Genomic DNA, 72,089 nt, shown 5'->3' on the forward strand with positions numbered 1-72,089 from the left:
TTCAGGGAATCCCACTAAAAAAACACAAATAAAAGTTTGTGAGAAGTGTGTGTGAATATGAGCAGCAAAACGACTTCATTCTTGTCACATTATAAAGAAGAAGAGAGTGCGCTGTATTAAACCATTTTTAACATTGCAGCGTGACGAAAATGCTGTATCCATTGCGAACGCTAAGTTTACCAGAACGAGCTGTCCTGTGTCGGAATTTCTTCTGAGCATGCGTGGCACTTTGTGCGTCGGAACAGGCCACACACGGTCGGAATTGACGCGATCGGATTTTGTTGTCGGAAAATTTTATCTCCTGCTCTCCAACTTTGTGTGTCGGAAAATCTGATGGAAAATGTCCGATGGAGCCCACACACGGTCGGAATTTCCGACAACACGCTCCGATCGGACAATGTCCATCGGAAAATCCGTGTGTACGGGGCATAATTCATATATCTTTCACCACTGTGCTCTTGACATTCTCTGTAGATAATGTTAAAATGTGCACACCATCACCAGTCGTTATACCTGCTCACCTCAACAATGAGTCAGGAAGACTCTTTACTCTCACTCCGCTACGGTCTCACTCCTCCACAGCCGACCAGCTACTCTATGTCAGCTCTCAACCAAGCAGCCTCCAGATCATATGACCAGGCTAGTCACTTGGTGACACTGCTTTCTGTCTAGCTGTCTATTCCAATCTGTCAGGACTCACTGTCCTCCCCCTGGAGTTTTGAAATAATTTGATAATCTGTATTACTGACTTATAGGTAAGTTATACCTCTCCCTGGCATACCTCATACTCACCCCCCCCCCACCCCCCCATCATTTGTTCCCTTGTTTCTTCATGCTCCCCTCCACCCATCACCCTTTCATTGGTCTTTCTTTCCTTTTGTTTCTTTTCCCACCTTTACTTCCCCCTTTCCCTTCCTCCCCTCCTCCTCTCCCCTCCATTCATGTTTTCCCCTCTTTATTTCTTCTTCTCTGCCATACCCTACCATTTACATATTTATTCATTTTTCATCATCCCCTATTATTCAATCTCCCAATCTCTTTGCTCCCCCCCCCCTCATTTTCTTTCCTATCCTTTTTCTTTCCCATTTATCTCCTTATCTACCCCCCTCCCGCTTTTTCCCTCCCTTCCTCTCCCTCCCTTTCCCCTCACATTCCCCCCCCCCCTTTCCCCCTCCCTTTCCTCCCTCCCTCGTTCCTGCGTTCTTTTCCTTCCCTCACCCTTCATGGAATGACTATGCATGATATACCGATCATAGTTACATAGTAGATGAGGTTGAAAAAAGACACAAGTCCATCAAGTCCAACCTATGTGTGTGATTATATGTCAGTATTACATTGAATATCCCTGTATGTTGTGGTCGTTCAGGTGCTTATATAATAGTTTCTTGAAACTATCAATGCCCCCCGCTGAGACCACCGCCTGTGGAAGGGAATTCTACATCCTTGCCACTCTTACAGTAAAGAACCCTCTAAGTAGTTTAAGGTTAAACCTCTTTTCTTCTAATTTTAATGAGTGACCACGAGTCTTGTTAAACTCCCTTCTGTGAAAAATTTTTATCTCCAGAGAGAATGTGTTCAGTGCTCGCAACCTTTCCTCATAACTAATATCCTCCAGACCCTTTATTAGTTTTGTTGCCCTTCTTTGTACTCGCTCCATTTCCAGTATATCCTTCCTGAGGCCTGGTGCCCAGAACTGGACAGCATACTCTATGTGCGGCCGGATCAGAGTTCTGTAGAGCGGTAAAATTATCGTTTTATCTCTGGAATTAATCCCCTTTTTAATGCATGCCAATATTTTGTTTGCTTTGTTAGCAGCAGCTTGGCATTGCATGTCATTGCTGAGCCTATCATCTACTAGGACCCCCAGGTCCTTTTCCATCCTAGATTCCCCCAGAGGTTCTCCCCCCAGTGTATAGATTGCATTTATATTTTTGCCACCCAAATGCATTATTTTACATTTTTCTACATTGAACCTCATTTGCCAAGTAGTCGCCCACCCCATTCATTTGTTCAGATCTTTTTGCAAGGTTTCCACATCCTGTGGAGAAGTTATTGCCCCGCTTAGCTTAGTATCGTCCACAAATACAGAGATTGAACTGTTTAACAAATTAAACAGAATTGGTCCCAGCACAGAACCCTGGGGGACCCCACTACCCACCCCTGACCTTTCTGAGTACTCCCCATTTATCACCACCCTCTGAACCCTTGTAGCCAGTTTTCAATCCATGTACTCACCCTATGTTCCATGCCAACAGACCTTATTTTGTACAGTAAACGTTTATAGGGAACTGTATCAAATGCTTTTGCAAAATCCAGGTACACCATGTCTACGGGCCTTCCTTTATCTAGATGGCAACTCACCTCCTCATAGATGTTTAATAGATTGGTTTGGCAAGAACGACTGCGAGAGATTACTAAAATCTTGTATATAGTCCCTTATCATCCCCTCCAAGAATTTACATACTATTGATGTTAGGCTAACTGGTCTGTAATTCCCAGGGATGTATTTTGTGCCTTTTTAAATATTGGTGCTACATTGGCTTTTCTCCAATCAGCTGGTACCATTCCAGTCTGTAGACTGTCAGTAAAAATTATCATTATCCCTTCTTATTTAGAACCAACTTCCGCATAATCCCCCTTGTCCGCCACGGGGGTAGTCCCTTTCAAGCGGCTTGGTTCCACACTTGGTCATTGACCCGTTGGATGAGCAACTCGTTCTTTCTATTTTGTTTGCTGAATTATAACTACCCAAGTTTCCCAATTGTAATTTACTTGTCTTGTGCCTTATGTAATTATTTCTCTTATAGATTATTCCTTCTGAGGAAGAGGTGTGTACCGCAAAACTAGTAGAGGAAAGGTCAATTTTTGAGACACACTTCATCAACATATACCTCTTGGGGGAACCCTGAGTATTTGTTCATCGATTGATTATTTAACTTTTTTAAAATTAAATTTGTTAGTCATTTTTATATGTAATAAATATTTAATTCTATATAAAAACTACGTTGTTGTTTATTAGTACCGAGATAGTCCACCATAACCATTTTGGTGGGAATAATTTGTATGGTCAGCTTCACCAACTGCCCCTATTTCCCCACCCTCCCCTGTTTCTCAATACTAATTTGGATGATGGTACTTTGTTAAATCTAGTTAAGTCTTTATTATGTGAGGCCATACTCAAAAATGTTGCATTGTAGCGATGTGGAAAAAAAGCTCACCACCAAGTCAAAATGAAGGAATAGTGTATCTTTTCTAAAGCATATTCCAACAGAATGACAACATAAATTTAGGTAAGATGATGAAAGATGCTCCTCAAACTCACATATGTGGCTGCTGCTCAAGATCGATGTGGTGATGTGACATCAGTATGTAAAGCGCTATCCAACACGTTTCGTGCAATGGCACACCCTCAGGGATCAGGGGCATTTGTCCAGCCATTTCTTCTGGTGAGTGCAGAGTGATGGTGGTGGTTTGGTGATATCCACAATTTGGATTGCATATACTCTCAGGGGAAAAAACAAATGATTTGGTGGAAGCCATAACTGTTTGCACAATTATATTCATGAACTTTAGTTATTTATATAATCTTCACATGTTTGATGAATTGATTTAATTTTATATATTTACAGTGTCTTGAAAAAGTATTCACACCCCTTGAAATTTTCCACATTGTCATGTTACAACCAAAAACGTAAATGTATTTTATTGGGATTTTATGTGATAGACCAACACGAAGTGGCACATAATTGTGAAGTGGAAGGAAAATGATAAGTGGTTTTCAAAATTTTTTGCAAATAAATATGAGAAATGTGTGGCATGCATATGTATTCAGCCCCCCTGAGTCAATACTTTGTAGAACCAACTTTTGCTGCAATTACAGCTGCAAGTCTTTTTGGGGATGTCTCTACCAGCTTTGCACATCTAGAGAGCAGGGGCGGACTGACCATTGAGCCACTCGGGCACTGCCCGAGGGCCCTGGGCCACTAGGGGGCCCCATCAGGGTTACCAGCCTCAGTAAAACCAGGGACAGTATGTATAAATCTGTGTTTTTTTACATCTGTCTGTGTATACTGTGTGATTGTATACTGTGTGTGTGTATACTGTGTGGCCCCATAAGCTCTGATTGCCTGGGGGCCCCATAATCTCCTATTGCCCGGGGGCCCCATGAGTTATCTCTAGCCCCTGCTAGAGAGTGACATTTTTGCCCATTCCTCTTTGCAAAATAGCTCAAGCTCTGTCATATTGGATGGAGAGCATCTGTGAACAGCAATTTTCAAGTTTTGCCACAGGTTCTCAATTGGATTTAGGTCTGGACTTCGACTGGGAAATTCTAACACATGAATATGCTTTGATCTAAATCATTCCATTGTAGCTCTGGCTGTATGTTTAGGGTCATTTTCCTTCTGGAAGGTGAACCTTCACCCCAGTCTCAAGTCTTTTACAGAATCTAACTGGTTTTGTTCTAAGATTGCCCTGTATTTGGCTCCTTTCATCTTTCCATCAACTCTGACCAGCTTCCATGTCTCTGTTGAAGAAAAACATCCCCACAACATAATGCTGCCACCACCATGTTTCACGGTGGGGATAGTGTTTTCAGAGTGATGTGCAGTGTTAGGTTTCTGCCACACATACTGTAGCTATTTGCTTTAAGGCCAAAAAAGATACATTTTGGTCTCATCTGACCAGGGCACCTTCTTCCACATGTTTGCTGTGTCCCCCACATGGGTTATCGCAAACTGCAAACAGGACTTCTTATGACTTTCTTTCAACAATGGCTTTCTTCTTGCCACTCTTCCAGATTTGTGGAGTGCATGACTAATGCCCCGTACACACGACAACAAAACCCTGGATTTTTGTTCGAAGGATGTTGGCTCCAACTTGTCTTGCATACACACGGTCACACAAATGTTGGCCAACAATTACGAATCTACTTACGTACAAGACATACGTGATGTCTCCATTACGAACGCTAGTTATATCTCTGGCTCATACTTGATTCCGAGCATGCATGGACTTTTGTACGATGGACTTGTGTACACAGGATCGGAAAGTACGACAACAAACATTTGTTGGCGGAAAATTTGAGAACCTGCTAGCCAACATTTGTTGGCGGAAAGTCCGACAACAAATGTTTGATGTAGCATACACACGGTCAGACTTTCCGCCAAAATCCGATCGTGTGTACGGGACATAATACTTGTCCTGTGGACAGATTCTCCCACCTGAGCTGTGGATCTTTGCAGCTCCTCCAGAGTTACCATGGGCCTCTTGGGTGCTTCTCTGATTAATGCTCTCCTTGTCCGGCCTGTCAGTTTAGGTGGACAGCCATGTCTTGGTAGATTTGCAGTTGTGCCATACTCTTTCCATTTTCAGATGATTGATTGAATAGTGCTCTGTGAAAACTTCAGAGCTTGGGATATTTTTTTATAACCTAACCCTGCTTTAAAATTCTCCACAACATTATCCCTGACCTGTCTGCTGTGTTCCATGTCCTTCTTGATGCTGTTTGTTCAATAAGGTTCTCTAACAAACTTCTGAGGGCTTCACAGAACAGCTGTATTTATACTGAGATTAAATTACACACAGGTGGAATCTATTTACTAATTAGGTGACTTCTGAAGGCAATTGGTTCCATTAGATTTTAGTTAGGGGTATCAGAGTAAAGGGGGCTGAATACAAATGCACACCACACGTTTCAGATATTTATTTGTAAAAAAATTGAAAACCATTTATCATTTTCCTTCCACTTCACAATTATGTGCCACTTTGTGTTGATTGATCTTTCACATAAAATCCCAATAAAATACATTTATGTTTTTGGTTGTAACATAACAAAATGTGGATCATTTTAAGGGGTATGTACTCATTAATTTGGAGCATGCTTTTATTTATTTAACCACAGCCCCAGAAGATTTTACCCCCTTCCTGACCAGAGAGAGCACTTTTTACAATTTGGCACTGCGTTGCTTTAACTGACAATTGCATGGTCATGCAACGCTGTACCCAAACAAAATTTGCTTCCTTTTTTCCCCACATATAGACCTTTCTTTTGGTGGTATTTGATCACCTCTGCGTTTTTTTTTTTTTGCGCTATAAACTAAAAAAGAGCAACAATTTTGAAAAAAAAAATATTTTTTACTTTTTGCTATAATAAATATACCCCAAATTTAAAAAAAAAAAAAATTTCATCAGTTTAGGCCCATATATATTATTCTACATATTTTAGGTAAAAAAAATCTCAATAAGCGTATATTGATTGGTTTGCGCAAAAGTTATAGCATCTACAAACTATGAGAAAGATTTATGGCATTTTTATTATTATTTTTTTTTTTTACTAGTAATGGCGGCTATCTGCCATTGTTATAACTGTAGGGGGGATGAATACTTAGTATGAACACACGATCTGTACTCTACTGGTACTGCCTATAAGAGAAATAATGTAGAACGGCTCATGGCCAGTGGGGGGGGGGGGGGGGCTTGGGTGGCAGGCTGGGGGGGAGGGTTTGTCTGGCCGGCATGGGAGAGACCTGTCAAAGTGGGCCAGTCTGGATGAAGTCCAGGGCCAAATTTTTGTCCCAGTCCAGCCCTGCTTGGCAGTCATCGCGCCTTCCAGGCACTCGCATCGGCTCCGAGCGGCGTGCACTCGCCCCTAGTGGCCAAAAGGTGAAGCGATGTGCAATAACGTTGTTTCATCCAGCAGTGCCATTCAGCCGCAGTAAAACTGCGGCGGCTGGTCGGCAAGCAGTTAAACTGATTGTATATGCTCTTTTTGTCTCTTAAAATAATAAACATGTTATACTTATCTGCTCTGTGCAATGCTATTGCACAGATGCAACGCTATTGCACAGAGCAGAACAATTAAATTTCCAGTGCATCCCTGTGTCTTTAAGGAGGGGTGGGCTCCCTCCAGACTCACCTTCCCTCTGCCTATCCATTATTATGCATGTGCTTTTACTATGGAGGCTCTCAAAAATGTACAGAGTTAGGACTGCAGATAATACTCGGGTGCCGTGAAGTTGCTCTGCAGCTTACCAATGTACTGTATTTGCAAATGTGTGCAAACTAAACCCCTGTTTTTATTGCAAACTGTTAGACAAGATAATTTGATTGGTTGCAGGCTGGCTGGTAAAATGAGCTGGGAAATTTCTTTTGTTTTATTACACACAGCAGCCCTTATCCTCCTTTTTTGGGGTCACCAGCACTCCTGGCTCCCCCTCTTCTCGATATGCCACTAAAGGAAGCCACTTCCTATTGTGGCACACTGACTGACTCGATCCTGAGCTGCTCTATGTATGTCTATAGACACACACAGTGCAGCTCGGCCCTACCCACCTCTCTCTGCTCACAGCATTTGACTAAAAGCAGCAGGAGCCAAGGGTCCATGTGAGATTTTCCCTCACTTCACTTCAACCTTAAGAGAAAGATTGGGGTAAATTCACTAAGAGTTCAATAATGGCCCAAAAAATGCGGTAAAATAACAATTACTGTAAATCAGTTGTGAAAGTGCAATTCACAAAGAATTTTGAGTTAAATACTGAATGCAGTATTTGTTTGATTTAGCAGTAATCACTGCATTATTTCATGTGGTAATTTACCGAATTGAGCTGGCTGCTAAGGAGCAGGCCGGAAAGCCGGCCGCCGGGACCTTAACAATGGATGATAACACAAGGGGGCGGTGCCACCAGGTGAAGTAGCTAGGTGGCCCCACCCCTTACCTACTGTATATAAGAACTGTCAAATGGCGGAGCCTGCAGTAGGCGGTCAGCCTTCACGGACGGTGGGAGCGTTTTTTTTTTCGTTGTTTTTGGGTGCAGCGGCCAGAGTGATTGACGATGGATTTACATCCAGGGAGACAGATTTTTTATTTTTTTATTAAAGGAAATGTCAAAAACTGTCTCTGTTTTTATTACTTTTTGACACTTTTTTGGTGAATGGGTAGGGGTACTATGGGGTACCCCATACTCATTCATATAGGGGGGGCCGGGATCTGGGGGCCCCCTTCTTAAAGTGGGCTTCCAGACTCCAATAAGCCCCCTGCCCGCAGTCCCCCACAACCACTAGTCAGGGTTGTGGGGATGAGGCCGTTGTCCCCAACAACATGGAGCCAAGTTGCTTTTGGGCCCCCAGTGCCACGAAGCACCCACCCCCCATTTTAAGGGCATGTGGCCTGGTAAGGTTCAGGACGGGGGGGGGGGAACTCCCCCCCCCTTTCCTGACCTGCTGAGCTGCATGCGCATATAAGAGTTTGGTAATTTTTATTTTTATTTTTTGGCGTGGGTTTCCCTTAAAATCCATACCAGACCCTAAGGGCCCAGTATTGACTTGATGAGGGCCCCCATGCTGTTTTTTTTACATAATTTTTAATTGTTGGTTGACAGCTGATGAGTCATCTGTTGTTAAGGACGCAGCGGCCAACTTGCCTGCCCGCTCCTTAGCAACCGGCTATTTGTCAAAAAGCAGCATGGGGGTCCCCCTGACCCCCACGCTGTTTTTTGACAAATACCGCATGTGATACTGCCAGCAAACCCTGGTGGTAAATACCGCATGTTTTTTTACTCTCTGGTCTGTTTGTGAATTGGACTGAAAGAGGAACTGCAGTCTGTTTACATAATTTGTAATAAAAACATCTTTGCCATTCTGTAGCTTCCCTCCAACCACTTTGCATATTATTTTATATATACTGTGATTCTGTACTTGCCAGACATGCTGTAGGAATCTCCCTCCACTAAGTCTGGCTGCAATCATTTGAACTGTGGGCAGCTGAAGCTGCTACCTGTTCACACCACCAGCTCTGCAGCTCTCATTGGCCCTCTTATGACTTCACCCCCTCTTTTCCTGGCAAACTCTCACAAGAGTGAGAGAGAGAGCTGTGCATGATGTCATAAGCCTAGGCTAATGACCAGACAGGAAACAGGAAGTGGGCTGTATAAGGTATTTACTGACAGAAAAAAAAATTACTATTCAAAGTTAAAACAACAAGGGCAAAAGATTTAATAGATGGAAAGATGAAAAAATGACTGAAGTTCCGCTTTAAGAATTTTTTAAGCTTTATTTACCAGCACATTTTTAATTTTGCGGTAAATACCGCATAATCGTTATTTTTTTTTATGAATTGGACTTAATTTACCCCATGCAATAATTTATGCAAATTTGTCACGTGACTGCGTTATCGCATGTGGTAATCGTTAATGAATTGACCCCTTTGTGATTTTCACAAACTCTTATTGTCCTAATGAACTCTTTCCAAACTAAAAAAATGCCTTCAAAAATACTTTAATGTACTGTACTTGGTTTATACTACATTTGCTATGACTTACCCAGAGCTCAAACCTATCCAGCATGAGTCACTTCTGACAAGGTCACCCGAGATAACACCAGCTGAATTTTTGGGGAGGGAGCTTAGAGACAGATAAGCAGAGAGCTAGTCTATTCACAATACAGCTCTGCATGTTCCTTCGTTCCTCCACCTATGCGGGGGGGGGGGGTGTCCCTTTCCTCCAATCAGCTCTCACACAGTGTAAGCCAAGACTCCATGCCCACTACTGGAAGAGGAAACAAGATTTCTAACATGACCTGCACTTTCTAAAGGGTGTAGAAAGGGGAAGGCAGCAGATATACATGTAAAACTTATGAAGGTAGATTTGTTTCATCTCTGTGTATCATCTGAGGCTATTCACTTCACTGGGTATAAGAGAGGGTTTACAACTACTTTAATACAGAGATTAATACAGTAGGTCTGCAAAATCTTGTCTCTTGTTATGTTACAGATGCGTTGTTGTTTGCCTTTAAATAATTTTGTCCCTACCTCACACCATAGCTAGGAGATGTTCTGTATAGTAAGTCCCACCCTCCTTCAGTATGTCTTTAGTTTCTGTTTGTAGCACATGTAATTACTTGTGCTAGACATATCATGATATTTTGACCGATCTGATGTTAATCTATTATGATCTGCACAAGTTTTGGAATAAATCTCTCTACAATCTGCAATCTCTGATGTCATTTGGATCAAGTCACTGTCTGCCTATTCTACTGAGACTGTAAGTTACAGCTATCTTGTCACTACTGGATCAGTTATAGAGATCACACTTTTAGTGCTTAGATTGGAGAGGCAGAACACCTGTTATAATATCATGCATATTCATACCTCCCAACTATAGAACTTGAAAATGAGGGATACGTGCCCTGTGGCAAAAGTGGGCGTGGCCAAACTGTTTGTGAGAGGGGCTTACGGGGCACGGTTAAGCAAAACCTGGGCTACTTTTTACCCATAGAATATGCATTGATTGCTGTGACACAAGCGAGTCTCACAGACACATGTAAAACCTTAGTGCAGTCATTAAAAGGCTTCTATTGCATAAGGTTTTGCTCAAAATGAAAATAGACAGAGCTACCTTAAAGAAGAATTTCATTAAAGTAGTCAGGACTGCTTAGCAACCAGTAGCTGTTGAGACATTAAAAACACTTTGGTGATAAGTATATCATGTACAATATAGTGTATATATTCTGTAAGTCTATAGTCTGTAAGGCAGTGTGCAGGGGTCAATGGTGTGCAACACATATAGTGCTGCAGTCAGTGTCAGGTTTAGCACAGAGTGCAGGAGTCCAGTGTGTGTAAAGCAATGTGTTCAAGGACCAGGAGTATGTAAGACCACTTGATGAGTCTTTCTACATCCTGTCTAGTAAAATGAGAATAAGCTAGACAAAATCACTCCAATGTGAGAGAAATCCCTCTGAGCCAGTTGTCACTGAACAAGTGTCCCTACTTAAAGATTTCCCCTCCATTCCCATTCTGGTGGCAAATCTTTAGTTTCTCCCTCACTTTCAGTCCTGGTGACATTGGTCACCATGGCAGGTAGAGAGAGTTTTTCTTCATTAAAGGGATTGCAATAAAAACCTACACTAGTACTAACCTCTCACCACTCTAAACTAAAAAAAAAGTTTGGATATATTTTAAGCAGTGAGAACTTTTTGACTGGAGGCAAGGCCAGTCACATGACTAGACTTTCTCCTGCCTTTTTTTTCTACAATTAATTTTAATTGTGTTTTGCTTGCTTCAGGGTCCCTAAACAATTTGAACCATTAGCACATTTGTAAAACAAACTGCTGTGCCTTATTAATGTGAGATGCTTCTATTTAAAAAAAAAAAAAACTGTATTATGGTCATAGTAAGGCTTTATAAACTGACAGGTTCTCTCATCGTGACATCAGCAAGCCATACAGTGTTCTGGGTGTTGAGAGAACCCTGCCTTTGGACATTCTATAGGAAAATGGATTACATGACCAGGAATTTAGGCAAATATAAGGGGCTTAAAATTGTTTTTATAATAAACTAGGTGAAGGAGAAATTGGGACTTTTCAAGCGCAAACATAAACAAAAATTAGAAAAATAGAAAAAACTTTATTTAGATTAAAAATACATAAGTGAAAAGAGTAAAACCACAGTACATCAGTAACAAATATCAACAGAAGTATAATTGTATCTCTACATGTTTCACCATTCACAGCTTCCTCAGGAGAATCTGTTACAATAAACTCTGTATGCATAGACTGATCACTATAATAGAAAAATATACAAATCAGAAAAAAAACACAATTTAGAAAAAACATACAATACAAAACAACAAACAACAATTCTAAATTTTAGCATCATAAACTGATAAACAGTGAACAGTAGGCATCATAGGTGTGCGCAGCCTATTTCATTAGGGTGTGCACCCCAAACAGAAGCTCAAACACATGTGAATATATTTACATAGGAATAATGATCTGGTCCTTTCTTGTCCCTGAAGAGCAGGGAGAAAAAACAGCCAGACTAGTAAGTAAAAGCAGCACACTTTTTCAGTTAGACTCACAGTTAACCCCTTGATGTTAACCCTTTCCCAGCCAGTGTCATTAGTACAGTGTACAGTATTATCACTGTATTACTGTATTATCACTGCACTAGTGACATCAGTGTCAGTTCATGACCCCACCAGCCAGTGTCAGTTAGTACCAGATTGCTCGTAGAGGGGCACAGTGCCCCCTGACATCAGAGCATGGTACAGCGCCCCTTACATCAGAGCATGGCACAGTGCCTCCTTACACTTGAGAATGGCACAGTGCCCCTTACATCAGAGCATGGCACAGTAGTGCGCCCTGACATCAGAGCATTGCACAGTGCCCCTTTACACCAGAGCATAGCACAGTGTCCCCTGACATCACATCAGAGCATGGAACAGTGCTGTTATATCCTCTGAGTTGTGAGAGACACAAGACTCTGGTCTGGAACAATGGATGTTTATTACAGTACACACTGTACACTGCAACATGCATGTCAGGACAGGTACATCTTATATGCTTCCTTACATGTGCTCTAAGATGGCTACTATACCCCTTGACCCTTGTCATCACTCCTGGGTGGAGACAGCCTTAAAGTGACAGTACATGTGGAACCTTTCAGGTATAACACCTTCCATCAATCCCTAAAAAAAAAAAAATTACAACAAAACGAGAAAAGGCACAAAACATTAACTAATAACTGTCCAATAACAGTCCTCCAAACACAGGAGATGCACCGGATATTTCCTGCATCCAGATGTGAGACCAAGCTTCCAGGGACAGTTGCGGGGATACAATGTCATCGGATCACTTTCGGCGGCCCCGTCGAAAGTCTCGTAACCGGTCTGGAAGCTGAAACCGATCAGGAGGGCGACAGTGTCGTTGAGGTTGGGCACCCAGCGACTCGGGACCGGAGGATACAGGGCTGGCCGGAATGGGCACCGGCGGGGCCAAGAAGGGATCCACCAGCTCAGTGGGTGAACAGACCTCTGGACCAGGGCTGGAGGGCTCTGTTGGAGCTGAGTTCAAAAGTTCAGAGTCCCCCCAATCATCAGTCCCCGTGCATTCTGATCCGCTGGGAGCAGATCCTTGCGACACTGGTGGTTCAGCTGGCGTCAGGGATTCGGGCAATTGAAAACGAGGACGTAGTTGGTCTGCATGCCGTCTGCAAATGGAACCATCTTCCAGGCAGACCCTATACATCTTGGGTCCCAAAGTCTCTGCAATGACAGCAGGAAGCCACCGGGCGTTGGAAGCCCCATAAGATCAGGCCCATACCTTTTGTTGGGCTGTGAATCGAGGGAGCTCATCATGTTTGACCATCTTGTCTTGGGATTGCAGTACATGTTCCTGGACTGTTTGAGGATGGAGCATGTCCAAAACAGTCCATGGCTGCCGACCCAGAAGGAGTTCTGCTGGAGTTTTCCCGGTGGTTGCATGTGGTGTGTTTCTGTAAGCAGAAAGGAAGGAGTCCAGCTGCTGGGGTGACAGGGACTGTTATTTACTTGCAGCCACTGTAGCTTTGAAATAGCGTTTAAAAGTCTGCACAAACCGTTCTGCTTGACCATTAGTAGCCGGGTGGTAAGGTGCAGTCAACTTGTGCTTGATGTTGTGGGCAGTCAGGAAACGCTGAAACTCCTGACTGGTGAATTGTGCACCATTGTCAGTGACGATCTCTCTGGGGTATCCAAACGTAGCAGCGAGATGTAACAGTATGGAAACCGTTGCCTTAGTCGTTGGCTGAGTAACAGGAATGACCTCAGGCCACTTTGAATGGGCGTCCACTATGATCAAGAAGGTGTGTCCTCTGATCGGGCCTGCAAAGTCCAAGTGTAGGCGAAACCAAGGAACTGTGGGCCAAGTCCAGGGCTGGACACACCCTCGAGGAGGGTCTCTTGCAGTTTGTGCACATCCAGCACAAGCATTCACATATGTTGTGATATCTGAGTCTAGGTTTGGCCACCACACATAGCCTCTGGCCTTTTGTTTCATACGTGTGCCCCCGGGATGACCAGTATGTAGCAAGCCCAGAATGTGTCTCCGGAGGGTCTGTGGAATGATCACTCGGTCTCCCCATAAAACACAGTTGCCAGCCACAGTTAATTCCATACGCCTACGAAAATAAGGTTCATAATCCTGTGTGACGGTTGCAGGCCAACCGGACCATACCCAGGAGAGTATTGTTTTCAGAAAGGTATCCTTGGCTGTATGGGCTGCTATCTCCCCAGAAGACAAGAAGGACAGGCTGGTGTAACGACAACTCTTGACCGGTGGAGAAGAGTCCATCAACTTCCCTGTCAGTCGGGACATTGGATCCGCATTTGCATTGGCATCATGACCGCGATACTGGATTTTGTAGCTGTATGCTCCCAAGAATAGGGCATAGCGTTGGAGGCGGGCCGCAGTAGTCTGAGAGATGCCTTTGTCAGGGCTAAAGATCTGAAGGAGTGGTTTATGGTCTGTCAGTATGGTGAATTCCCTACCATACAGGTAAAGATGAAACTTCTTAATTGCCCATATCAGCGCTAGAGCCTCTTTGTCAATGTGTGAGTAATTGCTTTCTGCTTTTGTCAAAGACCTGGAGGCAAATGCCACTGGTTTTTCTGACCCATCTGGTAAGATGTGAGATAGTACAGCACCCAGACCATAGGGTGAGGCATCACAAGCCAAGGTGAGAGGCTTCTGGAGGTCATAGTGCACGAGCATGCGTGACGCCAACAGCTTCCGCTTAGAGACTTCAAAAGCCCGTTGGCATGCAGCCGACCAGTCCCATCTTGAGTGTTTTTCCAAAAGCTTGTTCAGCTAGAAACAAGGTGTGTGCCAGATCTGGCAGGAATTTGTGGTAATAGTTCAGCAAGCCAAGGTATGATCTCAACTGCTGGACGTTGGTTGGGGCTGGAGCTTTGACTAAAGCATCAACCTTGGCTTCCGTGGTGTGTATACCCTCTGCATCCACAAGGTGGCCACAAAACTCCAATTTAGGCACCATGAATTGGCATTTTGCTAAGTTCACTTTTAGACCCTGTTCTTGGAGTCTCGCCAACACAAGTTCCACGTTCCGCTTGTGTTCCTGCTCTGTCCGTCCTGTGATGAGCATGTCATCTAGCAGGCAATGCGTGAAAGGAATGTCCGCCAAAATCTCGTCCATTTTTCGTTGCCAAATGGCTGGGGCGGAGGCTACACCAAACACCATCCGATTGTATTCATACAGTCCCTTGTGGGTGTTGATGGTTAGAAACTTGCGGGAAGAAGGATGGACCTCAAACTGTAAATATGCTTGTCTGAGATCAAGCTTGGTGAACTTTTGGCCACCTGCAAGAGAGGCAAAAATGTCATCTACTCTGGGTAGAGGATACTGGTCTATCTCCAGTTGGGAGTTCAGTGCCATGCGGAAATCGCCACAAATGCGTAAGTCCCCATTCACTTTCTTTACTGGTACAACTGGTGATGCCCACTCGCTGTGCTCTACCTTGGAGATGACACCTTGTTCCTCCAGCCGACTTAGTTCTGCTTCCACTCCTGCTCGCAGTGCGAAAGGTACTGTCCGAGCTTTGAAGAACTTAGGCTGAGCGTTGGGTTTCAGCTTGAGTCTTACACAGTCGTGCTTTATTTTCCCCAACTGGTCAAAGATCTTTGGGAAACGTTGCTTTAGGGACACCACCCATCCCTCATTATCTCCTAATGGAATTGTCTGGCATACCAAAGTGAGCAATCCAGTCCCTCCCAAAAAGAGGGGGTCCCCCATTTTCTAGGATATATAATGGCAGTCTCTTTGTCTGACCCTTGTACAATACTTGTACTTTCGCATAACCCAGTGGGTGGAGTATCTGCTTTGAACATGTCTGCAGTTTGATTGGTGTTGGGCGGACAGTTGTTTGGGTCTGAAGTTGTCTCCATTGTTTCTGGGTGATAACTGAAACTGCTGCTCCTGTGTCTACATCCATCTTGAGTTTCTTTCCCTCCACAGTTACCTCTACAGTCATTGCGGAGGGTGCTGAATGCATATGATGTATGTCTAATCTGTGGAGCACTTCCTCATCCTCTGACTCAGATGAGGATGTATATTTTCCCACCATATATGTCTTTGTCTTGGGGTTCAGAGGTTGTTTATCTCGCACCTTCTTGCTACGGCAAACTCGTTTAAGATGGCCTGTCTTACCGCAATTATGACAGGTCTGATCCTTAAATCGGCAGACTTTGTGGTCATGGTCTGTATTTCCACAACGGTAGCAGGCTGACTCCCGGCTTGGTGGGGGTCTGTATTTCCAGTTTGCGGCAGTTGGCTTGACTGCTGTTCTGAAAACTTCCTGTTTCACCTCTTCCCTTCTGCCCTGGGGGTTCAATTCCTCTGTATCTTTCACAGCCATTTCCATCACTGAAGCTATTTCAATTGCCTTTGTAAGGGTAAGATCTTTCTCTGTTAAAAGTCTCTTTTGGCTAGACTCACAATTCAGTCCCATTACAAACTTATCTCTCAGTGCAGTAGGTAGATACTCCCCAAAAGAACAGGTAGAGGCTAGTCTGCGAAGGGCGAGCACATAAGCTTTAATTTCTTCACCTGGCTGCTGCTGCCGCTAATAAAACCGAAATCTTTCTGCAATCTCTAGTGGTTTAGGCTGGAAGTGATCCTCTAGTGTCAGGAGCTCTGCCAATGTCTTAGTTGCTGGCTTTACAGGGAAAAGGAGATCTCTAAGAGTGTCATATGTCTTAGCACCAACCACTGTCAGGAATACTGCTACTTGCCTGTCACCTGGGATAGCATTTGCACTGCAATACTGTTCCAGTTTCTCAACTCAGGAACTCCATCATGTCTGCTCCCCATCAAATTCAACTAATGTCCCGATCAATGACATTTTCCTGCTGGGCTCTGTGATTGCTTTTATCCAGATGACAATCCACACTGCCTTTGTCTCTCTCTCAGACTGATAGACACTTTGTAAATCCCATCCTCGTCGCCACTGTTATATCCTCTGAGTTGTGAGAGACACAAGACTCTGGTCTGGAACAATGGATGTTTATTACAGTACACACTGTACACTGCAACATGCATCTCAGGACAGGTACATCTTATATGCTTCCTTACATGTGCTCTAAGATGGCTACTATACCCCTTGACCCTTGTCATCACTCCTGGGTGGAGCCAGCCTTAAAGTGACAGTACATGTGGAACCTTTCAGGTATAACAAGTGCCCCCTGACATCAGAGCATGGCACAGTAGTGCCCCCTCACATCATAACATGGCACAGTGTCCCCTGACATCAGAGCATGGCACAGTGCCCCCTGACATCAGAACATGGCACAGTGCCCCCTGACATCAGAGCATGGCACAGTGCCCCCTGAAATCAGAACATGGCACAGTGCCCCCTGACATCAGAGCATGGCACAGTGCCCCTGACATCAGAACATGGCACAGTGCCCCCTGACATCAGAGCTTGGCACAGTGCCCCAGACATCAGAACATGGCACAGTGCCCCCTGACATCAGAACATGGCACAGTGCCCCCTGACATCAGAGCATGGCAAAGTGCCCCCTGACATCAGAACATGGCACAGTGCCCCCTGACATCAGTGCCCCCTGACATCAGAGCATTGCACAGTGCCCCCTGACATAAGAGCATGGCACAGTGCCCCCTGACATCAGAACATGGCACAGTGCCCCCTGACATCAGAACATGGCACAGTTCCCCCTGACATCAGAGCATTGCACAGTGCCCCCTGACATCAGAACATGGCACAGTGCCCCCTGACATCATAGCATAGCACAGTGCCCCCTAACATCAGAACATGGGACAGTGCCCCCTGACAACAGAGCATTGCATAGTGCCCCTTGACATCAGAGCATGGCACAGTGCCCCCTGACATAAGAGCATTGTACAGTGCCCCCTGACATCAGAACATGGGACAGTGTCCCCTGACATCAGAACATGGCACAGTGCCCCCTGACATTAGAACATGGCACAGTGCCCCCTGACATCAGTGCCCCCTGACATCAGAGCATGGCACAGTGCCCCCTGACATCAGAACATGGCACAGTGCCCCCTGATATCAGTGCCCCCTGACATCAGAGCATTGCACAGTGCCCCCTGACATAAGAGCATGGCACAGTGCCCCCTAACATCAGAAGATGGCACAGTGCCCCCTGACATCAGAACATGGCACAGTGCCCCCTGACATCAGAACATGGCACAGTGCCCCCTGACATCAGAGCATGGCAAAGTGCCCCCTGACATCAGAACATGGCACAGTGCCCCCTGACATCAGTGCCCCCTGACATCAGAGCATTGCACAGTGCCCCCTGACATAAGAGCATGGCACAGTGCCCCCTGACATCAGAACATGGCACAGTGCCCCCTGACATCAGAACATGGCACAGTTCCCCCTGACATCAGAGCATTGCACAGTGCCCCCTGACATCAGAACATGGCACAGTGCCCCCTGACATCAGAGCATAGCACAGTGCCCCCTGACATCAGAACATGGGACAGTGCCCCCTGACAACAGAGCATTGCATAGTGCCCCTTGACATCAGAGCATGGCACAGTGCCCCCTCACATAAGAGCATTGCACAGTGCCCCCTGACATCAGAACATGGGACAGTGTCCCCTGACATCAGAACATGGCACAGTGCCCCCTGACATTAGAACATGGCACAGTGCCCCCTGACATCAGTGCCCCCTGACATCAGAGCATGGCACAGTGCCCCCTGACATCAGAACATGGCACAGTGCCCCCTGATATCAGTGCCCCTGACATCAGAGCATTGCACAGTGCCCCCTGACATAAGAGCATGGCACAGTGCCCCCTGACATCAGAAGATGGCACAGTGCCCCCTGACATCAGAACATGGCACAGTGCCCCCTGATATCAGAGCATTGCACAGTGCCCCCTGACATAAGAGCATGGCACAGTGCCCTGACATCAGAGCATTGCACAGTGCCCCCTGACATAAGAGCATGGCACAGTGCCCCCTGACATCAGAACATGGCACAGTGCCCCCTGACATCAGAGCATGGCACAGTGCCCCCTGACATAAGAGCATGGCACAGTGCCCCCTGACATCATAACATGGCACGGTGCCCCCTGACATCAGATCATTGAACAGTGCCCCCTGACATCAGAACATGGCACAGTGCCCCCTGACATCAGAACATGGCACAGTGCCTCCTGACATCAGAACATGGCACAGTGCCCCCTGACATCAGAGCATGGCACAGTGCCCCCTGACATCAGAACATGGCACAGTGCCCCCTGACATCAGTGCCCCCTGACATCAGAACATGGCACAGTGCCCCCTGACATCAGTGCCCCCTGACATCAGAACATGGCACAGTGCCCGCTGACATCAGAACATGGCACAGTGCCACCTGACATCAGAGCATTGCACAGTGCCCCCTGACATAAGAGCATGGCACAGTGCCCCCTGACATCAGAACATGGCACAGTGCCCCCTGGCATGAGAGCATTGCACGGTGCCCCCTGACATCAGAACATGGCACAGTGCCCCCTGACATCAGAGCATGGCACAGTGCCCCCTGACATAAGAGCATGGCACAGTGCCCCCTGACATCATAACATGGCACGTGCCCCCTGACATCAGATCATTGAACAGTGCCCCCTGACATCAGAACATGGCACAGTGCCCCCTGACATCAGAACATGGCACAGTGCCTCCTGACATCAGAACATGGCACAGTGCCCCCTGACATCAGAGCATGGCACAGTGCCCCCTGACATCAGAACATGGCACAGTGCCCCCTGACATCAGTGCCCCCTGACATCAGAACATGGCACAGTGCCCCCTGACATCAGTGCCCCCTGACATCAGAACATGGCACAGTGCCCGCTGACATCAGAACATGGCACAGTGCCACCTGACATCAGAGCATTGCACAGTGCCCCCTGACATAAGAGCATGGCACAGTGCCCCCTGACATCAGAACATGGCACAGTGCCCCCTGGCATGAGAGCATTGCACGGTGCCCCCTGACATAAGAGCATGGCACAGTGCCCCCTGACATCAGAAGATGGCACAGTGCCCCCTGACATCAGAACATGGCACAGTGCCCCCTGATATCAGAGCATTGCACAGTGCCCCCTGACATAAGAGCATGGCACAGTGCCCTGACATCAGAGCATTGCACAGTGCCCCCTGACATAAGAGCATGGCACAGTGCCCCCTGACATCAGAACATGGCACAGTGCCCCCTGACATCAGAGCATGGCACAGTGCCCCCTGACATAAGAGCATGGCACAGTGCCCCCTGACATCATAACATGGCACGGTGCCCCCTGACATCAGATCATTGAACAGTGCCCCCTGACATCAGAACATGGCACAGTGCCCCCTGACATCAGAACATGGCACAGTGCCTCCTGACATCAGAACATGGCACAGTGCCCCCTGACATCAGAGCATGGCACAGTGCCCCCTGACATCAGAACATGGCACAGTGCCCCCTGACATCAGTGCCCCCTGACATCAGAACATGGCACAGTGCCCCCTGACATCAGTGCCCCCTGACATCAGAACATGGCACAGTGCCCGCTGACATCAGAACATGGCACAGTGCCACCTGACATCAGAGCATTGCACAGTGCCCCCTGACATAAGAGCATGGCACAGTGCCCCCTGACATCAGAACATGGCACAGTGCCCCCTGGCATGAGAGCATTGCATGGTGCCCCCTGACATAAGAGCATGGCACAGTGCCCCCTGACATCAGAACATGGCACAGTGCCCCCTGACATCAGAGCATTGCACAGTGCCCCCTGACATCAGAGCATGGCACAGTGCCCCCTGACATAAGAGCATGGCACAGTGCCCCCTAACATCAGAAGATGGCACAGTGCGCCCTGACATCAGAACATGGCACAGTGCCCCCTGACATCAGAACATGGCACAGTGCCCCCTGACATCAGAGCATGGCAAAGTGCCCCCTGACATCAGAACATGGCACAGTGCCCCCTGACATCAGTGCCCCCTGACATCAGAGCATTGCACAGTGCCCCCTGACATAAGAGCATGGCACAGTGCCCCCTGACATCAGAACATGGCACAGTGCCCCCTGACATCAGAACATGGCACAGTTCCCCCTGACATCAGAGCATTGCACAGTGCCCCCTGACATCAGAACATGGCACAGTGCCCCCTGACATCAGAGCATAGCACAGTGCCCCCTGACATCAGAACATGGGACAGTGCCCCCTGACAACAGAGCATTGCATAGTGCCCCTTGACATCAGAGCATGGCACAGTGCCCCCTCACATAAGAGCATTGCACAGTGCCCCCTGACATCAGAACATGGGACAGTGTCCCCTGACATCAGAACATGGCACAGTGCCCCCTGACATTAGAACATGGCACAGTGCCCCCTGACATCAGTGCCCCCTGACATCAGAGCATGGCACAGTGCCCCCTGACATCAGAACATGGCACAGTGCCCCCTGATATCAGTGCCCCCTGACATCAGAGCATTGCACAGTGCCCCCTGACATAAGAGCATGGCACAGTGCCCCCTGACATCAGAAGATGGCACAGTGCCCCCTGACATCAGAACATGGCACAGTGCCCCCTGATATCAGAGCATTGCACAGTGCCCCCTGACATAAGAGCATGGCACAGTGCCCTGACATCAGAGCATTGCACAGTGCCCCCTGACATAAGAGCATGGCACAGTGCCCCCTGACATCAGAACATGGCACAGTGCCCCCTGACATCAGAGCATGGCACAGTGCCCCCTGACATAAGAGCATGGCACAGTGCCCCCTGACATCTAAACATGGCACGGTGCCCCCTGACATCAGATCATTGAACAGTGCCCCCTGACATCAGAACATGGCACAGTGCCCCCTGACATCAGAACATGGCACAGTGCCTCCTGACATCAGAACATGGCACAGTGCCCCCTGACATCAGAGCATGGCACAGTGCCCCCTGACATCAGAACATGGCACAGTGCCCCCTGACATCAGTGCCCCCTGACATCAGAACATGGCACAGTGCCCCCTGACATCAGTGCCCCCTGACATCAGAACATGGCACAGTGCCCGCTGACATCAGAACATGGCACAGTGCCACCTGACATCAGAGCATTGCACAGTGCCCCCTGACATAAGAGCATGGCACAGTGCCCCCTGACATCAGAACATGGCACAGTGCCCCCTGGCATGAGAGCATTGCATGGTGCCCCCTGACATAAGAGCATGGCACAGTGCCCCCTGACATCAGAACATGGCACAGTGCCCCCTGACATCAGAGCACTGCACAGTGCCCCCTGACATCAGAGCATGGCACAGTGCCCCCTGACATAAGAGCATGGCACAGTGCCCCCTGACATCAGAACATGGCACGGTGCCCCCTGACATCAGAGCATTGCACAGTGCCCCCTGACATAAGAGCCTTGCACAGTGCCCCCTGACATCAGAGCATTGCACAGTGCCCCCTGACATCAGAACATGGCACAGTGTCCCCTGACATAAGAGCATGGCACAGTGCCCCCTGATATCAGAACATGGCAAGGTGCCCCCTGACATCAGTGCATTGCACAGTGCCCCCTGAACATGGCACAGTGCCCCCTGACATCAGAACATGGCACAGTGCCACCTGACATCAGAGCATTGCACAGTGCCCCTGACATAAGAGCATGGCACAGTGCCCCCTGACATCAGAACATGGCACAGTGCCCCCTGACATCAGTGCCCCCTGACATCAGAGCATGGCACAGTGTCCCCTGACATAAGAGCATGGCACAGTGCCCCCTGACATCAGAACATGGCACAGTGCCCCCTGACATCAGAGCATGGCACAGTGTCCCCTGACATAAGAGCATGGCACAGTGCCCCCTGACATCAAAACATGGCACAGTGCCCCCTGACATCAGAGCATGGCACAGTGCCTCCTGACATCAGAGCATGGCACAGTGCCCCCTGACATAAGAGCATGGCACAGTGCCCCCTGACATCAGAACATGGCACGGTGCCCCCTGACATCAGAACATGGCACGGTGCCCCCTGTCATCAGAACATGGTACAGTGCTCCCTGACTTAACAGTTAAGTCATCCCTACGTGCTAGCTGGACAAGAAAGCAACTTGGCAGCTCCTGGAGGTGGGGGGGCAGATGGGGGAGAGAGGGAGCGAGATGAGGGACTGCTCACTCACCTGGCTGGTATCTATAGGAGTAGGATCACACAGGACAATCAGTGTAGCAGCCCCCACGGATCTTCCAGCTGCTGTACATAAACTCTCCCCCCCCACACATCTGCTTTCTCAGACACAGGCTGCACACAGGGATTGCAGTGTGGGTGGGGCAGACACAGGGGATGGGGGCTGGAGGAGCAAGAGAGGATTGAGCCCTTTCTCCTCTCATGTTCAAGCGATGTGGAGGGGGGGGAAGGGGGATTTCTGCTGGCAGAGTCTTGTAAATGAAGTGAAATCTACCCTCCTAGATTCAGCCATGCTCCCCACTAGATGCTGCTTACCTCCTATCCTATGGCAGCAGAAGAGACACTGGAGGGAAGGCGGAGTGCAGCTGTATCACTCCGCAGCCTACAGTAAGAGATCACTTGCTGGAACTATAGAGGGAGCATCGGGAAATGCGGCCAACTGTCAGCTTACTCCGCGGCTGCAGTTCTCATAAGGGGAGTCTAGGGGGTATACTTACCAATCAAAATTGTCTCACTGGCAGCACTGTCACTGCCAGTGAGTGTCCATTAGCAAACCCTGCATTTTCCCTAGAAAAAAGCCCTGGCTGTCACAGGGGAGATTAGGGTGTGCCCAGGCACACCCCGTGTGCACGCCTATGGTAGGCATGTTCTGACCACTGCACCAACCTTTAAAGTTTCAAAAAAACAATCATCAACAGTTGTGGAAAGGCATGCAGGGCCATTTGGGAGCATCATAGAGAGGGGTGATAGAATGGAAAGAACTGAAAGTCCATCTGAATCTGAAGGTAAATATGCAGACACATAAATATAAATGAATATTTGGACATTTGAACAAAAAAAAAAGGGGGGGGGTGCAAAAGCACACTCCCCAATAATAAGAGCCTACCTCAATAAATCTTTCAGAACCAATCAAGGTCTTGATATCACAATCAGGTTACAATTGCTCCATTTACAAACAGGGGAGAAAAATTGACTTTTTGAATCTGAAAGATTCTCAAAATGTTCCAAACTTCCCTTAAAAAGAAATAGTAATAAATAATAATACAGTGCCATGAACAATCAAACATACACAATGTTCAGAGCAGAATCAGTCTAAACTATAATTAATCTAAACTATAATTACAACCTCACTTTAACAATTGAAAATCTACAGGAAATAATTAATAGAGGCAGACAGAGAAATATTAATTTCTCAATAAACAATGGCTGAATCCCTACAGAAAAGGCTTGAAGCTCAAAGTCTCATTCAGGCCTGGATACACAGTAGCAGATAAGTTGTGTATCCATTTCAATTCTCGTTGAAGAAGTATTTTGTCTATATCTCCACACCTACTGCAATCTGGTACATGTTCTAATGCAAAAAATTGCATCTTTGAGGCATCAAAGGCATGATAAAGCCCCATGTGCCTGCTAATCGGAATTTCCATCTTTTTTTTATTTAATAACTTGACATGATCTCTTATCCCGTGGAAAAGGGGCCTTTTGGTTTTACCCACATAAAATACATTACATACACACTTAATGTAGTAAACTACACCAACCGTTTTACAGTCAACAAAAAAATTTGGCTTGTAGACTTGGCCATTAGGAAGAATCACCTCTGTGGTATTGGTAAGTAAATGGCAGAAGTCGCATCTTCCACAGGCATAGGTTCCTTTACATTTAGTATTAGTTCTAGGACAAAGATGGCTATGTACTAATTGATCTTTCAGAGATCTTGATTTGCAGTAGGTGATTTGAGGATTTTCCCCTACATATTTAACAAAATTTCATCCGTAGCAAGTAAATACCAATATTTTTGAACAATTCTGTGAACCTTTTTGTGTTCCCTAGCAAATCTGGTAATAAGACGTACAGGTTGCCCACTCTTAGAGATTTTTTTAGAGTGGATTAAACTTTTTCGATCCTTCTTTTTTACTCTCCGATAAGCTTTTTTTAGGCAAGTCTTGGTATATCTTCTATTTAGAAGATGAATTTGAAGTGCTTAGCCTCCCGCTCATAGTCCTCATCAACACTACAGTTTCTCCTCAGTCGCAAATACTGACTGTAAGGTATACTTTGGATTAGAGAGTCAGGATGCAAACTAGTGGCATGTAAAATAGTATTGCCGGCTAGTGGTTTCCGATAGAGAGATGAACCAAGAGTACCGTCTGGGTTGGTAAAAATTGTAATGTCCAAAAAATCAATAGACTTTTGGTCACAAGATGAAGTGAATTTCAAGTTGTAAGTATTTGATTCCAACTTCTTCAGGAATTGCATTAGTTCATCCCTCATTTCCAGCCAGATGACAAAAATGTCATCTATGAATCTTCTCCATAACAACACCCTTTCAAAATCAGCAGAAAACTCATCTGAGGAAGAAAATCTCCCACTCCCACCCTCCTAGGTACAGGTTGGCATACGATGGGGCACATTTGGTGCCCATCGCAACCCCCTGCACCTGGAGGTAGTGGGAGCGGTCAAAAACAAAAATATTGTTGGAGAGGATGAAAAGCAGGAGGTCCAAAACAAAGTTGTTATAAGCCTTGGATTGAGGTCCTCGTTCCGATAGGAAGCCATCGATAACTTGAACCCCCAACCTGTGGGGTATCGAGTTATAGAGGGCCTCCACATCTATTGCAACAAGCAAAGCTTCCTTTGGGATGTATAAACCATCCAGGGAACGCAGGAGATCTGCTGTGCCCTGAATGTAGGAACTTAGTGACTTTACATGTGGCCTTAGGTAATCGTCAACTAGCTTGCTAGCTGGCTCAGTCAAACAGCCATTTACCAGATACTATAGGACGCCCAGGTGGAAACTGGGCATTCTTATGTATCTTTGGCAAGGCATATAGAGTTGGCAGCCTAGGAGTTTTTACAGACAGGAATTCACAAGTTTTTTTATCAATTAAATTGTTAAAGAAGGCTCGATTGATCAAGGTATGGTATTTGGTTCCAGCATATTGGACTTGAGCAAATGGAATAGGACGATATCAGTGCCGATTGGTTAGAATGTCCATAACCATTGTTTTATAGTTGTTTAAATCCATCACAACTATGTTGCCTCCTTTATCTGAAGGCTTAATGATCAGCTGTTCATTATTCCTCAGAGACATTAAAGCTTGGCATTGGACAGAATCAAGATTAGAATCAGCCTTAGATCGTTTCCACTTAGTGCTTAAAATTTCTTTTGTTACTTGCTGGGTAAAAGCCCAAATGTTTTGATTCTCCTATAAAACGGGGAAACAACGCGATTTGGGTTTGTATAAAGAAGGCGAAATCTTTTAGATTGAGAATCAATGGACAACAAGAGATCAGGACCAGGGTCCTCAAGGGGGTCATCCAGAGGGTTTCTCTCCTCCCATAATTCCATAAGTTCATTTATGGCTTGAATTTCATGTATAGTTTTATCTTTCTTTGGAAAGATTTTTGCTGGTAGAAGTTAAATGTTCCTTGTCATATATGACTTTAAACATCAACTTCCAAGCAAATAGATTGATATCCTTAATGATTTCGAAGGAATCAACCTCCTGCTCTGGACAAAACGATAGACCCAGGCTGAGAACCCTGATCTGATCATCTGTCAAAGAGCAGGACGATAAGTTGATTACCTGGAAGCCACTTTGCTTGTTAGCTTGGAGAGACCTGGTGCAGTAGGAGCATTCTTGGACTCCAGAGGAGGCTGTAGTGAGAAGATTGGGGCATTGCGCAGTTCCCCCACAAGGGGGATCTGTGGTAAGTCCCCCGAAGGGGGAATTAGATTAAACTGGCTTACCTGTGAGGTAGCCCCATTTAAGGGAGAGATAGAAGGCATAGAAGGCATAGAAGAAATATTGCTCCCAACACCCGAAGCTGTGGATATAGGGGCAGATGAAGCAGATTTACTTGTGAACGAAGACCTGCTCGTATGGTGTCAGATGGGAGTCATTTAGAGGCTGATGACTTTTGTGTTTTTTTGAAACTTTGAAGGTTGGTGCCGTGGTCAGAACATGCTTACTATTCACTGTTTATCAGTTTATGATACTAAAATTTAGGATTGTTGTTTGTTGTTTTGTATTGTATGTTTTTTCTAAATTGTGTTTTTTTCTGATTTGTATATTTTTCTATATGCATACAGAGTTTATTGTAACAGAATCTCCTGAAGAAGCCGTGAATGGCAAAACATGTAGCGTAGGGATGAGCTTCGTGTTCCAGTCGAACCCATGTTCGACTCGAACATTGGCTGTTCGGTCGTTCGCCGAATTCCGAACGTTATGGGCCGTTCGCTCCAAATTCGTGTGGCGTGTCACGGCCCATAATTCCCTGTGGCATCGCAGTGCATTGCTGGCTGATGATTGGCCAAGCATGCACTATGACCCGCATGCTTGGCCAATCACAGCGCCGTCGGTAGAGAGAGCTGTAATTGGCCAAAGCCAGGGTGGCTTTGGCCAATTATGGCTCAGGGGGTTTAGAACACACCCCACACTATATAAGGCCGCCTGCACGGCGGCCCTGTGTAGTGTGTGTTCCGGCGTTGAAAGAGAGATAGACAGAGAGACAGTGTCATTTCATTTGAGTTAGATAGATTAGGCAGGACAATCAGTGAGTTAGCTGCACTTACAGTGTATTGTGTATATATATGCATCCCAGGTGTTGCATATATATATATATATATATATATATATATATACACTGTATTCAGTTTAGCTAGATCCGTTCCTGTTATCTTCTTACAGACAGGCAGGCTTGTCTTGTTACAGTATTTACAGCTACCTGAAGAAAATTGCTGGTGTTCTTTTGATCCTATTAGTACCACAGTCAGGCAGCTAGACTATTTACAGTTAGTGTAGTGCGTCCTGCTCACAGTGTTCAGCTAAAACTACAAGTTAGTGTGGTGCGTTCTGCTCACAGTGTTCAGCTAAAACTACAAGTTATTTTTTTTGCGAGCTCTGCACAGTGTTCATCTAAAGCTACAAGTTAGTGCAGTGCGTCCTGCTCACAGTGTTCAGCTAAAACTACAAGTTAGTGTAGTGAGACCTCTGCACAGTGTTCATCTAAAGCTACAAGTTAGTGCAGTGCGTCCTGCTCACAGTGTTCAGCTAAAACTACAAGTTAGTGTGGTGCGTCCTCCTCACAGTGTTCAGCTAAACCTACAAGTTTTTTTTGCGAGCTCTGCACAGTGTTCACCTAAAGCTACAAGTTAGTGCAGTGCGTCCTGCTCACAGTGTTCAGCTAAAACTACAAGTTAGTGTGGTGCGTCCTCCTCACAGTGTTCAGCTAAAACTACAAGTTAGTGCAGTGCGTCCTGCTCACAGTGTTCAGCTAAAACTACAAGTTAGTGTGGTGCATCCTCCTCACAGTGTTCAGCTAAAACTACAAGTTAGTGCAGTGCGTCCTGCTCACAGTGTTCAGCTAAAACTACAAGTTAGTGTAGTGAGACCTCTGCACAGTGTTCATCTAAAGCTATAAGTTAGTGCAGTGCGTCCTGCTCACAGTGTTCAGCTAAAACTACAAGTTAGTGTAGTGAGACCTCTGCACAGTGTTCATCTAAAGCTACAAGTAGTGCAGTGCGTCCTGCTCACAGTCTTAAGCTAAAACTACAAGTTAGTGTAGTGAGACCTCTGCACAGTGTTCATCTAAAGCTACAAGTTAGTGCAGTGCATCCTGCTCACAGTGTTCATCTAAAGCTACAAGTTAGTGCAGTGCGTCCTGCTCACAGTGTTCAGCTTAAACTACAAGTTAGTGTGGTGCGTCCTCCTCACAGTGTTCAGCTAAAACTACAAGTTAGTGCAGTGCGTCCTGCTCACAGTGTTCAGCTAAAACTACAAGTTAGTGTGGTGCGTCCTCCTCACAGTGTTCAGCTAAAACTACAAGTTAGTGCAGTGCGTCCTGCTCACAGTGTTCAGGTAAAACTACAAGTTAGTGTGGTGCGTCCTCCTCACAGTGTTCAGCTAAACCTACAAGTTATTTTTTTGCGAGCTCTGCACAGTGTTCAGCTAAAGCTACCTGTAGAAGGTTGGTGGTGTTTTCCTGATCTTATCACTACCGCAGGCAGCTAAAAAAGCTACAAGTTATTTTTTTGCGAGCTCTGCACAGTGTTCAGCTAAAGCTACCTGTAGAAGGTTGGTGGTGTTCTCATACTACAGGCAGGCAGTTGATTTTGCTAGCTGCAGTATCAGTACATATATATATATATATATATATATATATATATATATATATATATCCCAGCTTAGTGCAGCTACAGGCCATTAGTATGTCTGGAAGGCCAAGAAGGAGAGGCAGACAGTCACAAGCCAATAAGAGAGGGCAAGCAGGCTCTGTGTCTAGTGCTGGTCGTGGAGACGGTGCATCCTTATCAGCACGTGGCCGTGGGACGCGCTTGGCCTTTTTTTCGGCAGCTGGCCGTGTTGAGCCGCAACATGCGGAAGACTTGGTCGAGTGGATGACCAAGCCCTCCTCATCCTCCTCATCCTCTCTCACCCATGCTCAGGGTACTTTGTGTGGCAAAGCAGCGGCCTCTTCCCTCAGCTCAATGTCATCAGTGACTCCTTCCCTAGCCCCACCATGTCCTCCCGAGGAGTCCCTCGAACTGTTTGACCACAGTGTTGGGTACATGCTCCAGGAGGATGCCCAGCGTTTGGAAGGCTCTGATGATGATACTGAGCTTGATGAAGGCAGTAACATGAGCACGGACAGAGGGGGTGCCCAAGAAGGACAGAAATCTGGCAGTCATGCTCCCCCTGCTGCAGCATACTGCCAGGTTTGCTCCAGTGATGAGGAGGGAGGGGATGATGAGGTCACTGACTCAACGTGGGTGCCTGATAGGAGAGAGGAGGAGGAGGAGGAGGCGGCACATCACCAACGAGGCAGGATGCCCTCCAGGGGCCAGCCTAAGGGCAGCACATTGACTGCATCACACCCCAAAGCTCCACATGTGCAGGGCGCTGAAGTCTCTGCGCGTTATTCAAAAAGTTCTTTGGTGTGGGCCTTTTTTGAGATGAGTGCATCAGATCGCACCGCTGCTATTTGCAACATATGTCTCAAGCGTATCTCGCGTGGCCAAAACATCTCCCGCTTGGGTACCACATGCTTGACCAGACATATGTTGACCTGCCATGCAGTTCGTTGGCAAGCGTATCTAAAAGACCCACACCAAAGAACAAAGAGGACCTCTCCTTGCTCCTCATCAGCTGAGATCTCCAACCCCACTATACCTTCAGTCCTCTCTGAGACCTGCACTGAGAGGAATGAAGGTATAGAATTAGGTGTGTCACAGGCAAGTACTTGTGGGCAATCTGCTTTCGGTACACCGACGTCAGATTGTACCAGGCACTTTCCCTGCCCCAGCTGCTGCACCGCCGAAAGAAGTTCGCTCCCAGCCATCCACATGCCCAGCGGTTGAATGCTAGCTTGGCAAAATTTCTAGCACTTCAACTGCTGCCTTTTCAGTTGGTAGACTCTGCCCCCTTCTGTGAGTTTGTGGAATGTGCGGTTCCTCAGTGGCAGGTACCCAAACGCCACTTTTTCTCACGGAAGGCGATTCCGGCTCTCTACCGGCATGTGGAAAGCAATGTCCATGCCTCGCTGGACAGGGCGGTCAGCGGTATGGTGCATATTACCGCTGACTCATGGTCCAGCAGGCAGGGACAGGGACATTACCTAAGTTTCACCGCGCATTGGGTGACTCTGCTGGCAGCTGGGAAGGATACAGGACAAGGTGCAGTAGTGTTGGAGGTTGTTCCGCCACCACGCCTCCAAAATGCCACTACCAATGATTGTGACACACCTCTCTCCTCCACCCCCTCCTCTTCTTCTTCCTCCATGGCCTATTCCTGTGCTTTGTCCTCAGAACCAGCGGTGCTCCGTAGCCGTTCAAGGGGCTACGCAAGTATGCAGGCCAAAAGATGCCATGCGGTGCTTGAGCTGGTGTGCTTGGGGGACAGGAGCCACACTGGGGCAGAGGTTCTGTCAGCTCTGCAGGGGCAGGTTCAGAGGTGGTTGACGCCACGCCAACTTAAGGCAGGAATGGTGGTTTGCGACAATGGCACCAACCTCCTCTCTGCCCTCCGACAGAGACAAATGACCCATGTGCCCTGTTTGGCTCACGTCCTTAACTTGGTGGTGCAGCGGTTCTTGGGCAGGTACCTGGGCTTACAGGATGTCCTGAGGCAGGCCAGGAAAGTCTGTGTGCATTTCCGCCGGTCTTATAATGCCAGTGCTCGGCTGGCAGACCTCCAAAAGGAGTTTAACCTGCCCAAGATTGTATAAATAAAGAGGGGTGGTGGCGCTTCCTAGTTTGGGTAAAGGTGCCAAGTGTGAGAAAAAAGAAAAATTAATTTTTAATATTTAATATTAATATTCAGTGACCTATAAATACGTGACTGGTAAACGGGCTGTTATTTACTTAGTGAAGTGATCCTGCCAGAAACATAGTGAGTGTTTCCTATTGGTAAATATGCTTTAATGTGCAAATCTCCAAGTGTATGCTAGATAACTAGCTATAAATTGCCCGTCCTATATATTAGTACTGGTATAGACCATAATAGAGCACATACCCTCAATTATGAGTCATAAACGAAATATATATACGCAGTGAACACATGTGCAAAAAATAATGTAAACAAACAGATATTTTTACATAAAGACTTAGTGATAGTCCATAATTATATGTGGAACCCCCCTCGGGGTTAACATCCCAAATTAATAAGTGCAAATATTCCAACAAATCTTGCTGCGTGTAGCTAATAGTTCATCAGGTAAATTGAATTTCCATTCATAATCGTTGACATAAACACAGTGACTGTGAATGTTCAAAAAATTCAGTGACTGTAGGTGTTCAGACAATTCCACTTGTGACTTCGTGCTCCCCCTCAAGTGTCCCCACTCACCGGATCCCCTCGCCCCCACGGGGGCACTGCGCTTATCTTTAGGCCCACCAAGGTTGCTCCACTGAACTCATCCAAAGGTCTGGGGTAATCCACCTTCCTGTAGATGTTATCTCTATGGTTGGCTCCTAAACCCTGTCTTTCTGGCCCCGGGGGTGAGCATACCAGCTATGGCTCACCCCCCGGGGCCAGAAAGACAGGGTTTAGGAGCCAACCATAGAGATAACATCTACAGGAAGGTGGATTACCCCAGACCTTTGGATGAGTTCAGTGGAGCAACCTTGGTGGGCCTAAAGATAAGCGCAGTGCCCCCGTGGGGGCGAGGGGATCCGGTGAGTGGGGACACTTGAGGGGGAGCACGAAGTCACAAGTGGAATTGTCTGAACACCTACAGTCACTGAATTTTTTGAACATTCACAGTCACTGTGTTTATGTCAACGATTATGAATGGAAATTCAATTTACCTGATGAACTATTAGCTACACGCAGCAAGATTTGTTGGAATATTTGCACTTATTAATTTGGGATGTTAACCCCGAGGGGGGTTCCACATATAATTATGGACTATCACTAAGTCTTTATGTAAAAATATCTGTTTGTTTACATTATTTTTTGCACATGTGTTCACTGCGTATATATATTTCGTTTATGACTCATAATTGAGGGTATGTGCTCTATTATGGTCTATACCAGTACTAATATATAGGACGGGAAATTTGTAGCTAGTTATCTAGCATACACTTGGAGATTTGCACATTAAAGCATATTTACCAATAGGAAACACTCACTATGTTTCTGGCAGGATCACTTCACTAAGTAAATAACAGCCCGTTTACCAGTCACGTATTTATAGGTCACTGAATATTAATATTAAATATTAAAAATTAATTTTTCTTTTTTCTCACACTTGGCACCTTTACCCAAACCAGGAAGCGCCACCACCCCTCTTTATTTATACAATCTGTGGTTATAGACCCCTTTGGGGGACTATATTAGGGGAGGCAGCATACCAAGACAGATCCGTAAGCGCAATCATTTATTCCCTTTATTAACCTGCCCAAGAACTGCCTAATCCGTGACATGCCCACCAGGTGGAACTCAACGTTGGCCATGCTGCAGCGGCTGCACACGCAGCAGAGGGCCATCAATGAGTACCTGTGCGACTATGGCAGCAGGACAGGGTCAGGGGAGCTTGTTTTTTTTCCCCACGCCAGTGGGCCATGATCAGGGATGCACTGTCCTGTCACCATTTGAGGAGGCCACGAGGATGGTGAGCAGTGACAGTGCATGCATCAGTGACACTGTCCCCTTGTCCACCTGTTGGACCACACGCTGCATGGAATAATGGACAGGGCACTTGAGGCACAACAGAGGCAGGAAGAGGAGGACTTCCTTAGCTCTCAAGGCCCCCTTTATCCAGACAGTGTTCCTGCATGCCCGCCGATCACACAGGAAGAGGACGAGGAGGAGGAGGAGGAGGAAGATTGTGTCAGTATGGAGGTGGAGCCTAGCACTCAGCATCAGCAGCAGTCTTTAAGGGATCAGTCCCAAGAAACACATGGACTTGTACATGGCTGGGAGGAGGTGGCTGCGGACCATGTCGTCCTTAGTGACCCAGAGGACTCCGGACCGAATGCCTTAGCAAACCTTCGCTGCATGGCCTCCCTGATCCTGCAAGGCCTGCGTAAGGATCCTCGTATTTGTGGTATCAAGGAGAAGGACCAATACTGGCTGGCAACCCTCCTTGATCCACGTTACAAGGGTAAGGTTGCGGACCTTATCTTGCCATCGCAGAGGGAGCAGAGGATGAAACATCTTTGGGAGGCCTTGCAGAAAGGTCTGTGCAACGCTTTCCCAGAGACTGGGAGGTTACAAACTCCTGTTTCTGGACAATGTGTTGCTGAGGCTTCGGTCAAAGAAGGAGCGGTGGAGAAGGTGGCCATCTGACCGATGCGTTCAGACAATTTTTTGGTCCGCAGCCCCAAGGTACGATCTGTTCCAGCAACCATCGCCAGCGTCTGTTTTACATGGTGCAGGAATACCTAGGGGCAAGATCTGACTTGGACACCTTTCCCACTGAAAATCCTCTGGGTTAGTGGGTCTTGAGGATGGATCACTGGCCAGAGCTTGCACAGTATGCAATTGAGCTACTGGCCTGTCCTGCATCCAGCGTTCTTTCGGAACGCACATTCAGTGCTGCTGGAGGCTTTGCAACCGATCACAGGGTGCGTCTGTCCACTGACTCGGTCGATCGACTGACCTTCATAAAAATGAATCAGTCTTGGATCACCACCAGCTACCAAGCACCTGATGCTGATGTAACCGAATATTTTTTTTCAGATCCCTTCAAAGACTGCCTATGCTGATGCCGAGTAATTATCCTCTTCCTCCTCAATGATCACGCTGATAGCTTGTAAGAACATTTTTGGTTCTGGGCGCCACCACCAGTGCCTAAGGACCAATTTTTCAGCCCCTGTTTAACAGGAGCGTGTAATTACAATTTTTGATGCAATACTTTGCAGCAGGGCTCGTTTCTACGTTCCAACTAGAGTATCTGTGAGAGGTTGCAGTGTTGTGGCACCAGCACCAGTGCCTATGGCCCAATTTTTCAGCCCCTGTTTAACAGGGGCGTGTAATTACAATTTTTGATGCAATACTTTGCAGCAGGGCTCGTTTCTGCGTTCCAACTAGAGTGTCTGTGAGGACTTACAGTGTTGTGGCACCAGCACCACCACCACCACCAAAGGCCCAATTTTTCTGCCCTTGTTCAACAGGGGCATGTAATTACAATTCTTGATCTAATATTTCACAGCAGGGCCCATTTCTGCACCCACCAAGAGCGAGTGAGGACTTACAGTGTTGTGGCACCAGCACCACCACCACCACCAAAGGCCCCATTTTTCTGCCCTTGTTCAACAGGGGCATGTAATTACAATTCTTGATCTAATATTTCACAGCAGGGCCCATTTCTGCACCCACCAAGAGCGAGTGAGGACTTACAGTGTTGTGGCACCAGCACCAAAGGCCCAATTTTTCTGCCCCTGCTCAACAGGGGCATGTAATTACAATTCTTGATCTAATATTTCACAGCAGGGCCCTGTGAGGGCTTACAGTGTTGTGGCCACAACAACACCTAAGGCCCAAATTTCTGCTGAGTATATAGGGCAGGCCCCTACTTTCAAGCATCTAACTTACAAACGACTCCTACTTGCAAACAGAAGGAGACAACAGAAAGTGAGATGAAATCTACCTCTAGGAAGGGAAATTCTCTCCTGTAAGAGTTAATATGGGAAAAACATTTCTCCTTTCCACTGATGCTTTCCAATCTTTGTTCCACAAAAACCCCCAAATTTTCAAAAAACATTTGTCATTGGGACAAAAAGTGAGGTGAAATCTTCTGAAGAGGAGGACAGACAGCAATACAAATGTCACAGGGGTGATAACCCTTCCCTATGTTTTCCAAACAGCTTAAAAAAGATTTTTTGGCTGGAGCTAAACACGTTAAAAATGTACCCGTTCAAAATTACAAACAGATTCTACTTAACAACAAACCTACAGTCCCTGTCTTGTTTGCACCGCCTGTATACTGCTGTTCAGAGTATATAGGGCCTGGTGGCCCCACACCTTTCCTTATTTTAATTTGGGTGCGGGGTTCCCCTAAATATCCATACAAGACCCAAAGGGCCTGGTAATGGACTGGGGGGTACCCATGCCGTTTGTCTCACTGATTTTCATCCATATTGCCAGGACCCGACATTACATTAAACCCGCAAGCAGTTTTAAATGAGATTTTTTCCTTTAAAAATGCAGAGACTGTTCTAAACATGGGAAACACGCGCCACTTTACAGGCATACTATAGACACATCCCAGGTACGATATTTAAAGGAATATTTTTTTACTTTAAGCATCATTAAAATCACTGCTCCCGAAAAAACGGCCGTTTTTAAAAGTTTTTTTTGCATTGATACATGTCCCCTGGAGCAGGACCCAGGTCCCCAAACCCCTTTTAGGACAATACCATGCAAATTAGCCTTTAAAATGAGCACTTTTGATTTCGAACGTTCGAGTCCCATAGACGTCAATGGGGTTCTAACGTTCGTGGGAATTTCCGGTCCGTTCGCAGGTTCTGGTGCGAACCGAACCAGGGGGTGTTCGACTCATCCCTAATGTAGAGATACAATTATACTTCTGTTGATCTTTGTTACTGATGTACTGTGGTTTTATTCTTTTCACTTATGTATTTTTAATCTAAATAAAAATTTTTTTCTATTTTTCTAATTTTTGTTTATGTTTGCGCTTGAAAAGTCCCAATTTCTCCTTTTCTGTACAACCCTTACATGTTTGCTCAAACAAACACATTTTTTGCCATGCATATTTTTAGTACAGTGGGCAGAGAAAAGAATTGCCCCCTTTAAAAAATCAGATTTTGATGCTTTGTAACCTGAAATGAAGAAGGACACAGTTTTTGTTTTATCCAGCTGTATTTACTCAGTGCAACATATAACATCCAAGTGAAAGATATAACACCAATACATCAGAAAAAAATTTAAAAAATGGTGTCAGTATTTTGTTGAACCACCTTTAGCTTTAATTACAGCCTTTAGTCTGTTGGCATATGTCTCTACTAACTTTGCACCTCTAGACTTTGCAATATTTGCCCACTCTTCTTTGCAGAACTGCTCAAGTTCAGTAAATTTGATGGTATACATTTGTGGACTGCACTCTTCAAGTCATTTCACAGATTTTTTTAATGGGGTTTAGATCTGGGCGCTGACTAGGCCATGCAAGGACAATCAACCTTTTCTCCTTCAACCACTGTGTGGTCATTTTTGCTGTGTGCTTTGGGTCATTGGGGTTTATTACTAAAGGCAAATCCACTTTGCACTGCAAGTGCACTTGTAAGTGCAGTCACTGTAGATCGCTGTAGATCTAAGGGGAGGCTCTGAAATGAGGGGAAGCTCTGCTGATTTTATCATCCAATCATGTGCAAGCAAAAATGCTGTTTTTTACTTTCCTTGCATGTCCCCCTCAGATCTATAGCGACTGCATTTCCAAGTGCACTTGTAGTGCAAAGTGGATTTGACTTTAGTAAATAACCCCCATTGCCATGTTGAAAGGTAAACCTTCTTCCCCTTGACAGCTTTCTGGCAGAGGGCAGCAGATTTTATCCAAGAATTTGATGGTATTTTGCCCCATCCATTTTTCCTTCTTTCCTGACAAGTGCTCCAGTCCTGCTGCCAATAAACACCCCCATAACAGGATATTACCAGCTCCATGCTTTACTGTAGGAATGGTGTTATTTGGATGGTGAGCTGTATTAGAATTGAGGCCAAATAATTAAATTTTAATCTCATTTGATCATAACACCTCTTTCTATATGGCCTCAGAATCTTCAAGGTGCGTTTTGGCAAAGCTCAGTCATGACTGCATGTGGCCTTTCTTGAGGAGTGGCTTTTTTCTTCCATACAAGCCACATTTGTGGAGCATTTGTGATATTGTTGTCATATGCACACAATGACCAATCTTTGTCATACATTCCTGCAACTGCTTCAGAGTTGCTGTAAGCCTCTTGGTAGCCAGTTTCCTCCTGGCTCTTTCATCCAATTTGGAGCAACATCCTGATCCAGGGAGGGTCTGTGTTGTACCAAATACCTTCCACTGCTTAATAATGGACTTCACTGTGCTTCTAGGCATTGATAAAACCTTTTACATTTTTTTTGTATCCATCTCCTGACTTGTGCCTGTCCACAACTTTATCCCAGACATCTTTTGACTGTGCCGTGCCACCCATAGTTGATTGCAGTTGCATTACCCGGGACTGAAATGCTCCAGGAAAGCTCTTTTCATGCTGAGCTAATCTAAATGACCACAGCTGATCACAGTTGAAAGTCAAATGGCTTTGTGTGCCATTGAGAAGCTGATTTGCTATACCTGATTGAGTTTACAAGTCATTTTTAAAAGAGAGTGATCCTTTTTCTGACTCTGTGATTCTGTTTTTATTTATTGCTGCTGGATAAAACAAAAACTGTGTCTGTCTTATTTCATACTGCAAAGCAACAATATGTCATTATTTTAAAGGAGGGGGGTGATTCTTTTGTATACCCACTGTATGTCTTATTGTCTTATTGAATGGAATGGCTTGTAATTGATCGTGGATTGTGCACTTTTATATTATTGCTTTTCAATTAAAAGCAAGTTTCTCCAACCTGAGGCACTAATTACCAGCTGAACCCGAGTGAGCAAAGTACCAGCACATTAACCCTTTCCCAGTACATAGCCTTCTGGCAGTCTAAAGGCCCGTACACACAGTCAGAAAATCTGAAGATAGACTTCGTCCAATGAGCCAATTTTCTGATCGCTAGTATGCTGTTTTTGACAGCGAATTACGAATTTTCGGCAGACAAAAACTGGATGTGCAGGCTTGGAAAATTTTGTCTGATGTGACTACAACATCCGATTTTCTTTTCATTAGTACGGTTTTCTGACAAAAAAAATCTGAAGAGCAAGACTAGACATGCTCAGAAATGAAAGAACACATACAAAACAATTCAACACATTACGACACTTCTGACGTTGAAAATGTCGTTAGTAAATTTTCTGATGGTGAGTACCCTCTTCACTTTCGATTTGAGACTAGCATCAAACAAAAAAACTGATGAAAATTCGTCCAATAATCTGACCGTGTGTACAAGGCTTTAGACTGAAGTGAAGGCATTATTATATAGAAAGATCAGCCCTTTAGCAGCTTCTGTTTCCAGCTAAATGCCACCACGTGGCTGTATCTGGCTGTGCCGTGAAGCAGTTTGCCAACAGATGGTGCAGCTTTCTTCAGAACCCTTTAATCTCATAGTTATCACAATCTTATAATGTGCCTTTATACTGAAAAGCAAGATTGTGACAATAAACATCAGTCCAACATACTAATGCACAGTTAATAGACATAGCTTTGTACAATGGTCTACATTCATCTAGGCATGTTAAAGCTTAAATAAAATTTAGTGATTTAGTTTATGCACAGTGGTTCTTTAATGAGTCAATATATCTATTGCCAAAACTTTGAAGTTTTGATTAGAGTAGGGAAGGATTAGAACTTTTGGCAGGTTTTACTGCTAATAAAGGCTCTGTTGGAGAGATCCCTTAAAAAGGTTGTAAACCTCCCAAAAAAAACAAAAAAACTGCAAGCCAAAGGCATAATGAGCTAGTATGCATCGCAAACTAGCTCATTATGAAATACTTCCTTAGAATGATGCCCTCCAGTGCCGCCCACACTCCACTCACACGACCGGCATCTTTTCCAGAGTTACGTCCGGGTTCATGGGCCCGGGCGCTGTGATTGGCTGGAGCTACGATGATGTCACTCCCGTGCATGGGTACTTCCGGTCTCAGCATGGGTCCTGAAGAAACATCACGAGCGGGCCGTTCCTTCAGTGCTCATGCACCGATGACATCGGCGGCAGAGCATATAGTAAATATCTCCTAAACAGTGCAAATTTAGGAGATATTTACAGTACCTACTGTACAGGTAAGCCTTACTTTAGGCATACCTGTAGGTACAATTAAAGAGGAAGACATTACTTTCCCTTTAATTTCTTCTCTGGCAAAAAGGTTTTTCCTAGGACAGGAAGTGAAGGGAAATCTCACTTAGCAGTAGAAAGAAAAATTTATTTTTTCATTTAATTAGGGAAATTCCAGAACACGTGATCTTTTTATTGTTGTCTGTTTCCCTGTTGCAGAGTTTCCCCAAAACAGAAAGTGAGAGGAAATCTCTCTAAAGCAGCCATGGATAACAGTAAAACCTGATAGAGGTTCTAAACTTACCATAAATTATTCTATCCACAATAAAAATATTATAGATACACTTAAATTATGAAATCACACATGTAAAACCTATAATATTGTTTGATTCCTGTGTAGCCAGGTGCTTGGCTAAGAATGTGGAGCTAGAGAAACACTGGCTGCAGCTGCTCTCTGTAGTAGTTAACAGCTATATCAGCAAGAGGAGGAACTGCTAAGCAGAAAGCGTTCGATAGACTGAGTCAGACAGCACTGTACTGTGAGAACTGTGGTCCAGAGGAGAGAGACTCTACTGTATTCAAGAGCTTTTGAACTGCATTTCCCAGACAGAGATTGCCCAGGAGAGGGGAAAGAACTGCATTCTCTCAGGCTGTATAGGACACAGCTTCCTCTTGCCATCAGGGAGCCTGGAAAGTGCACATAGCTGTCCACCACTGCTGCGTAACAACAGCCTAAGCAGGATCCAGAGAGTCCAGGTGTGCTGACAGCCAAAGTCACCTGGGTGCAGAGCAGAGTGGACTAATGATGTGTCTGTGAATGTATGGTTAGCAGCAATATCGCTGGGGCTGGTGAGCCAATGTTTGAACTATCTGCTGCTAAAGGGACTGAGCCCTTTAGGAACTGATGATACAGCCATCTATTAGTTATATTACTGCCTGCAGGCTTGACTGGGACTAGTCCCATGTGCACCAACAGTACAGCTGGGCCCCCAACGCTAGCTGGCTGAAGAGCTAGGACTAAAGGTTGTCCCTTTACAACTGCTATGCAGAGACCTTCACCTATTACTAATGCTATATGGTACCTCTCAGGGGACATTGCACCATATCCTACCCATTCTCCTAGATTGCACTCTAGATTAGTTATAGTATTATTATTCACATTGCAGTTAATGCTTATATGCACTGTTTATTGCTGACTTTGCTGATTCATGAGTTAATCCCATTCTAGTGGTACAGAACTCTATTCTAAGTTACCTTGGCATAGTGATTATACCACAAATGTCAAACACAAGGTCTGAAGCCCAAATCTGGCCTGCCAGCCCTTGTAATTTGGCCCATGCATCCAGTTTTGCAGTCAGAAGTGGCAGAACATTCCACCACTAGCGGCTCTCAGCCTCCACTCCTGCTCCCCAGGCTAGTGTAAGTGCACTAACATTGGTCAGAACCTTTGTGGCGGCTCATTGGTGGAGTCTACAGTGGAGCTGTGCTGTTGTTGGGTGGAGATCGGTGTTCGCTGGTGGATGGCCGAGGTCCAAGTGCAGCTTCTCTATGATTGGTCAGAAGTCAGAGAATGGGCAGAGAATGGAGGAATGTTCAGGCGGCAATTGCTTCAGCCTGAGTGGTACTGCTGTGTGATTGGTAAACGGTGGTGTGTTATCGGCAGCTGGTGGAGAGCTCTCCCTCATCCTCTTCCCATCTGGGCACCAACTGGAGTCTGTGAGATACCTGGCCAGTCCTGGAGGAGGAAAGGTAGAGAGAGGACATTCCTCAGTGTGGGCCCAGGGCCATACTGCAGAGGAGACACCATATGGGCCACGCTACACAGGAGACACCACAGGGGCCATACTACAGAGGAGACAGCATATGGCCACACTACAGAGGAGACATTACAGGGCCCCACTACAGAGGAGACATCACAGGGGCCAGCACACTCTGTGCACAGAACATCCCTGAACTCTTCACTCTGTATTAAGCGTACCCCTGAACCCTGCACTCTGTACATAGTGCACCTCTGAATTCTGCATTCTGTATATAACACATCCCAGATACAACCGTCCCTTTGAGGTCAACCATGCTTCTGTGTGTTCATTTATGCTCAAACCACCATTTATTCTAACCCATACCACATTGAGTTAATTTACCACTAAACAGGCTTATGCCACATACACACGAGCGCATTTTCCATCGGAAAAAACTTGGATGATTTTTCCGACGGAATCCCCCTCAAGCTTGCCTTGCATACACACGGTCACACAAAAGTTCTCTGAACTTTCAACCGTCAAGAACGCACAACACTACGACGAGCCGAGAAAATTAAGTTCAATGCTTCTGAGTACGCGTCGAATTGTTTCCGAGCATGCGTAGGAATTTTGCTCGTCGGAATTTGTACAGACGATCGCATTTTCGGATAGGAACTTTTTCCGACCGAAAAATTGAGAACCTGCTCTTAATCTTTTGCTGGTGGGAATTCCGCCAGCAAAAGTCCAGTGGAGCATACACACAGTTGCATTTTCCAACCAAAACCCCTCATCGGTCTCTCATCAGTCTCTCATCGGCCGAATTTCTGATCGTGTGTACGCGGCATTAGTTTCATGGTTCTAATTCACAACCAACTTAAAGGTATCTACATTTGTGTTCCTATAGGTGCTTGCAGTAATTTTCACTCAATGTGTGTCAGAACGGCTGAGTTTGTTCCTGGAGTTGAGGTGCAGAACAGATTACCTAGCGGCTCCTATGGGGGTAGAGCTTCACCTGTGTCATGTGTGCAACCCATATTAACTGTAATAATTATAATTGCAAAAAAATCAGTTTATTAAATGTGTTATAAAACACCATTTTAAAAATGTATAAACCTAAAATAAGAAAAATAATAACGTCTGCATTGTGGTATGCTGCATTAGAAAAAGCTGCAAGTCTAGTATTTGTATATTGTATAATAAGGCATGGCCATGGCCAAGAAAGGTGTGATGGGGCTATAAAGCTAAACTCTGGGCATAAGAAAAAAGTTCTCTACTCAAGCTTATTTTTGTCACTTACAATGCAAGATTGATGGTCCTGCATAGTATGTGTTGACATAACAGCTGCGACTGCCAGCTGAAGTGTTAAAGAGAAGAGCTTGTGGGGGACTGGTCGCATGAAATGGTGCAAAGGATAAGTAAGGTAAGAGTGCTTTTATTGATGCCTTAGGCAAAAATGGGCATTACTGTAAAGGTATTTTTCCTATTTTCTGGAGTTCAGCTTAATGTTGTCAGTGCAGTTCAGAAAATGGAACAGAAAACTGAGTGTGTGTGTGTGTGTGTGTGTGTGTGTGTGTGTGTGTGTGTGTGTGTGTGTGTGTGGTACTTTGGGAAATAATCTGTTTTGTGAGTCCTTCTGTCCCTGAACACTCGCTCCTCTCCATCCAATTCAATTTCAAAGCAATTTTAGAAATGAGTCCAGAAAATCACTTAATCTGGCTTCTCCAGGGACATTGTGATTAAAGCAGCGGCTATTTTACAAAACCTAAATTGGATGACTTGTAGAAATATTATTTAGCCATGCTGCCATGACAAATACATAATAGGGTGTTGAGGATGTGTTCCTTGCGTCTCATAGCAATAATTCCTAATACCCAGCAACATTTTTATAGACATGAAGGTTATTCATTAAATCAGACAGAGTGGTTTGGTTTTCCAGTTTACTCCTATGAAAACCATTAAAGGTTAGTTGTGTTTGGTTACTGCCATTAAAAAAAGGTTGGTACCTCATCTGACTTTTCAAAGCCCTGGGTTCCCTTAGAATGAACTTGCTGACTGATTTGGCCTATGGAGACCTGCTCTGCATTGAGCTGAACGAGCAATTTCTTTCCCTACAGCAAAATTTAAAAGCACATCAGGAGGTCACCTCTGAATATTCTCTTCAGGCAAAACTGAAACTTAGGGTCCATTCACACCATCGGGCCCACACTAAGGTGCGCATAATGAGCACCTACTGGTGTATGTGGTGCTCTATGATGTATTTTAGCATTGTTTAAATTTTTATTTTTTTAACTTTATTAAACTTTACAGACCATTTAACTCTATGCAAGGCAGGGTATTGTGATGCATTATAGCGCATTGCAGCAAAAAATACATGACCTGATTTTTTCAATGCACACCAATGCAGCGCAATTAGTGTGAGCTGAATTAAGGGGTATTAGGCACATTTTCTTGTCTGTACATTGGGCAATGTAGATCAATGTGATCAGTTTTTCATGTGTTGCTTTAGTGCACCAGTCTATCCTAACATTTTTGCTGGCAATCTAAAAGCCACTGTATATAAGGCAGAAGTGCTATTCCCGAATACCCCTGAGACAGGGGGGGAGTCACCATTTAAAGGGTGTTTAGTTTATTGCCTGTGCTGTTTGGACTTCATTCTTTTTTCATTTTCATCCTTTTTTTCCCAAGTCATCTTCCAAGATGGCTTACAGAGAGAGAGAGGCTCCTCCCACATAGCACAGGAAACACATGATCCACATTATAAAAAGACAAGCATAGCAACCAGACCCTCAGTATATGTGTTTCCTCCGGCCAGGACAGGTGCACAGAAATCGGTTTATTTTTTTTTCTGTCAGGCCAGTGCGCTAGGTGGCAGGGGACTCCCGGCTACAACATCCCAGAGCAGGAGCAGTGAAACTTGGGAGGCATGTAGGCCAGGCTCTTTCGGGCTGCCCTGGAAGGGAGTCTGGAATTCTTTTACTTTAGGGGACCCCCTCTCTATATAGGAGTCAAGTCAGCAGCGTGCCTGTATAGGGTCAGGTACACTGGCAGTGTGAGATTTTGACTCATGTGAGTCTTCCGTGGGACAGTGCGGACTTGTGGTGTCCTGATGCTTGCAGAGCAGCTATTTCCATGTGATCTGGCGTCCTGGTGTCTCAGGCACTGCGGACGGGGGTTGATGATGTCACTTTCAGCGTGGTTGGCAGGAAGTGAGGTTGGGAGTGGATGAAGTGGCTCAGCAGCCATGTTTTTGGTAGGAAATACCAGCCTGGTTGGTGCTATCAAGCTCCATGCACTGTTCCAGGGGAGGCACCCGATCTGCAGCGCCAGCCCAGGATCTTCACTGCTTGACTTTTCAGGGCTAGAGAAAAGATGGTGGAAGCCATTTTGTTCATTCCATGTGCTGGTATGTCACCAGCGAGGAGACTGTAAACAGGAAAGCAGGTCTAGGACACCTACAGACTCCGGCCCTAAGGTAAGAATGAGTCACGGCTGGTCTGGGGAGTCTGACTGTGTGTGTGTATCCCTTTTTCCCTACAGGTGATGGGGCTTTGCTTGGGTCTTTCTAGGTGGCTGGGGTGCTGGTTACAGGTTGATTGTCTGCACCCTGTCTCTCCTTGTAAAGGGCTCATACCACCTTGTGTTCTCTCCCTGTAGGACATTAGATGGGAACAAAAAGAGAACAAAAGAGGAACCACCTAAGAGAGAGATGCGCAGCATGCAAGTACTGGTTATCTAATACCTGGACACCAGCTCCAGTGCTGCAATGCTCTTTAAAGGATTCCTATGGAGCAATAAAAAAGAAATGACAAACTTTTTCTTGGTTTTCACAAAAGTTCCTTCTCCGCCAGAGGAGAGGCAGCTATCCTTGTGGGTGTTGAGGCTCTAGGGGAGCCCTCCTTTACTCACATTTGGTCAAGCACCATATCCTCAGTTGCTGGATGAGCTCCTGATGTTTGCTGCTGATTAATATGGATGGATCATGGCTGCTGGCTTCCCCAAATCTTTTGAAGGGAGAACTGCATGGGTGGAGCAGAGGCATCCAGAGTCCCTGACTACTTCCAAGTGGGAGGAGGGACGTATGTCTGCTGTGGCAGGTGAACTTAGGTGGTAAGCCAGGACAGAATGCAGCCTTCTATGCTGCAGGTCCCTCTGAATGGACAGCAATATGGTGGATTTGTGAGTATTCCCTGGTGCCATCATCCACAGACACTAGGGAGAGGAGTGCAAACGGATGGAAGATGAAGCAGTAGGCGGACCTGGATCTTCTCAGGAGTATACAGCATACTTTATATGTCTAGTGTCTAGTGGGGTCTACTGTGATTTATTTAGGACTTTCTGTACTTGTATTTGGGCAATAACCCACCCCATAGGCTGAAATAGAAACATAAAATGTGGATTCTGCAACATTTAATTGAAAGGCTCCTGGGCATAACCTTCATGCAAGGGTTGCATAGACAAACCTGTGTTTAATATTTGTTTGTAATGCCTGCAGGTGTTGGCCTTCTGATTGCACACTTCAGGGCTTAAATTTGTAGCACCCTGATGTTTAGGCAGGGTTGCTCCTAACTTTACCTGCCAGGTGTAGTTACCTTGGCTCATTGTTAGGGTAAAAGCAATTGATCCCTAAGTCTAGAATTGCTGCACTTCTCTCTTCTGCCTATAAGTGGCCGGGTACCTGGTGGCATTAGATAAGACAAGGGCAAAGCAAGGACAGATTAGGAGTATATGGGTTATTTTCTTGAATCCCTTGGCCTGCTGGGAGAACCTATATATTTAGGTGGAGTCAGTTGATCAGTGTTCTGTGCCACCTGGACGGCTGTCTTGGTGGACGTGTGTTGTATTGGCTGGGCTGCTAGGCCAGAGTTTGGGCCTATCCTGGGCACATCTGGCTGCTAGGCTGTCTGAGGGCCAATCCACAAGCAAGAGAGCAGTGCAGGGTTGGGATTGCGGCTTGCAGTCCAACCAGAAGTGACAGTTCTGCTGTCCGGAGAACCTGACATGGTCGGAGGTAGAGGGGAAGCTGTTGCCACCAAAGGATCATCCGCCTTATAACCAGGGACCACAGTGAGTAGCAGAAGCAAGTATTGGAGCAGAAATCTCACCGACCGGGGGCGGTGAAGAATCGGAAAACTTCAGCAGGTGTCAAGCCAGGGACCCAGCCAGTAAAGGTGTCGCTTGAAGAGCAGCCTCGTGTGTCAAGCCAGGGACTGAACAGGCCAGTGGGGTGAAGCTTGAGAGGTATCTGGAGCGCCAAGCTATAGACCCAGCAGAGAAGCGAGGGTGACACTTGAGGAAGATACTACAGTGAAGATTGGAGTAGCTCAAGGGATTCAGTGGCATTGAATCATCTAGTCTAGTGAGATAGACTGGGAGCTCAGTAGGTTGAAGAACTACAAGTAGTGATTGTAGTGGAAGTGAAGGAACTGTTACACCTTGTGTTAGAAACTGTTAAAGACTGTTACCATAGGAGACAGCATTCCTACACATGCAAGTGTGGTGTCTTGCTGGATGATTTTCCCTGCATGGCTGTCTACCTGTAGAAGTCTCGAAGTCTGCCAAATTAACATTGCAACTGCCTAAGGGTGTCCTGGCCCTAACCCTCTCTCCCAAAATTCTTTTTAAGAGAAATAAAATCTCTTTGCATTCAAGAAGTGTCTGGTGCCCATAAATCTACTTTACACTTCACCCACTATGCTGTATAACCCACTCTATATGGAAGGATGTCAGCAGGTCTTGGCTCTGGAGGTTCTCATTAAACTGAAGGAGGCCTCGGACCTTGCTACATTTTTTTGCCACCTCTTCCAAAGGTGTCAGCAGCTTTCATTTATCACTAGATTTGGACTTTTATGAGCTGGGAGGCTTTGTCTGTCTCCCACGTTAGTGTGGGCTATATAAAGCAATTTAAGTGTACAACAATCATTGTTAATATACAATACATTACATAAACATGTCGTTTTAGGGAGTCTCATATTTACTTCTGTTCCAAGTAAAATATTTGGTTATGTCTAGGAGCTGAAGCTGTACCTATTATGGGGTAACAGTATCTGCTATGCACCCCAGTTTGTGTGCTTAGATTTCTATCACCTGGAGCTCCCTGGGTTCCACCACTGAATAGATATATAATGGATTGAGCCAGAGACTAGGCTAAATCTATGACATGTGATCATGCAAATTGTTGGCTTTGGGGCACGGGCATCAATTGCATATGTATTGCTGTTTGTTGGGTATTGGATGAATACACTATGACTCTGACCTCATTCTTCTCCAGTATGTTATGACTCTATCTATTTAAATACACAACTTTGGAGCTTATGCTTGTGTTATTTGGTTTATATTCTTTTGGTACCATTGTGGATCATGCCTCATAATTGATTCAATATCTCGACTCTGCATATGTAATAGTTCAAATTGATTGCTTGAAGTGTAGCCCTCATTTGTATATGTGACTGTATGAATTTGAAGGCTTTTACCTGACCTTTACATTTGTCACGTGCAACTGCAATATGGTGTCTTGTGCATTAATGTACATTGACAACAGGGTTGTAAATGGTTTAGAAATAAAATCAACATGGGGACAAGGTACTTTGTTCTACTGTTCTAAACATGGGAAAACTGCGCCACGTTAGTGTCCCATAGACTTTAACAGTGTCCCGCGGCTTTCGAATTTGCCACCAACAACGCATATTGTTCGGTGTTCGCCGAACGTCTGAACAACCAAAGTTCAGCCTGAATTTATGCTCGGGCCAAACCGTTCGCCCATCCCTAGTTGTGTAGTCACTATAATCTTTTCTAGGATTTAGGATTTATACAGCAGTATAAGCTTGTAAGACTGGTGGTGAAACAGGCAATTTTGCTGCAGAAGCAGACAGCTCCTTCATGTGATACATACTGTACCTTGGAGCACTAATGGGCAGGAATATGGCCTGTAGATATGGCATCACGACTTGCTATCACTCTGACCCTTATACCTGACTGGGTATGTTTAAGTTCAGTACCAATGTATATTTAAAAAAAATAGGTACATCTTATTTACACAGCCATCCTAACAGAACAGGTACAGCAAGTCAATATGAACGTTCTGTTACAGCTACTGGCTCAGTCTGAGGGATCAGGGGATGTCAGGGTCTTCTCCAAAAATATGCCCCACAACAACAAAAAATTGTTTATGGACTATCTCAGTACCCAGGGAATAGACAAGGTAAGTATAAAATTATTAATTTATTTGAGAACAAAAAATGTTTTTAATACAACAATATGTCAAAAGGTTATTGCATACTATGACAAAATAGTACAGACTAAACAGTATGAACCCCATAGTATAGTGGGGACTCGAAAGATGTAAGTCCAAACGGAGATCCTCAACATGTTTCGTGAAAATATTTGCTTCTTCAGAAGGAATTGACCTTAAACATCTATAAAGATGTACAATCATGAAATTATAAAGTCAACAAATAATGAAAAAAATACACTAAACATCAATGTAAGTAATCTAGTAATTTTGGAGTGATTAGAGTCGGGCATGGCTTACCAATGGAGACCCAATTAAGGGTAACGGGCGGTATAATTTGAGGCTGGGTAAACCCCCCACGGCAAACACGGGAGGCACCAAAGAGATGCAATAAATGAAAAAAATTATTTGTAATTTATATATATATATATATATATATAAAAATATATATGTGGGGGTCTATATAGTTTCAAATGAAATGAGGGGAAAAGGGGGGGACGGAAAAAGGGGGAGGTAGGCGGGAAGGGAAGGGGGGAGAAAAGAGGGGAGGGAAAGAATGGGAGGGAGGGAAAAGGGGGAGGAGGGGGGAGGGGAAAAGGAAAAAAGGGGGCGTGGGGGACATTTAAAAATTTGACCCACCCAAGTGATGGCGTGTGAAGAGTAAAAACACCTGGGGACCAGGAACAAACTAAGAGCATGCTCATGCAGCACTGATTGACAGATGGACTATAGCGCAGGCGACATCCAGCATTCAAGACACTGCCAGTAGGTAATGCCCTGCAGAAGTTAAACTGAAAAGAGGTACAATAACTAGAAGCAGGGGAGGGACAATAGGTCCAGGCCTGCAATGGCCATTATATAATAAGGGGCGATGAGGGGTATCAATTACTTTCTCATCGTCAGGATGTACAATACCGATCATCAAATAGACCTACCTTACAGGAGCATACTGAAAGTCTGTCCCCAGGTGTCGGCCATCTGCAATAAAGGCAACTCTTTACAGGGCCTCCAATCAGGCATACGTCAGTGCACTGGCTGATGCCGGCGACCGACACCACCTGATCCTTCTCGCCCACAATGCGTGCGCAGATACGCATGCAGATGTGCATGGCACCCATGCTAAGATGGTCATTGTGCACATGCATAGTGCGCATGCTCGGGACCCACACATGAGGCAGCGCAAGGCAGCCAATGGGGGAAGAGGGAGGAAGAGCCATCCAGGGAATGGAGGCCCGCCTCCCAATGGCAAGACCCATGTTCGACGCTCCTCCCCCTTTTCCCTCCCTCCCATTCTTTCCCTCCTTTTCTCCCCTCCCCTCTTTTTCCTTTCCCCCCTCCCCCTTTTTCCTCCCTCCCATTCTTTCCTTCCCCTCTTTTCTCCCCTTTCCCCCTCCCCCTTTTTCCACCCCCTTCCCCTCATTTTATTTGAAACTATATAGACCCCCACATATATATTTCTAGATATATTAATGACAAATATTTTTTTTCAGTTATTGCATCTCTTCGGTGCCTCCCGCATTCGCCGCCCATTACCTTTAATTGGGTCTCCATTGGTAAGTCATGCCCAACTCTAATCGCTCCAAAATTACTAGATCACTTACATTGATGTTTAGTGTATTTTTTTCATTATTTGTTGACTTTATAATTTTAAGATTGTATTTCTTTATAGATGTTTAAGGTCAATTCCTCCTGAAGAAGCAAATATTTTCGCGAAAATGTTGAGGATCTCCCTCGGACCTACATCTTTCGAGTCCCCACTGTACTATGGGGTTCATATTGTTTAGTCTGTACTATTTTGTCATAGTATGCAATAACCCTTTTACATATTGTTGTATTAAATAAATGTTTTGCTCTTCTCAAATAAATTAATAATTTTATACTTACCTTGTCTATTCCCTGGGTACCGAGATAGTCCATAAACAATTTTTTGTTGTTGTGGGGCATATTTTTGGAGTAGCCCCTGACATCCCCTGATCCCTCATCACGTTAAGCTCAAGGATGATGGTACCCGCCCCTATTTTTACATACCCCTCAGATTGAGGCATTATCCCATACTGGCTCAGTCTCCTGAAGTAGTAATCTGCATAACTTAACACGCACCGGTATCACAATGTGCCATATGGAGTCAGACTTCTAACATTGGGCAGAGCACCTGTCATTCATAAAATAGTCTGGTCCTTTCCAAACACTCACATGCCATACCAGCAGTCAGAGGGGAGAAAGGTCATAGGCATGGGCATATGCATTTTGGGTATGTATGGTACTGGGGCAGAAATCTCCTAGATAAAGGGCCTATCATCTAGATGTCTATAGGTAGCTCTTGAATGAAGATTATTATGTAGGGTGTGAGTTATCATTCTATCTGATTGTCCTTGGATATCGCTCATTTGCCTAGTTTTTTGTAAGTCTTTCTCTAGAAACGGCATACTTTCCCATAGTGGCTTCAGATTTTCATCAAACTAAGGAAATCGCAATTCTGTCTTTTTGCAGAGATACTAAAGAAGCAGAATTAAATAAACTAGTTGTAGGGAGTTGTTTAATAGCCTACATTGAGAGATATAAAGATTGGAGATCAACCTCTAGTTGTTGTGCCTGTTCTGGGGCCCAGACAAAGGCAAGAGAGCGTCAAAATATTGTATTACTATTGCAAGGCGATTGAAATATGCAATGATAAAAGCTTACCAGGCATCATCGCTGGCTCCCTTCGGAAAACATCAAACCTCATTCCGACAGAACAGTGGCCACTTTTTGGGCTGAAAAGGTCAGCGCTTTTCCTCCCCAGATCTGCAAAACAGCAACCGGGTCCAGCTTCCAAACCTTCGTGAAACATTACCGACTGGGCCTATTCTCTAGCCAGAAACAGGCTGTCGGGAGAAAGGTACTTCAAGCTGTGGTCCCATTTTATCAGGTAGTTCTATGTTGTCCTCTCTGTAAGCTGCCCTGGAAGATGACTTGGGAAAAACTTGGGAGTTATTACCTGTTAACTCACTTTCCAGGAATCTTCCAGGACGGCGCCAGTTCCCGCCCTGTTATTGTTTTAAAAGATACATTTTTTTGTTGCCATGCTTACGGTTATTTGTTATGACTAAGGGTCTGGTTGCTATGCTTGTCTTTTTATAATGTGGATCCTGTGCTAGGTGGGAGGAGCCTCTCTTTCTGTAAGCTAACCTGGAAGATTCCTGGAAAGTGAGTTAACAGGTAATAACTGTTTTCTATGCTGGCAAACAAAACTATTTAATTCATTCTTTCTTTCCCCTATATCACAGGCTCTTAATATTTAGATGATTTTGAATTCTCAGTGCCGGTTCACAGAGGAACAGACAGCTGCCAGAGTGCTTTACCACTCTGACAGCTGTCTGTTCCTGACTGTGATAGGGGGCAGTTTGGTGCGTGATGCAGCACATCACACACAGCTCCCCTTTTTTTTCAAACTTTTTTTGAAGTGTACAAAAGTACACTTAATTCATATTACTGTACAGCAGTGCAATGTTCTGTGCTGCTATACAGTGCCATGCAGTTCTGTACAGAGCAGTTTGCAATTTAGCACAGCTTTGTACTTTATTGCAGTGGAAATGGGACACACAGAAAACACGTGTCTTTGCGGTAACAGGTGTTTTACAATGCAATGCATATGAATTCACCCTCATACTTGCGATCAGGCATTTGCTAATTAAGCAATGACAGACTGATTGTTATTCAAAATGCATATTTTTTTAGTTTCTGTGTCAGATCTTATATATATTATATCCGTGTATATATACCAGTGGTCTCCAAACTGCAGCCCGGGGCCGTATGCAGCACTTTTTTTGCCTTTTTTCCAGCCCTTGGGGTATTATTCCTCCAACTGACACCAACAATGGAGCATTAATCGTTCCACTGAAACCAGTGATGGGGCACTATTCTTTCCCACCGACACCAATGAAGGGACACTAATAATTCCTTTAACACCAAAGATGAGACGTTGTTTACTCCCAATGGCCATGGTTCAGCCCTCCTAAAGTCTTAAGCACAATAAACTGGCCCTTTGTTTAGAAAGTTTGGAGACCCCCGATATATACATTAAAGCTATTGTAAATAGCATATTGTGAGTTCATGTTTCATGTTTTATGTTATAGGCCCTTTGCACATGGGGCCGTCTAGGAGCAGTATGTCTCTCCCGACTTTTTAGTGCCCTTGGGAGGCATAGTATCACACTGCAGGAAGCTTGTCAAAGTCTATGGCCGGCTATGGCTGCATGGAAGTATACCAAGTTGTACACATTTAGGGCCCTGTGAGTTCAGATACAAAGGTCTGGGACCTAGAAGACCTGCGATGCGGACATTTGTCCTGGAATGCACAGGGCCTAAACCTGGGGACCACTCAGTACAGCATTTAGCCCCATCCAGCTTCAGCCTTCCCTAGACCTTGACCAGCTGTGGGATGCTATGTTACATGCCTGAGAAGTTCTTTGCATTTGTGGGGAGGTGCAACGTGGTGCAGCGACAGTAAACACTCATAGTCCAGAACTGTATTGTAAATGTAGTTCAGACCAGTACAACTACATGGCAGGAAGGCAACTCGACCAGGTGCACTCATAGTATGCTGCAGCAAACTGTTTGTCAGGTCGTGAATGCACCAACAGCATCTGACTTGAAGAATGGAATGCGGCTTGGGTTGTCTGTGCTCAAACAGGAAAGTTTCCAGGAAGGATAGCATAACCCTGCTCTTTCTCTACTCGTCTGGAACCTCTCCCTACTGCTAATTCTGTCCCTGACAGACAGGTGATCTGTCCCTACATTAGCCACACATCAAATGCACGCCAAGCCAGGGTCTTAAATAAACTCTGCCTTACCGAAGATGGCCACCAGAACCACATGGGGTGACAATATCCAACCGGATAGCTTCCCCAGTGACCCAAGAAACCATAGAGAAACCTCTATGTTCCTCTTGACCACCTCTCCCTCTGCAATGCCGCTGTGATTGAGCACCATCTGCAATAGAAAAAGTAGACTGTATCTGCCTACATATTGATGTTTCTTCCAGAATGAAAGAAAGGAGCCATGCTTTAGGCTGTGATCTTGTCTCACAAAAGGGTTTGTATGTTGCTTTGCAAAATAAAAGAACTTGATGGAAGTTACTGCTTCAACTTGCATCCATTTAAAGAACCCTATCACAACCCCACTGCAGACATATTGGTGTCTCTTATGCCGCGTACACACGAGCGGACTTTCTATCCTACTTGGTCCGGCACACTTTCCGACGGACTTTGTCCGCCAGGTGCGCCGGACTTTAAAACGGACGGACTTGCCCACACACGCCGGGACTTTCCGGCGGGCTAAGTCCGCCCGTCTTTCCGACGGACTTTCGCCGGAGTTCCGGCGGACTTTCAGAATGAACGGACTTGCCCACACACGGACAAGTCCGTTCATTTTGAACGTGACTCAGGTGCGACGGGACTAGAAAAGGATGTCAATCTTGCCGCTTTTATCGGCGAGATTGACACCTTACTAGCCCCGTCGCGGGGCATACCAGGCCCTTAGGTCTGGTATGGATTATAAAGGGGAACCCCGCTACGCCGAAAAAACGGCGTGGGGTCCCCCTAAAATCCATACCAGACCCCGATCCGAGCACGCAGCCTGGCCGGTCAGGAAAGGGGGTGGGGACGAGCGAGCGCCCCCCCCCCTCCTGAACCGTACCAGGCCGCATGCCCTCAACATGGGGGTGGGTGCTTGTTGATGAGGACAAGGGCCTCTTCCCGACAACCCTGGCCGTTGGTTGTCGGGGTCTGCGGGCGGGGGCTTATCGGATAAGGGGGCCCCCAGATCCCGGCCCCCCACCCTATGTAAATGAGTATGGGGTACATGGTACCCCTACCCATTTACCTAGGAAAAAAGTGTAAGTAATAAAACACACTACACAGGTTTTTAAAATATTTTATTAAACAGCTCCGGGGGGGGGATCTTCCTCCGGCTTCGGGGGTCTTCTTCCGGCTTCGGGGGTCCCTCCGCTTCATCTTCTCCCGGCGTCCGGTTGGTTCTTCTCCGCTCTCTTCTCCCGGTGTTCCTGTTCTTCGGCCGGCTCCTCTGCTGTCTTCAAGTAGCTCTCTTGCCAGCAGAGGTCCGGACTTCTGGGCTTCTGGGCTTCTGGGCTTCTCTTCCCCAGATGTTGACACGACGCTCTCTCCTGCTGGACTGCTCTCCGAGGGCTGCGTTGTGACTTATATAGGTGGAGACCCCGCCCCCTTTTGATGTCACAGTCCCTGGGCATGCTGGGACTGTGACGTTTTAGGGGGCGTGGTCAACATCACCCAGTGACCACGCCCCCTAAAACGTCACAGTCCCAGCATGCCCAGGGACTGTGACATCAAAAGGGGGCGGGGTCTCCGCCTATATAAGTCACAACGCAGCCCTCGGAGAGCAGTCCAGCCGGAGAGAGCGTCGTGTCAACATCTGGAGAAGAGAAGAGAAGAGAAGAAGCCCAGAAGCCCAGAAGTCCGGACCTCTGCTGGCAAGAGAGCTACCTGAAGACAGCAGAGGAGCCGGCCGAAGAACTGGAACACCGGGAGAAGAACCAACCGGACGCCGGGAGAAGATGAAGCGGAGGGACCCCCGAAGCCGGAAGAAGACCCCCGAAGCCGGAGGAAGATCCCCCCCCCCGGAGCTGTTTAATAAAATATTTTAAAAACCTGTGTAGTGTGTTTTATTACTTACACTTTTTTCCTAGGTAAATGGGTAGGGGTACCATGTACCCCATACTCATTTACATAGGGTGGGGGGCCGGGATCTGGGGGCCCCCTTATTAAAGGGGGCTCCCAGATTCCGATAAGCCCCCGCCCGCAGACCCCGACAACCAACGGCCAGGGTTGTCGGGAAGAGGCCCTTGTCCTCATCAACATGGGGACAAGGTGCTTTGGGGGGGGGGGGCGCAGGGCGCCCCCCTCCCCCAAAGCACCCACCCCCATGTTGAGGGCATGCGGCCTGGTACGGTTCAGGAGGGGGGGGGGTCGCTCGCTTGTCCCCACCCCCTTTCCTGACCGGCCAGGCTGCGTGCTCGGATCGGGGTCTGGTATGGATTTTAGGGGGGACCCCACGCCGTTTTTTTTCGGCGTAGGGGCTTCCCTTTATAATCCATACCAGACCTAAGGGCCTGGTATGCCCCGCGCTCGCCGCAATAGGAAAATGTGTTTTTCCTATTGCAGCGAGCGTGAGATGCAATACCCTGCCCTCGTGTTGTATCTGGTCCGTCGGACCAGCCTACACACGAGCGGGCTTTCCGTCGGACCAGCACACACACGAGCGGACTTTCCGCCCGAAACTGAGTCCGGCGGAAAGATTTAGAACTTTCTTCAAATCTAGGTCCGGCGGGCTTTTGGGAAAAAGTCCGCCGGAAAAGTCCGCCGGTGCCTACACACGGGCGGATTGTCCAGCACACTCTGGTCCGCCGGACCAAGTATGCCGGAAAGTCCGACCGTGTGTACGCGGCATTACACACATAATTACATAGGTTAAAACAACGCCAGTAATAATATGTTTCTTACCGCCACCAATCAGATTTAAACCTGCATTGGGCATCTAACCATGATAGTGATGCAGGCTTCAGAATGTTCCCTCTCCCTGAGATGTGTTTGCTGTGCTGTGACTTTAGTACATTGACAGGATCATATAATAAGAGGAAATTGTATCTTTACCCCAACTGTCCCCCCCAATAAAGTGGCTGTAAACACCATTCATGAAATTTGACCTAGGCACATATATCTGTAGTATTTACTTATCTCTCTCCACAGCTGTGTCTTTCTGCTTCTCTGTTCCTCTGCTATCAACAGTGTCACTTGACAGGTTCTCCGACACATGAGATAACAGTAGCTGAAAATTTGTGTTGGGGATGGATTGTAGAGGTAGATTAGCAGAGAGCTGGTCTATTCAGAGTAGAGCTCTTCATGTTCTTTCGTTGCTCTGCCTATGTGGGGGGGGGGTGTCCCTTTCCTCCAATCAGCTCACACACAATGTAAAAACTTCTAACTCGATCTGCACTTTCCAAAAAGTGTAGAAAGGTAAAGACAGCAGATATGCATGTAAAACTTATCCCTTTCATGACTAAGCCTATTTTTGAAATTTGGTGTTTAAAATCTGTATTTTTTTCTAGAAAATTACTTAGAGTTCCCAAACATTATATATATTTTTTTAGCAGAGAATCTAGAGAATAAAATGGAGATTGTTGCAATAGTTTATATCACATGGTATTTGTGCAGCGGTGTTTTAAACGCTAATTTTTGGAAAAGGGACACTTTCATGAATTTTAAAAAATCTAAACAGTAAAGTTACCCCAATTTTTTTGTATAGTGTGAAAGATGATGTTATGCCGAGTAAATAGATACCAAAGATGTCACCCTTTATAATTGCACGCACTCGTGGAATGGCGACAAACTATGGTACCTATGAATTTCCATAGGCGACGCTTTAAATTTTTTTTACGGTTACCAGGTTTGAGTTACAGAGGAGGTCTAGGGCTAGAATTATTGCTCTTGCTCTGACGATTGCAGCGATACCTCACATGTGTGATTTGAACACCGTTTACATATGCGGGCGCGACTTCCGTATGCGTTTTCTTCGCTGCGTGAGCTCGCGGGTACGGGGGCACTTTAAAAAATTTTTTTTTTAATTTATTTTAATTATTGTTATACTTTATAAATTGTGTTTACATTTTTTTTTTTTTTTACTTTTATTGCTGTCACAAGGAATTCAAACATCCCTTGTGACAGTAATAGGTGGTGACAGGTACTCTTTATGGAGGGATCGGGAGTCTAAAAGACCCCCGATCCCTCCTTTGCACATCAAAGTATTCAGATCACTGAAAACGGGGATTCTGAATACTGTATTTTTTTAAAATTCGGCGCCATTGGCAGCCGAGTAAACGTGAAGTGACGTCATGACGTCGCTTCCGCGTTTACATTGAGAAGGCTGGAATGAAGCCACCCACAGCTTCGTTCCAGCCCGCCCACAGCCGCCGGAGGCAGCCGATTGGACACCGGGCCTCCCGATCGTACGGGAGGCCCGGTAAGAGCGGCGGGAGGCGGCGGGAGGGGGGGATGTCCCCTCCCGCTCCTCCGGTATAACAGCCGAGCGGCTTTTAGCTGCATCAGTTGTTATACTCGGGTAACCGATCGCCCGCTGTAAACAACGGTACCAGGATGATGCCTGCAGCTGCGGGCATCATCCCGGTATAACCCCGGAAAGCCGAGTACGCATATCTGCGTACGGTCGGCGGGAAGGGGTTAAGTAGGGGGATTTGTTTCATCTCTGTGTATCATCTGAGACAGTTCACTTCACTGGGTATAGGAGAGGGTTTACAATCATTTTAACTTATCTGAGATCAGTCAGTTACCTTTTACACTAGCCTGGGTGGCTTCTACAGTCCTGTTCACTGAGCTGGTGGGCTGTGGCATAGTACATATGAGTGGCAGTTTTTCCATAGGACTGTATGGAGGGGCCTCATAGAGATACAATTTACTTGCAAGCCTTTTGGGAGGATGGTTTCTTTTTTAGTCTTTTCAAATAATTTAAACATAAATTTCTTACCCAAATGCAGGCACCACAGACTGCTTTCTGTGACTTTTCTTTGCTAAAAAAAAACAAACCTCTTTGGTTTCATTTTAAAACTTTAATGACTTACAGGCTTACGTTAACATGGTTTCTAAAATAAAGAAATATAAATAAGTTCCCCTGGAAGAATAAACAACCTGTCCCTGAGAGTCTATAATTTCATTTTAGCGAGCTGAGATAGATATTATCTTTAATTGTGAGGAGCAGCAGTGTTATTCTAAGTAAACAAAGGACAGAATAGTAAGAAACTTGTGATGCTAAAATGTTGTTATATTTATGCCCAAAAATTACATTTATTACAGAGAACCTGTGTTTTTACAAGCTCTGCAGTTGTAATATAAAGCATAATCCTACTGGATAGGTTGCCACCCATCTTCTGTGGGCTTAAATGCTATGTACAGCACCTGATTTGGGCACTTTGCATAGTTTGCTTCCTTTAAGATTGCTGTGCAGTAGATCTTGCTCAATGTTTCAGGGATGCTAAAAACAGCCCTTGAGCCTGCACACAGTAATTGCAGGCTTCATTCATACAGAAAATATATTACAACAATATTTTTATGGTGGGGTTCAGTCACTAAAGGAGTGGGGAGTGTTCACTTTCAAAGTCATTTTTTTGTTTGCAAAGGGAAATTTCACTTAGTTTAGTGAGTAAGAAAAAGTTTTCCTCCTTTTTTTTAACATGCTCTACTTCTTTAGTAAATCAGGTTTACTGTGTTTTGTTTAGTGCTTATAATGTCAACTCCAGCAACCCTTAAATTGAAATTCCAGGCACCACCTAACTTATCTTAAAAATGCTCCCTCTCCCTAACACTTATTCTAATTAACCAGTGTAAGAAAGAGTTGTACACTTACCTATTTTCAGGCCACTCAGGTCTGATCACATGATCTAGCTCCCTTGTGTCAGTGGAGAGGAGGGAGCACTGACAACAGATGGGCTGTCAAAGCCTATGGGTTACATTATGATCCCAGGCATTACCAGCCATTGTCGTAGCATTCTCTTCTCTCCTCTGCATCCAGCAGAAAAAATAGATAAATATACAGCTATTTACTACACAGGTTAGTCGGAATAGGTGTTAGGAGTGTTGGAGGGTGTTTTTAAGATTAATTAGGTGGTGCCTAGAATTCCACTTTAACTCTCCCCTCTCCCACTTTTTTTTTTCTTGCCGTCCTTATGTATATTTTTTTAACATTTTATTGTATTACATTTTTCCATGTATCCATAAATATAAACATCTCCCAAAAGATGGGATAAGGTATAGCCATACCAAATATCAACATAACAAAAGAAAGAAGAATAAGTACAATAGAATACAGCACCTTAGGACCATAACATGGCAAGAATGACAAAGGTTCAACGACTCATTTTTTTTTTCACCCACTGAGCCCATGGTTTACAAGAATTGTCAAAAACTCTGTATTTATCTAATCTAAGAGTCAACAATTTTTGTATACAAACTTGTTTTTTACCAGCTCAACAATGTCTGAAGGATTAAGTGCAACTTGCAAGGTTCTGTATCTAATGTCTACTGATCATAATCCTACATGGCAATAGGATATGGGTGACAACTGTGCAAAACTGAATTGGGAAATTCTCTATGCCTAGATTTAGAATCTCTAAGGCTGGTGGTTGAGGAACCATTATACCGGTGACCTCAGAAATCATTTGGATTAATATCCCCCCACCCCATAAACTGTTGATGTGGTTATGTTTAATTTTTATACACATATGCAATTAAATATATAAATGATATATACAGTGTGTCATGATAAATGTATCATGGTTTGTACTAGAAGTGTAATTTTAGTATTATAAACTGGATGAAAAACAGAGTACATTTTACACTTTTACAAGAAGAGACAGAGGAGCTATAAACTACCATAGATCCCAGACTGAACAAAAAATATTTTCATCATAATGTTAATGAAAACTTGGCTCTGTTTTACCATGCTCAATCGTTCAATATAACTAAACAGCACGCTTCATCACACCTCTTTGGCCTTGCACACTTCAGACAATCCACATTCACTTTTTATAGTGGTATGCTGTATGCAATGCACAATCCTGTTTATGTTTTAGTAGACCAACAAACCTGAGATCATTTGCTGTTATGAATATTTCTGTTATGAGTTTTCAACTGTATTAAACAATTAGAAAGTACAATATGTGAAAATACAATACCCTGGTCTATGCAATGACTTCATCATTGTTTTTTAATTATTTTATAAGTATCTGAAAGCTTTCTCTTTCCTGATTCATTGCTCCAAACAAGGAGGAGAGATCAGTTCAGAGACTCCCATCACTATGATGGAATTTTCTCTGATTGTAAGGACATTTCTCAACACACCCAGTGTGTGGAATATAGGCTGTGGCATTAATTGAACGTTTGACACTGCCTAAGGCTGGGTTCACACTAGTGCGAATTGGATGTGGGTTTCCCTGCATTCAATTCACATGTCAGGAGATTGTGACCGGCTCTCAATGGATCCGGTTTACACATCTCCAGGGTGGCTGAGGAGTCCTGTGCATCTTTGGCTCAGTTTCAGGGCCGAATTCAGCCAAAAATTCAGCCCTGATTCATCCCTGAAACGGAGAACAGGGACGCACTGGACCCCTGCTGTCAGTCGCTCCGCACAGAGGTGTGAACCCAGCCTCACTCTTTGCTTCTATCTTATTGGCCATTGCGGAGATCTGTGTCATAAATTGCATCTAAAGAGGTTTGGGACTGTGAAAGCTAGTTGGAAGTCCTCAAAGAGTGTTGAATATACTGTATGCTTGATGCACAATTTTACCTTATACGAAGGAGCATGGGGGAGCTCATGTCCATAATAGGGGTGGTACTGACACAACCCCAAATGATCCACAATGGCTCAAAAGTGATATAATAGTCAGACAGAATAAAGGTGGATAAAGCACCTGGACCTGATGGCATCCACCCATGGATCCTAAAAGAATTGAGCTCTGTCATTTCAAAGCCATTGTATAAAATTTTTAGGGACTCGTTAATGACTGGAATAGTACCACTGGATTAGCGTAGGGCCAATGTGGTGCCTATATTTAAAAAGGGATTAAAGTCTTTACCAAATAACTACAGATCTGTTAGTTTAACTTCTATAGTGGGGAAGATACTGGAGGGTTTAATAAAAGACCACATAGATGAGTTCTTGCTGGGAAAAATATTTTTATGAGGAGGTAAGTAAAACATTGGACAGAGAGGTGGCTGTGGACGTGGTATACTTGGATTTTGCAAAAGCACTTGACACAGTTTCCCACACGCGTCTCATGTGTAAGTTAGAGTCTACAGGCTTGGAAAGATCAATTTGTAAATGGGAGAAAACTGGCAAAAAGGCAGAATTCAGAGAGTAGTGGTTAATAGTTCTTACTCTGAATGGTCTAAGGTTATCAGTGGTGTACCTCAAGGTTCAGTTTTGGGACCCTTACTTTTTAATACCATTATAAATGATATAGGGTCTGGGATTAAAAGTACCATTTCAGTGTTTGCAGATGACACAGCAAATTAGTGCTAATTAGCGCTAAAACGGTATTCACTATAGTGCTGTTGAGAAAATACTCCCAAAATCCAATTTACTATAGTTCCCTGAAACCAAATAGTGCCAAAACCCCTATTCCCTGTACAAACTATAGGATTTTCCGAAAACAAATGTGATGGGAGCTTGTTGTCGAAAATTCCGACCATGTGTAGGCTCCATCGGACATTTTCTGTCGGAATTTCCGACAAACAAATTTTGAGATCTGGATCTCAAATTTTCCGACAACAAATTCCAATCGTGTGTACACCATTCCGACACACAAAATTCCACGCGTGCTCGGAATCAAGCAAAAGAGCCCCACTGGCTATTGAACTTTTCCTTGGCTCGTTGTACGTGTTGTACGTCACCGCGTTCTTGACGTTCGGAATTTCCGACAACATTTGTGTGACCGTGTGTATGCAAGACAAGTTTGATCCAACATCCGTCGGAAATAAATCCAGGATTTTGTTGTCGGAAAATCCTATCGTGTGTACAAGGCATTACTCTGCTAAAACCTGGAGAATTGCACATGGAAATATTGTTTAGAGCATGATATAATTGCCTAAATAGTACTGAAATATGCGGTATATTATTTAAATCTGCTTTTAAACAGTGTGAAAAAGTGATTTCTACACTGAAATTTCTTTACAAATCTGAGAAGAGATAAATTCCCTGTTTTTGTACAACTAGGTGCCAACACAACTGAGCATGCTCAGACCTGCAAATAGCTCTCATTTAGCTCAAGTGTCTTTTTACAGGGCGCTATAGTAAATACCAAAATGAGCGCTGAGTTAAAGAGCATTTTTTGGAAGTGAAAATTGGCGCTATTATAGTCCAATGCAAGTTTTAGCCGTTGATTCTAATGGAACAATTGTAACTTTCACAAATAAATGCTTTTAATGTTGAGATGAAATGTATCTTTTTCTGAAATAAATTTTCCTTTGCAACATTCTTGCTTCTACTTCAAATATTTTGTTTTTAACCTCCCTGGCAGTATGATTATTTCGGATTTTAGGTGCTGAAAGCGGTACAATTATTTTGCATGGAAATTTGGCGTTTTATATTGTAGGTCTGTAATTCTTAACAATAACGCACTTAAATCTGTCCAAACAAGAGTCTAGTAGATATCCCGGGTATGATAAAGTTTGAAACACAAAAACATAAATTATAATATAATAAATAAAAATAAATAATTAAAAAAAAAAATTAATAATAAAATAAATTTCCCCACGATTCACTATCGCTCAATTCTGCAAGCGTTCTAATTTACTATCGCTGTTTTCTAGCTGGTCTAAAGCCACTTTTGATGTAAAGGGACACTTTTTGGTTGATATGGACAATCTCCAGTTTCCAGGCAGAAAGAACAGTATATATAACATAAAACTGCATGCAGGGCATAGGACACAGCACTGGGGACAAAAGGGATGTGAAATAATTTCATACAGTACTGTAAATCTGTAAGATTACGGTACTGTATGTGTTATGATTTTACACTTTTTTGAATTTGCCGCCAGGCTCCGCCCCCGTGCGTCGCGCCGCTCGCAGGGAACGGAGCCTGGCATGGAGAGGCTTCGGAGGAGGACAGAGCCCGCAGACACAGCGGGGGACATCGCAGGATCCCGAGGACAAGGTAAGTAAAGCCACACCAGGATCCTGCAATGTAATCCCGAGTGTGGCTTGGGGTTACCGCTAATGGTCCTGAATTTTAACCCCGAGCCACACTCGGGAAAACCGCCAGGGAGGTTAAGAATGCTAGAATGTGGAATGTTTTGGTGAAATATATTTTTCTCTGTCACTTTCACTTGTTATTCTCCATCTCACAACAATCTTTACCCCAAACTCATACAAGTGTCTTTACCAATCACAAACAATACCATTGCTGATGCAAAATTAAAATGAGTCACAATTTTTTGTGCTTTTTATTGTTTCCAAATAATCATAATTTGAGCCCAAAATGTCAGAAATCAAAATGTAATTCCCAAAAAATTTGAGGGTAATATCACTATTCTACACTCACCCACCAAGAGCCACCAAATATCACAAAATAAATCAAGAAGAATAACTCTTGTGTAATGTAATTCCATCACCTGTATGTCCAAAGAAATGCAGTATTTATGTGTATTTATGTGTAGGAGGTTTTTACATGTGTCAGCTCCGTGGCTTAGAGGTTAGAACTTCTGCTTAGTGTCTGGGTTTGATTCCCAAATGTGCTGCTTCATGTAGAAAAGTTGTCTCATCTTCCAGCTCCTAAAACCAAATGTAGTATTTATGTGTAGCAGGATTCCATCACCATTGTAATTTTTGCCAGAAACACTATCCAATAAAAGTATTGGATGCCTGCCTTTACACACACATGAACTTTAATGGCCAGTCCAGTCTTAGTCTGTAGGGTTAAAAATTGATTTGGCCCACCCTTTTCAGCTATAACAGATTCTGGGAAGGCTAGGAAAGCTGTCCATAAGGTTTAGTGTGTCTATGGAAATGTTTGACCACTCTTCCAGAAGTGCATTTGTAAGGCCAGGCACTGATGTTGGATGAGAATGCCTGGCTCGCAGTCTCTGCTCTAATTCAGCCAAAAGGTGTTCTATCAGGTTGAGGTCAGGATTCTGTGCAGCCAGTCAAGTTCCTCCATCCCAAACTCGCTCATCCATGTCTTTATGGACCTTGCTTTGTGCAGTCATGTTGGAACAAAAGAAGCTATCCCCAAACTGTTACCACAAAGTTGAGAGCATGAAATTGTCCAAAAAGTCTTGGTATGCTGATGCCTTAAGAGTTCCTTTAACTGGAACTAAGAAGCCCAACCAATGACAAACAACCCCACATCGTAATCCTCCCTCCACCAAATGATTTGGACCAGTGCACAAAGCAAGGTCCAGAAAAGACATGGATGAGTGAGTTTGGGGTGGAGGAACTTGACTGGCCGGGACAGAGTCCTGACCTTAATACAACAGAACACCTTGGGGATGAATTAGAGCAGAGACTGTAAGCCAGGCCTTCTCGTCCAACATCAGTGCCTGACCTCACAAATGCACTTGAAAGAATGGTCAAAATTTCCCATAGACACTCTCCTAAACCTTGTGGACAGCCTTCCCAGAAGAGTTGAAGCAGTTATAGCTGCAAAAGGGTGGGCCAAATGAATTGTTAACCCTACGGACTAAGACTGGGATGCCATTACAGTTCCTGTGCATTTCAAGGCAGGTGTCCCAATACTTAGGCCAATATATTGTATATTGCTTGTGACACTGAGCATGACTATGGACACTTATGCCGTGTACACACAAGCTGATTTTTTCGGCATCAAAGGTACGACGGTCTTTCCGACAGACTTTTGACAGACTTCCGACGGACTTCCGATCGAACGAACTTGCCTACACATGATCACACCAAAGTCCAACGGATTCGTACGCGATGACGTACGACCGGACTAAAATAAGGAAGTTGATAGCCAGTAGCCAATAGCTGCCCTAGTGTTGGTTTTCGTCCGTCGGACTAGCATACAGATGAGCGGATTTTTCGACCGGACTCGAGTCCGTCAGAAAGATTTGAAACAGGTTCCAAATCTAAAGTCCATCTGATTTTCAACCGAAAAAGTCAGCTGCAGGTCCGATGAAGCCCACACACGGTCGGATTGTCCGACGGATTCATCCCGTCGGACCAGTCCGGTCAAAAAGTCCGCCCATGTCTACATGGCATTAGGGCTGGTTCACACCACAGAAATGCAAAGAACATGCGAGAGCCTGACTGCTGGCTAAGTGGGTAGCAATTCTGTCTAGCAGCACTGGGGTTGCTGGTTCAATTCCCTAACATGCTAATGCTTGTGTCAAAGTTGATATGCTCTCCCTGTGTGGTTTCTCACTACAATCCAAAGACATGCTGGCATTTCATTTGTCTCCTGTTGAAATATTCTCTAATGTAAGAAAGTTAGTTTTGGACTTTATATTGGAAGCTCATTGCAGCCAGGGATTGATGTTAATGTTTATTAGCACTAATCATGCCAAAAGACTTAGACATTTAAAATTGTAGGGTTTACACTGCACAGGTACATATGTTTAGAAAACTGTTGATTTGTTTAAGTGCATGCAAATGGACTTCGATCTTTGGCCTGTAGTTGGAGATTTGATGCACATAGCCAAGGGCTAACACAGTTGCAAATTGTATTATGTGTTCCTGCCCATCAGGTGCAATCACTTTAGACATACACGAAGAGACAGATTGAAAGATACTGGTGGGCGTGTACTTCTATTGGGTGTGTCAGTGTGCTAACAATACAACCTACCTTATAGAAAGGGCTGCAGTAGGGGGGTTCGTTTGGCCTGACAAGGCCAGGTTTTTTGCTGTGATTTGTGGGGGCGAAGGAATGCTATTGTGCCTATTGACAAACGCCCAACTAGGGGCTGTTTGTTTGCTGAAATTCTTGTGAATTTTTTCAATCATAGGAGGATTTATGTGGCCATGCTGTCAATGTTGTGTGTGTATTGTTCCTGTCTGACCATGCAAACATGGTTTGGGAGCATGACTTTCTACTCTTTGATCTCATTGCTTAATCATGTACACAGAAATGCAGCTTCCAGCAGAACATGATCACCAATGTATGGGTGTGTGTGGATTGTGGGGTGGTGGTGGGTGTTATATTTTGAACATGTGGCTTTTTTAATATTATTTTGGAATGCTTTGTAAGAATAATGACTGTTAAGTATGTTTCTATAATCTTGCAGATAAAAATGTGATGTGTTGCCCATTATACACTGAAAGTAAAGCTGTGTCCACTCTAAGGTTTAGACAAATTTTAGATTGTAAGCTCCTATGAGCATTGCCCTTAAAACCCAATTTCTAACTGTTTTGCTAAATGTAGCACCATATATCCTGTAAAAAATGTTTTTGAAGCTAGTAAATGAATGTACCTAATTTTGTTTCTGCTGGCAAAATAAAAGTAAATTATTGAGCTTGTTTGTTGTTGTTGTTTTTTTTTTTTCTCTTTTCTTTTTTCTTTTTTTTTAGTTCTGGGGGTGGTGGTTTTTGGAGAAGTGCAAGATCTTTTACATCTTGGGCTGCTTTCACACTGGAGGCACTTTACAGGCGCTATATCTCTAAAATTAGTGCCTGCATAGCGCCTGTAAAGAGCCTCTCCTCTCACTCCAGTGTGAACTGGCCCTGACCCTAGGTTCACACCTATGCATTTTTTTAGTGCATTTTGCAGTTTTCAGAAACACTCTACAGTCCATTTAACATATACAATGTGGGAAAATCAGCGCAAACAAATGAAACGTAAGTAAATGCAGGCTGGGAGGCAAATACCTCTTCGTATTAGATCCCTGTGATTTAGGGAGTCTGGATTGGGAAATGGGTGTAATGGGGGGTGGTCTGAATTGAACTGGCAAAGGCATAGTATTATCATGCCCAGAGTCAGAAGTCTTAAAGTTTAAAAAATGACAGTGTTTTGGGCACAGTGTTGCCCTTACCTCCAAGATTTGTCTATAGAAGACCACCAACATTAAAGCGGGGGTCCACCTACATCAACCTAAAAAAAAAATATTAAAAGCCAGCAGCTACAAATACTGCAGCTGCTGACTTTTAATACATGGCCACTTACCTGTCCCAGGGTCCAGCGATGTCGGCAGGCAACGCCGAGAACCCGCTCGGTTCTCGGCAGTTGCCGCCGCCATCCAAGGTGAGGGAAACAGGAAGTGAAGCGTTGCGGCTTCACTTCCCGGTTCCCTACTGCGCATGCGCGAGTCGCGCTGCGCATCGTAACTGGTCCCCGCTATCTCCTGGGAGCTGTGTGTTTCCCAGGAGACAGCGCGGAGGGACAGGAAGAAGTGGGTGCAAATACCTGTCTTAGACAGGTATCTGCACCCCCTCCCCCCTGAAAGGTGCCAAATGTGACACCGGAGGGGGGGGAGGGTTCCGAAAAGCAAAAGTTCCATTTTTGTGTTGAACTCCGCTTTAAGGAACATTCTAGCACCAAGTGTTACAGATCCCCCCGTGATAAAACAAGAAAATAGGATCTTCAATTTCCTAACAGGCTTTTATGCCTGTGGGAAATGTCCAGCATGTAAAAAATGTAGACACAATCTTAAAAGGAGGAAGGATTTTACAGCATCCGCTACGAATAAGACTTATCAGATAAAAAATGTCATTACATGCAATACAGCAGGTGTTGTTTACATGTTGCAGTGCGATTGTGGCCTTCAATATATAAGTAGAACCTCCAGACCTATGGGAGTCCGCATCTCTGAACATGTAAACAATATTAAAAGAGAATTACACACAATGTCTCTAAACATTTTAGAATTATCCATGGTAGGAAATGTAAGTGCTTACAATTTTGGGGTGTAGAAAGAGTTAATCCGCACTGGAGGGGGGGAAATTTCATCAGAAAGCTCAGCCAACAGGAATACATGTGGATTCATGAGACTCAGGTTGGGATCCCGAAAGGGGTTAAATGTGGAATTTGACCTGAATTGTTTTATATCCGATAGGTAGTTTTTTTATAGTAGATTTTCATGTATATGGATCAGAATCCCAAAACTATACCTCTCACATGTGTACAGATAGAGATAGTGGTGTTAATATAAATTGTGTAAAATAATGAGTCAGAGCAGCATGATGCCTATGACCCTCTAATTATACATAAAAATAATAGTATCATGAAAAAAAAAATATTTTCATCATGAAAAAAAAAAAAAATTTCAAGACCCAGTGAAAAGTGTCACTATAAATAATAAATTACAAGAATTGAATGATCAAGTCGAACAGTTGTTTTTCAATCTTCTTGTGTGATAAATCTTCTACTCTTCCACCACACCACCGTGATAGTGACACCACTCCCTCTGAAGAGCGAACTCACCAGATTGTATAGCCTCCCACTCTCGTGTTTGGCAAAACAGCAATTGAACCACACCTGGGTTGCATGTGATGAACCGTGACTCCAATCAAGCCAGCTCCATATGTGAAAAAATGAATAAAGTGCTCCACATAGCGTGATACCATTTTGACAGATTTATTAAAATCACTCCAAACACACTTCAATGGTTACACACACTTAAACTGAAACAAAAAAGCCTTTGAACACAACCACAGCAAGCACAGCAAGACCAGCAAGCAACAGGATCAGTGATCCAACGGTGCACCGCGGTCACAGCGGACCTGAATTGTGATCTGGTGTATCTCTCACCCAACCTTCTAAGGCCCAGCAATCCAATCGGTGTAGTCCTCTTCAGACAGCAGTCTAACAGTCTAATGTCACTGCGATGGAATACCGTGTAACCATGCCCCAGACATGTTTCGTCGAAAAGACTTCTTCAAATGGGATTGGTTACATAAGCGGTCCTTCAATCCTAATATACTACCCATGATCAATCATGTGATCATCATCAGTCATGTGATCCCCTGATCCGCACATGCTCACTCATCGTGTCTCCATGACCGTGAAGCACCGGTACACAGATTAAACACATAACTGGAATAAACATTTTTATGGTTTGTTGTTAGAGTGCTGCATCCAGCATTATCACATAAAACATATCCTAACTTGTAAAACACCACTAATTACAGTGATGATATGGATACGCAAAAAAAAATATATATATATATGACACAGCAAAAATGTATAAAAAAAAAAAAAAAAAACAAATTATCATCATCAGTGATGTGACCTTCTGCTCTGCACATGCTCACACATCGTGTCCCCCTGACCGCGAAGCACAGGTACAAAGACTAAAATAAATTATTGGATCACAAACATTTTTACGGTATGTAGTTAGAATGCTGTGTCCAGCATTGCCTTATATGACATATGACATATCCTAACTTATAATCCAACACTAGTTACAGTGATAATGTGGAAAAGCAACCAATACAAATGAAAAAATAAAATCTATATATTATTAAATTAAAATAAACGTTTCAACAGGAGATAATGAATTTATCTAGTTAAAAATATAAGCTATATATATTAGTCATGATACTATCATAAAGCTGCATAGGACAAACCATGACTGAAACACAATCTAATCCCATTAGTAAAAACTATGGATGACTGCAAGCGAGTCTAAGAAAAGGAAAATAGTGATATATCATCAGTGGTCACTTCAAGCCATTCATCCATATACTTATTCAGTAAGATCATCCTGAGAGGACACCTCCCATCTCAGGCTTATAAAAATGAGATTCTCCTTTGCTTAATGTTCAAACGTAAAAATATCCCACCAAGTTTTAACTTGTTTCTCCAAAAGATATTCCAAATTCTTTAAGGATCCCGAGACATCTTCCTCGCCATCAGTGATTATCTGATTAGCGGAGAAGGTATCTTTCAGGATTCAGGGGCAGCTTATTTAGATTTTCATGTATATTAATTTTTTGTTTTAGTGCTGTTTCAGTATATTTTGGATTGTTTATTTTTTGCCTTTATGGATTATGCATGTTATGTATACAATTTTCACAGAGATGGCAGCGGGATTAGAGTTCAATTTTTTAAAAATATTTTTTATCCTTCTAATCTAATTTGCTTTATGTAATTATCCACATTGGGACACATAAATGCTCTTATTTTATGACTCATAATATTTGCTGGGTAGTAGGTGGGTCAGTGGGATGTGTCCCCGTTTGTTTAGGGGTACTTGGAATCCTACTGCCTTCCAGTTCCACCGCTGTGTGTGTGGACATTCCCAACATTTCTAAGTTAATAGGAGATGTTTCTGCATTATTTGGTTGCTATGGAAGTTCCTCTGACTTCCTGCCTCGTTGCAACCTTTGCTGACACTCTCCTCCTGTTTAAAAGCCGCTGGGTGACAGTCAGGCTCCACCCCTCGCTGACGAAGTCCATTCAGGATGTAACGCCGCGTACGGGGGGAGGAGCTTCTACACGGACGTCACTCACTGCTAGACTCTGTCTCTGTCTGATGCGCATCTCATTAGTAAATGCGCTTTTGTCCATTCAATTTTTTACAGTTTGCGCTCGAGAGCGCTGTAGTTGTTTTACAAAGTGATCTTTTAATAAACCTATGGAGTGCTCTTAGATCGTGTCCCCCCTCTTCTTTTATATATGCGCTGGAGTCTTCATATTCATCTTTGCTGATCTGGATACTCCTGTCCCGGGTATTCTCCTGCTGGAGAGCCGAATCATTAGGCTCCATTGAGGATTTTGGAGATCACATTCTGGTAAGCGCAATTTTGTTTATTTGGAAGATGATGAATGTGACCAACTTCACCTTGGGAGCCATTGAATTATTCCTTTGCCATTAAGACATCTGACAGTCTTATACCCTGGATACTCATTGGACTTTGATATATGTCATTTATTATTATTGATTGCGCTGCACTTACCCCATCTTTAATTAATCCATTTAACATAGTTTCCTATGGTACTAGTTCACATCTATGTGTTTTGCAGCCAGTGCGGTTTTGGAAAAGTCGGGAACTTTTTTTCACGCGATTTGTGGGTAATAGATTTCAATGGAACTGCACCAGAAATGCAACTGTTGCATTTGTGATGTGATTTTTTATGTGTTTTGCGGTTATTTTTTTAACACTGTATATAGCTGGTCGCTAACCGGGGGGCCGGGAAGCCAGCTGCCACATCCTTAATCAATGAATCTTCAGCTGTCAGCGGCTTCCCCACTGAAAGTATAAAAAATGCCAGCCAAAAAAAATTGCAAATAAAACTGCATGGGGTCCCCCCCAGGTTTATACCAAGCTTAGTCTAATATGGATTCAGAGGGGACCCCCCCATGCCAAAATTTAACAAAAATGGCATGAGGTCCCCCCCATTACCTGGCCCTTTGGGTCTGGTATGAATAGTAATGGGAACCTTGCATCAAAATATAAAAAAATTGCATGGGAGTCCCCCCAAAATACATACCAGGCCCTTCAGGTCTGCTATGGAAATTAAGGGGAACCCTGCACCAAAATGTAAAAAAAGGTGCGGAGGTCCCCCCAAAATCCAAACCAGACCCTTATCCTGGCCCAACCTGGCAGGCCGCAGGAAAAGAGGGGGGGACGAGAGAGCAGCCCCCCTCCTCCTGAATCATACCAGCCCACATGCCTTCAACATGGGGAGGGTGCTTTGGGGTCCCCCCAAAACACCTTGTCCCCATGTTGATGGGGACAAGGGCCTCATCCCCACAACCCTTGCCCGGTGGGGGTCTGCAGGTGGGGGGGCTTATCGGAATCTGGAAGACCGCCAGATCCCACCCCCCCCTATGTGAATGGATATCGAGTACATTGTACCCCTACCCATTCACTAAAAAAGGCAGTAAAATGTGACAAAAGACAATAGCCAGTTTTTGACAATTCTTTTATTGTAAAATAGCTCCGAGTGGTCTTCTCCCCTGAGCCGTGTCACCCGCCATCTTCTCCTGGTGCTATCTCTCTTGCCGCCATCTTCTGTCGCCGTCTCTCCCGCCACTGCCTACTTCTCCCGCTGCCTTGTTCTTCCTCCCCCACCGTCTTCCTTCGTTGTGTTGTCCCGACTGTCTGGTGTCTCTTACACAGCCATAGGGGGGCCATCCGTTGATGTCGCGCGCAGAGCCCGTCCCTTTATTTTCTGGAAAAAGGGGGGCGGGCTTTCCATGTGACGTCGGCGGCAAGAGAGACAGCACCAGGAGAAGACGGCGGGTGAGACGACTTGGGGAGAAGACCACTCAGAGTTATTTTACAATAAAGGAATTGTCAAAAA

Source organism: Aquarana catesbeiana, linkage group LG13 (assembly GCF_042186555.1).
Source record: "Aquarana catesbeiana isolate 2022-GZ linkage group LG13, ASM4218655v1, whole genome shotgun sequence".
NCBI lineage: Eukaryota > Metazoa > Chordata > Amphibia > Anura > Ranidae > Aquarana > Aquarana catesbeiana.